The following is a 71,910-nucleotide window of genomic DNA, read 5'->3' as shown; positions in this document are numbered from 1 at the left end:
GATGTTACTCATGTTACTATTAACAAAAGCAGGCCACTGTAGAAGTCAATTAAATTTGATAGACGAAAATAATTACAAAGACTTGTCCAAGTGACCAAGGTTTTTTCCCTTTAAAACAGTAAATTATTAAAAGAGCAGCAAAGTAACGAAAGCATATATATAAATAAAATGTACCATTACATTAAGAGGAGCAGGAAGCAAACGGGAGACCAGTCCTGACGGTGGATTACACTAGGACTGAGGACCTGATTGAGCGTGTCACCGGCTTCAGTGACAGTAACCTCTGGCTGGACTGGGTGGCTCAAAATGCTAAAGAACAACATGTATCTGATTGTGTTGCCTGTGCTTCAGCTAGACCACGTTTGTTCACGGAGCCCGCACCACTGTATCCAGAGGACAAGTGGGGCTATGACTGCATGTTGCGGATGACTAGCGAAGCGGTGAGCACTGGCAACTGGACTATCTTGTCCAGCTCATTTCCTCTAATTCACAAGCAAACACAAGTAGGACCATTCATGCCCAAACAAAACAACTACACATGCTTTAAATTCTCAACGGATACGGTAAAGTACAAGTTGGGAGAGATTGACCCAAGTTGGTGCTCTGTCACAGTCACAGGGAGAACCACAAACAATGTAAGCCAAACGAACACTTTAATTGGAACATGGGCAAGAAGTGGGCTCTATTATTATTGTGGACGTAACACCCTTTTGGTTCGTGCCCATATGGGAAGTGAAGAGACGTGCGCAGTGGTGCGACTCGGCGCTCCACTCATGCTAATCGGGAACAAAGTAAAAGCCATACCACAACGCAACACACGCACATTGGCGGCTAGACGTAAGAGACACATTTTTTTGGCGTGAAAGAAAGGGGGCGTGTGGTGCCATGTTTGGAGCAGTGTGTTGTACCTTTATCCCCAACAACACTGCTCCAGATGGCTCAGTAACCCGAGCTCTGGAGGGGCTGAAAACTCTGTCTAAAACCATGCATGAGCACTCGGGAATTGACAATCCGCTGGACAGCTGGAGGACCTCAGTGTTTGGGAAATGGAAGGGGTTTTTCATGTCTGCAATGTTTTCTACTGCCACTTTTTAGCGATACTGGTCACCTGCGGTTGTTGTCTCATTCCTTGTCCCAGAGGACTGCTGGAAAAGGTAATAACGAGGGCAGTGGACCCTGGAACGGTGGTTCTGGTGGCCATGATGCCATTGATGGACTTAGAAGCGGCCGAATGGGCCGAGGAGTGACACAACATGAAGTGTGGTGACCTTTCTTTTTGAAAGGTCAAGAGAGGGAATGTGGGAATAAAGAAAATACTTTACTGCTACAATATAGCCTTCATCATTAACATTGCATTAAAATGTTTATTAAAGCTACTGGCATTAGACTAAAACTTTTATTAAAGGTGCAGCTATAATCATTGTATACACACATTGCATATTGTGCTCATGAAAGAGTTGATGCTCAGTCTATTCAAGGTCTTAAGCTTCGTTTGGCGCGATGTCCCGATGATCTATTGTGTAAGTGACTTGGAGCAGCAGAAGGTTAAACCGCATACACGCTTACAAACACAAATGATTTAAACATAGGCCAGGCCGAGGGCCTGGAATTCATTTAGCTTCTAACTGCATTTGAGGTGCCTAGTAACAAGTGACAGAAGAAGAGTCAAGAAATTGTAAGTCCCCAGGAATCATCTGGAAGGTGAAACAAATTGCCATGTATGGAAGAATGTGACAGAAAGAGGAACGTCTCTGTCTGTTTTTATGCTGATATGGTGATGGTGTATATCTGACCCTGGGTGTGTTTAATAAAATTAAAAGTGTTGCTCACACACATAAAGAACATTGAGGTCAAGTAAATTAAGATTAAGTAAAGATTAAGTAAAGTTAATATAAAGGATAGAAGGATTTTTAGAATAGGATCCTTTACAGGAGAAGATTTCAGGACCACAGCGACCACATTGGTGGCGAGAATCCTGGAAGCCCCAGACCGAACGGAACCAACCAGAGAAAGGGGAACCAAAAGAAGCACAGAGCACAGAGAACCATAGTTCCAGAAAATGTGTTGTTTAGGAGATTAAAAGCTCGTTAGACACAGGTTAAATGTGAGCATAAAAGTAATGAAGAGTAATGAGAGGGACTTTAGGAATAGTTGTAGGATTTCTATGTTATGTAAATTGCCCAAACACAGTATTCAGGATGGATATGCTCAACCTGTTAAAGCGGGTGAAGAAACCAGGACTAAGTTTTAAAGATGAAACTCTATAGAGGATGTTTTCCAAAGATTGACAAAATAATCTAGGACCTTTTACCAGAAAAGCTAATTGTACGTGTTTGGAGTTTACAGTGAGCACTGAGGGAAGTCAGAAGTGGGTTTAAACTGTGATTCTGGGTAAAAAAGGGGGTGTAGGAAGTAGATTTAGGACATTTCACATTTCACAGGTGCTGTCTTAGAGCTTCATTTATTTGTTGTGGATAGAAGTAATTATGATGGAATAATAAGGAAAAAGTTGAAAACATACAACCCGTTGAGGGGACAGATAGGGTTGGGCAATTGAAAGGTTTCATTTTGTTTAGCATAATCTCGTTTGTTATATTTTAGCCTTTTTATATGCAGGTAAACTTAATGGGATAAATCAGGAATTATGTCGTGTTTCTTAGGAAACACGAAAAGCGGGAGAACTGTCATGTAATTAATATATTCTTAGTGCTTATTTTCTGATCATATAGTTTTATGTACTTTAATAATGAAGGTTTGTAAAGCAAGGCCACTTTTGACTCACAAACTAAGTGCTCAGCCAGACTGAAAAACAGGAAGTTAGTGTAGAAATATACAAGCATATTAATAAATACAGGAAGCCAGAAAGAAAAGAGGAACTTGTACCATATAAGGAGTTGTTGAAACTGTGTGACGTGTAAAGTACCAAAATAACACCTATATGAGACACATTTTTAGATTCTAATGTTAGAGATCCTGCAACTGGCGAGACCTCTTCCCTCTGACCCCTCCCCAAACCCTCAAACCCTCCTACCCACCTCGACATACAAACTCTGTGTGGCTTCACTTGTTCTGTTGATGTTTACCTGATCGAAATAACTTGAACACAAACACAAACAAACAAAGAGGAAGACCGCACCGGAAGGAAAAAACTACAAGTCCCAGCATCCTCTGTGTTTAGGGAGCAGCAGTGAAAGTGAAAGTATTGAGCCTCCGTTCAGAGCAGCAGGAAGAGGAAGGTGGAGCTGAGGCAGGTGAGTGTTTACATGAATATGTTTCTTCTTATGACATAAAATAATTCCACGCTGTTCGTGTCTGTGGGTGAAATGTGAGGCCGGTCGGCTCCTCTGAGTGCTGGTTTCCTGTAAGTAGAGAGGAAGTGAGTTTAGCTGAGCCTCCGTTTAGTGTGAGAGAGCAGGAGGAGAGTGAGAGCTGTGCTGAGGCAGGGTGAGTGTTAACACCGCTCTGACATTACTGTGTCTCTGTGGCGGAAACAACAGGCTCCGTCAGTGGAGGCAAAAATAATCAGACTTTGGTTTTTCAAAGGAAACAACTTTATGTCGGAAGTTCCCGCACGCTCATTGGATAACGATGTGTCAATCTCGAGCTATTAGCCAATGAGCGTGCGGATTCACAGAAAGCCCCGCCTTTATCACAGGACTTTAAAACTACAATGGCGACTGTGAGTGGAGTTCAGGGTGACGTTATGAAACTGTGACGTTGGAGCCACTTCCTGTTCTCAGTCCCAGCGTCCTGATCACCGAGGTTTCTGTTGCTCTGATATCTGATATTGATTATATTGGTAAACAGGCTGTAGCATAAACATGAGTTCTGTTCTGAAAACTGGCTTTATTTTTTCAAAGTAAGGGAATATCTGTGGTCTGATACCGCGGGCTCATGGGCTAAGGACTTGGATTGACAAGTCAAGCGCAGATGATTGTGTTGTTTCTTATAAAGGCTTGTGTGTGTGTTCGCCTTCCTGTGTGTGTCCTAGTGTCAGTGGAACTGAATCAGTGTGTTAGAGAATCAGAATCAGAATCAGAAAGGGTTTTATTGCCAAATGTTGAGCAGGTTTACAACATTAGGAAATTGCTGCGGTGCTTCAGTGCAAACATACTGTTATAAATTACGTTTAAATAGACATGAAAATAAAAATAAGAGTAAGAATTAAAAGTGCTAAGTAGATAGATATATACATGATATATACATGAGTGCAGGTGGTGATCAGTGCCAAACATGGAATGATGCAGTGAACACAGCGTAGGGTCATGTGTTAGTGGTGGGAACAGTCATACGGATATTGTTCATGTGTCCGACAGCAGAGGGGAAGAAACTGTTCTTATGGCGAGAGGTTTTGGTGCGAATGGACCGGAGCCTCCTGCCTGAGGGGAGCAGGTCAAACAGACTGTGTCCAGGGTGAGAAGGGTCAGCTGTGATCCGAGCTGCACGCCCCAGTGTCCTGGAGGTGTACAGGTCCTGCAGAGGTGGGAGTCTGCAGCCAATCACCTTCTCAGCAGAGCGCACAACACGCTGCAGTCTCTGTTTGTCCCTGACAGTGGCTCCAGCGTACCACACAGTGATGGAGGAGGTGAGGATGAATTCGATGATTGCAGTGTAGAATTGCGTAATGGTCCGTGTTGGCAGGTTGAATTTCTTCAGCTGCCTCAGGAAGTACATCCTCTGCTGGGCTTTCTTAATGATGGAGGTGATGGTGGGCTCCCACTTCAGGTCCTGGGTGATGGTGGTACCCAGGAAGCGGAATGAGTCCACAGAGGTGATGGGGGTGTCAGACAGGATGATGGGGGGGAGTGGAGCTGTGTGCTTCCTGAAGTCCACAATAATCTCCACTGTCTTCTGGGCATTCAGCACCAGGTTGTTGTGGCTGCACCAGGACACCAGACGTTCAACCTCCCTCCTGTAGGAAGACTCATCCCCGTCCGAGATGAGTCCAATAACGGTGGTGTCATCTGCAAACTTGATTAGCTTGACAGACTGGTGGGTGGAGGTGCAGCAGTTGGTGTATAGGGAGAAGAGCAGAGGAGAAAGAACACAGCCCTGAGGGGAGCCGGTGCTGATGGTCCGGGAGTCCGAGACATTCTTTCCCAGCCTCACATGCTGCTTCCTGTCCGACAGGAAGTCAGTGATCCACCGGCAGATGGGATCAGGCACATTCATCTGGGAAAGCTTGTCTCGGAGATGGTCTGGAAGGATGGTGTTGAAGGCAGAGCTGAAGTCCACAAACAGGATCCTGGCGTAGGTTTCTGGGGAGTCCAGATGCTGCAGGATGAAGTGTAGGGCCATGTTGATGGCGTCATCTACAGACCTGTTGGCTCTGTATGCAAACTGCAGGGGGTCCAGGAGGGGGGCCGTGAGGGTCTTGAGATAGGAGAGAACCAGGCGCTCAAATGACTTCATGACCACAGATGTCAGAGGTCTGTAGTCATTTAGTCCAGTGATCCTTGGTTTCTTGGGGACAGGGATTATGGTAGAGGACTTGAAGCAGGCAGGCACATGACATGCCTGCAGTGAGGAGTTGAAAATGCCAGAAAACACTGGGGCCAGCTCGTTTGCACAGTGTCTGAGGGTGGCAGGAGACACACCGTCTGGGCCGGGAGCTTTTCGAGCATTCAGACTCTTAAACTGCTTCCTCACACCTGCTTCATGAATATGAAGAGTTGTGGTGGGAGGAGGTGGTGTGAAATCCTCTTTTGTGTGGGGTGAAGAGGGGGGTGTTGTAGGTGAAGTGTTTGAAGGTGGTGATGGCTCTATGGAGGGGGGAGAGGTGGGGGAATGAGTGTCCAAAGTGCCTCTATTGTTGGGGCCGTTGGAGGTGTGAAGGCTGCCTGATGGCTCGTCAAAACGGCAGTAAAAGTCGTTGAGGGTGTTGGCCAAGAGCAAGTCATCAGTGGAGTGGGGGGTTTTAGGCTTGTAGTTGGTGATATTCCTAAAACCTTTCCACACAGAGGCCGAGTCATTCTCTGAGATCTGCTGCTGCATCTTCTCAGAGTGCTGGTGTTTTGCAATGTCCACTTCCTTAGTGAACCTGTACCTGGCCTCTCTGTAGCAGTCCCTGTCTCCGCTTCTGAACGCCTTTCTCTTTTCCAGCCACAGCTTTTTGAGTTTAGGAGTAAACCAGGGTTTGTCGTTGTTATAACTCACCCTGGTGCGTGATGGCACAATGCTGTCCTCACAGAAGTGGATATAGGAGGTGACAGTGTACGTAAACCCGTCCAAGCTGTTAGAAGCAGCCTTCATTGTGTCCCAGTCTGTAGACTCCAAGCACGTGCTAAGCTCCTCCACAGCCTCGTTGCTCCACAGTTTTTTGGTCCTCACGACAGGTTTGGAGAGCTTCAGCCTCTGTCTGTACGCGGGGATTAGGTGGATCATGACGTGGTCAGAAAGTCCGAGTGTAACCGGTGTGCTTCTGCGTTGTGTCTGATAAAAAAGGTAAAAGAAAGAAAGACCTCCAAGTAAATAATTTGCCCACTCCAGCTCCTCTCCCACAGGGGAATTGTAGAAAAAGGGCGTGGCATTTATTTTTACATTAAACATAAAATATGCATTTACACGTAACATATTTGACATAAGATAAAACAAAAACAACATGAAATCTGACATACCTGATAAAAAAGGTAAAAGAAAGAAAGACCTCCAAGTAAATAATTTGCCCACTCCAGCTCCTACGACCAAATACAGACAGTGGGGAAGAGGATTAGCTCAACCCACCACAGCTCCCAAGCTAGCAAGGAATACATATTCATGCTATCATTTATGGCGCCTAAAACACATTTATGACACACACATACTACACACTTATAACATCTTACAAAAACAGGCTCAATAATGACAATAACTGAATTAAAATCGCAATCATAAACATCAGGGTGGTTAAATATGAATTATGTGTGCTTTAAGGTGCTGGAAAGAAATGACACCCACCTCTCCCACAGGGGAATTGTAGAAAAAGGGGAGAGGCAAAAGGGGTACACTGTATTTATAGTATTGCACCAAAGAAGAAGAAAAGAATGAGGAGGGGCTCTAACTGATAATGAACACAACTACAGGCTTGGAGGTCCTAAAAGTCAGGTATAAAAGGAGAAGTTTGGGGGTTTAGAACACATTTTGTGTAATTATAACAATGTTATTTATGACTCTGTTACATTCACCCCCCAAGAATTACACAAAATCCTAAAGGGTACACCAAAAAAAATAAATAAATAAACCCACAATAACAGATACAGTGGCCTCAAACAAATTCACATCGCATATACAATGAATTAGATCAGCAACATAGCTTCCTCCAAGGAGGATAAGAGACCTGAGACCTGCTCGGCGCCTAGCAAGATCCCAGGACTTTCTATAGACAAAATGAGGTGCCATTTACACCACACAAAACAGGCCATAATATCTATGGGCGTCACTATCAGACTGCACAGACTGACAAAATACAATGAACTCTGTGCCTGTATTATTCTTTTCCAAAAACAATAGCAATGAAAAACATACAGAAATAAGCAAATTCACACATCAATAACCGCTGCTTGAACAGGTTCAACACCAAGGAGTGTTTCAAGTTGAGCCATTGATTCAATCAAGCGACGAACTGGTTTAATGATTCTACCAAAACGTGTGGTAAGTCCTTGATCCACGTCCACATTTTTGGGTTCAAGAGAATGAAAAGTGTGGGACGGGAAAGCAGCAGGGGAGCCTGGGGAGGCTCCATCACCAGCCAGCCCACCAAGATCAGAAACACCCATTATGGGAGGGGTCCCATGAACGCCATCTTCGACCGGGTCAGCGGCAGATTGCTGATGGATCCATGATAGTGTGCGGTCATCACACTCGCCAATGCTGGAGACGGAATCCACAGTCCAGGTGGCAGGAGGTACAGCTCCTGTGCCCCCAAAAGATGTCACAGACCCATCCAGGTCAGACTCAGCGGGGCCACTGACAACGCTCACAGCAGGATGTGCAGCATCGTCATTCAGTGTTGTGTCCAAGGGCAAAAAGTTAACTTGAAGGAGCAGGTTGCGATGCACCACACGCTCATGACCTTCTTTGTCTCTGATACGGCAGATGTGAAGAGCAGGATCCAAGTCAACTACCGTGTACACAACAGGTTCCCATTTGTCAGAGAGCTTCCTTTTTCCTCTGACTCCCTTGTTTGCCAACAACACCTGGTCCCCTAGTGAAAGAGGCAGACCCTTCACTTTTCTGTTGTACTGGTCAGACTGGTGTCTCTGCTCCATTGTGCTGTGTTCCTGGGCTCGGAGCATGGCAGAGCGCAGGTCATCCATCAGTGACTTGACATAGGTATCATAGTCACAAATGGTGTCATCATGAAGGACATCCCGAAACATGAGGTCAACTGGCAACCTTGGCACCCTCCCAAACATCAGGTAGAATGGCGCAAAGCCGGTGGTCTCGTGTGCCGTACAGTTATACACAAACGTCATGGACTGTATCATCTGCGGCCATTGCTGCTTACATCTGGGGGGGAGGGACCGTAACATGTTTCCAAGGGTGCGATTAAATCTCTCTGTGGTACCATTACCCATGGGGTGGTATGGTGAAGTGTGGGATTTGGCAATGCCACCCAAAACCAGAAGCTCTGCAAGCAGCTCACTCTCAAAACTAGCTCCCTGGTCAGAGTGAATGCGCTGAGGGAAGCCATACACACAGAAGAATCCATCCCAGAGCTTTTTAGCGACTCTCTTAGCTGTCTGATCCTGGCATTGGAATGCATGTGCTAATTTTGTGAAGTGGTCAGTAATCACAAGGACATCCACAGACTTGTTGTTGCTGTCCTCAGCTGACCAGAAGTCAATGCACACAAGTTCCAGTGGAGCACAGGTCTTAATGCTTTCCAATGGGGCCCTAGCTGCTGGCTCTGGGGTCTTGCTGAGAACACACCTGCGGCAATTTCTCACATGACCGCGCACATCCTTCTCCATATCATACCAGAAAAAACGCTGACGAGCCAAGGAGAGTGTGCGAGGTTGACCTTGATGACCAGCATTGTCGTGTATGCCAGACAGCACCACTTGTTTTAGGGAGTCAGGTACCACAAACTGGAATCTCTTGTGTTTGGTCAGTGGGTCCCTCACGACTCTGTAGAGGACACCATTGAGGAATGTGAGCTTCTCCCATTGTTTCAGGAGCCGCAACGTATGTTGGTTCTCATGACAGCGCTCACGTCTGGAGGGTCTGCGCTTACGCTCAACATAGCGGGCTACTCTGGAGATCACAGGATCCCCTGTTTGATGAGACAGGAGATCAGCACGGGACAGCGCATGAGTAACATCACAGTCAGGTGGACTGATGGAGGTTAGGTGACCAGCGAGGGATGTTGCACGCTGGCGAGAAGCAGACTCCCACTCACAGAGCGAAGACATGAGAGAAGACACGTCATCAGTTGACAGAGACACATCAAGCACAGCAGAGGGTGGAGCACTGCGTATCGATTGAGGTTGACAGGTCAAACAGAAGGCATCTTGGACACTGGCATCTTTCACACCACTGACTTGCTCTAGCAGCTCAAAGTAGGGCTCCGACAGGAGCCGCTGGGCCAACGGCCTCACAAACGGTTCCCTGCTCAGGGTGTCTGCCACAATGTTCAGCTTTCCAGGAACATATTTGATCTCAAAGCAGTATGGTGCAAGCTTAGAGACCCAACGCTGTTCACAGGCATCCAGCTTTGGCTTAGTCAGAATGTATGTGAGAGGATTGTTATCAGTCCAGACAGTGAACCGATGACCCTTGAGCCAGTGGCTGAACTTATCGCACACAGCCCACTTCAGAGCCAAAAATTCGAGCCGGTGTGCTGGGTATTTGGCCTGACTGCGGCTGAGAGACTTACTAGCAAAGGCTATAGGTCTTGCTCTCTCCTCACCAGCTGGCACCTGGGATAAGACAGCACCCAGCCCATCCATGGAAGCGTCAGTTGAAAGGATGAATGGCCTCTCAAAATCAGGATGTGCCAGCACCGCACAGCTGAGGAGTGCACCTTTGAGTCCCTCAAATGCTTTCTCACAAGCAGGAGTCCAATCTTGAGGGGTGAGCTTGCGAAAAGTTCCAGGTTTCCGACTCCCATGGCAGCCTTTAGTCCTCTTCTGACCGGCAGTTAGAGCAAAGAGTGGCTTCGCAATACGAGAGCACCCTGGAATAAAATGCTGGTAAAACATCACCATGCCAAGGAAGGATCTCACTTTCCTCTGAGAAGGGGTGCAACCGTCACCATCCATAAGGTCAGTCTTCTGAAAATTGGCGATAACCCTCACTTTATCCTGATCAACCGAGACACCACCAGCATCCACGACATGACCCAAAAACCTCACAGAGCGTCTGAGAAAGTGACATTTTTTCTGCGCCAGCTTCAGATTGCTGGTCCTCAGGCGAGAGAAAACAATCTCAAGACGTCTTAGGGCCTCCTCTTCTGAAGGCGCAAACACCAGCAGGTCATCAAGATAACACAGGAGGCTGGAAAAGTTCAAATCACCAAAGATGCTGAGCATCATCCGCATGAAAGATGCTGGGCTGTTGCATAGACCCTGGGGAAGTCTGTTGTACTCATACAGGCCAAGAGGTGTAGTGAAGGCAGTGTACCGTCTGTCAGACTCATGGAGGGGAACGTTGTAGAACCCAGATGTGAGGTCCATGGTGCTGAAGAAAGCATTCCCACCAAGGGCAGCAAGACAGTCAGCCTGATGGGGCAGTGGGTGAGCATCCTTAATGGTTTTGGCATTGAGCCAGCGGAAGTCAGTGCATATCCTCAAGTCACCTGACTTCTTCCAAACCATTACCAGTGGCGAGGCGTATTCGCTGGTGGACTTACTGATGATGCCTTTCATCTCCATGTCTGACAGCACCTCTCGCAACTTGTGATAGTGAGCCGGGGGTACTCTGCGATAGGGAAGCCTGAAAGGGCGGTCGTCAGTGAGGTGGATACGATGGACAAAGTCTTTCACCTCACCACAGTCTAGTTTGTCTCTAGAGAACACATCTTGGTAAGTCAACACAAGCTCCACCAATTTCCTCTTCCACCCATCTGACACTTCACAGCCCTCAATATCAATGTCAGCCAACCCAGCATCTTTGAGTAGCTGTGCAGAGTCAGGCACAGAGTCTGATGAGGGGGGAAAACTGGTATGCTGGTCAGTCAGAGTCTCGCAGAGACCTTGAGTGATGGGCAGATCCTCCACAGCAATACAAGGAAAGACATCCGCAATCTTAGCATTGCGACGAAGTGTCACAGGGCTCTCTGTTGGGTTAAGGACTTTCATAGGGACCCAACGATCTCCCCACATGGGTGTTATAATGCGCCCCACCATTATGTTCTTTGGAGTGGAACGGGCTGACGTGGGTTCCACAACGACAGTACTTCCTGGAGACACGAGGGCAGAAGGTGGCAGCTTTCCCCAAACTACATATTCTTTTTGTGGCAGGAGAGTGACACTCTTCCGCAACCTGACTGTACCTACTTTATCTGGCAACACAGGAGCAGACCACCGTGAGATACAGCTCAGCAACTGCAGGAAGTCTTCACAATCAGTGCCAGTGTAATTGGAGTTAATAAGCTCCCAGTGCTTTGTATCAGCCTTCATCTTCTGAATGATGGGCCGGATCACATTGCTCCCCACGATGAGCTCATCTTTTTGCCCAGGAACCACAAATGTTGGTACAAGAAACCTAGTCCCATATACTTCAATGTCCAAATCATAGATGCATTTCGGTTGTGTGAGAAGGCCACCACAACCAACCAGCACCACATTTTCAGGGATATGCTGCGGAATCAGAGCAACACCAGCGGCTCTTAGCTTGCTATCAGCCTCTTCACTTAGTGTGCATGACATACTTCCTGAATCAAGCATGCTTGTCAGGGAACACCGGCCACTGACCGACACTGGAGTGTAAAACAACTCACTAGCCCTGCCAACTCTTTGTGAACCCATAATAACAGTCTTCTCATCAGAGAGGCTACTACAGCAGTTAACATATATGGCTTCTGGGTCTGTTGCATTTCTGAGGGTTTCATCAACACTGCCCATGCTACCCCTCTCGTTACATGGGCTGGCTAGTTTAAAGCAGCATCGGTGGGAGGAGGGACTGAAACGCTTGGTTTCTGGTGCAACTGTGGGCATTCACGCCTCATGTGTCCAGGGTCAAAGCAGCTGTGGCATAGCTTGTACAGCCTACAATGCACATGGGTTGTGTGTTCATGTGAGCCACACACTCTGCACTCTGCACGATGAGCATTGCGGTGCCCATGGGAATGACCTGTGGGTTGTGGGCACCTAGGACCAGTGGCTAGTGATGCAGTGCACATGGACAGAACCTTGTCAAACAGTGCTACCATCTGTTGAACACCTGACTCAGCTGGAGGAGGGCCAGAAACTGGCAAAGATGGGGGCATGACATGTAGAGTCAAAGGAGGACAAGCAGAGGGCTGCTGCACACTTACCATGCCATCAGAAGAGAGAGGCTGACATGTGGCTGCAGAGGGAACAGAGGGCATAGGATACGAGGCTGGCTCATGTGTTACTGGGACTGCTTGAGCACCGCTGGAGTGGGGCTGGCTGTTAACAGCGACAGGGCTCTGATGCGGGATGGACAGACTTGCTGTATTATGAGACAAAACACTAGACTGTCTCATTTTCCTCACATAGTTGTCCAGACGGCTCTGAACCTCAGCTGCAGTCCACTCCTCAGGGGCCTTCAGTTGAAAAGACAACGTAAGACTGTGGTCAGGACAGTGATTAATGAACATCGAAACAACCTCACTACTGGGGTCCTCTACCATCTTGCCGAGCCTGCGGAGACACTCGTCAGCAGCATCAATAGACTTGTTCAACCGGATCCAGTAATCCATGGCGTTCTCACCTGGACGTGGCACAGTACTGTAGAAATCTTTCATGGGCAGGCTGGAATATGTCAAGTCGCTGAAGTTAGACCTCAGTATGTCAAACACAGCAGTAATAGGATCATTCCGATTCAACTCAGGGCGGCAACGAAGTGACACCTTGACCACATCTCTGGCTTTGCCAGTTAGTCTAGACATTAATATGGCAAACATTTCTTCATCTGTGTCACAGCTGATTCTGTGCAGATAACATCTCATCATGTCCTCCCATTCACCGATGGGAAATAGATCTGTGTTGTCACCCTTGAAGTATGGTGGAGCTTTGGTGTCTGACTGAACAACAACCTTCAGCTGGGACTGGTCATTGCAGCTCGAGGGCACATTCTGGGGAGACTGTGGCTGGGTGGGGGCTGGCTGGTGCATAGAGTTAAGAGAGGATGTGATATTTTCCCCAATTTGCTTTGCTAAGTCAGTGATCAAGCTGCTCAACATGTCACTAGTGACAGCCTGGGTGTGTGTTTGGCGTTCGCAAGCAGCTGGTGTGGAGCTAGCTGCTGGCATTAATGGTGAGTGCATCACTGGCTGGTCTACAGTGTGGGCACCAACACCCGGGACTACTGGCCTACCCCTCCCAAAAAACTTTGGAGCAATCTGATGACCCCTCCCCAAACCAAAGGTCATATTACTCCCCACAGAGAACAGATCAGGCAAAGCGCTATCCACAGTTTCCTCACTTAACATGTTGGCCCAAGTGAGATATCACTGTTCAACAGCAAAAAAAAACGAGCCTAACCCCCACACACAATTATGCAAAACTTCACAAAACAATGAAATGTGGGGAGAAGAAAAAAAACATCAAAGAATCAAAACACCATAGAAAATAAAATGTTGTTTTCTCCTCTCAATTAAAACAGGCTGTAAAAGCCAATATCAATAGAGAAAAAAAATTACAATCCGTGCCTGTATAATTTGAGGCAACAATATGAAACAGTGACAGAAATGATCACCTACGTATTTGCCCTTTAAGTTCACACGTGACAGAGATGCCTGCAAGCCAAATTACGGGGCATCGATAACACACGCGATATAAAAACCTGTGAGTCAAAGCGCAGGGCACAGGATTCTGGCACACAGCTGCAGAGAGGAGGCGGGAAAACAGCGGCAGCAGAAGGAGGAGGGGTGGATCGCGGATTGGCGATGTGACGGGTCAGCGGCACCAAGTGTAACCGGTGTGCTTCTGCGTTGTGTCTGATAAAAAAGGTAAAAGAAAGAAAGACCTCCAAGTAAATAATTTGCCCACTCCAGCTCCTCCCCCACAGGGGAATTGTAGAAAAAGGGCGTGGCATTTATTTTTACATTAAACATAAAATATGCATTTACACGTAACATATTTGACATAAGATAAAACAAAAACAACATGAAATCTGACATACCTGATAAAAAAGGTAAAAGAAAGAAAGACCTCCAAGTAAATAATTTGCCCACTCCAGCTCCTACGACCAAATACAGACAGTGGGGAAGAGGATTAGCTCAACCCACCACAGCTCCCAAGCTAGCAAGGAATACATATTCATGCTATCATTTATGGCGCCTAAAACACATTTATGACACACACATACTACACACTTATAACATCTTACAAAAACAGGCTCAATAATGACAATAACTGAATTAAAATCGCAATCATAAACATCAGGGTGGTTAAATATGAATTATGTGTGCTTTAAGGTGCTGGAAAGAAATGACACCCACCTCTCCCACAGGGGAATTGTAGAAAAAGGGGAGAGGCAAAAGGGGTACACTGTATTTATAGTATTGCACCAAAGAAGAAGAAAAGAATGAGGAGGGGCTCTAACTGATAATGAACACAACTACAGGCTTGGAGGTCCTAAAAGTCAGGTATAAAAGGAGAAGTTTGGGGGTTTAGAACACATTTTGTGTAATTATAACAATGTTATTTATGACTCTGTTACACGAGTGAAGCGCGGGGCACCGCACGATAGGCCCCGCTGATCGTGCTGTAACAGTGGTCTAATGTCCTCTCCTCTCTGGTCGGGCATTTAATATACTGCTTGTATTTGGGAAGCTCATGGCTCAGATTTGCTTTGTTAAAGTCCCCAAGAGCAATGATGAGAGAGTCCGGGAATGTCTGCTCCATGTGCAGTGTCTGCTCCGCGAGTGCGCACTGAGCTGCCTGCGCATCCGCATCTGGCGGGATGTAAACAGCGGCCAGGATGAATGAAGCAAACTCCCGCGGAGAATAAAACGGTTTACAGTGAATAAAAAGGTATTCCAGAGAGGAAGAGCAGTGCTGAGCAATCACTGTTACATCTGTGCACCAGCCACTGTTAATGTAGAAGCAGAGACCTCCACCTTTGGTCTTACCAGAGAGAGAGGCCTGCCGGTCCGCGCGCAGCAGATGAAAGCCCTCCAGCTTGAGCGCGCAGTCCGGGATGTCCTCACAGAGCCACGTCTCCGTAAAACATAAGACACAGGAGGAGGCAAAGTCTCCTTTCATGCTTCTCATCAGGGCCAGTTCATCTATCATATTCCTGAGTGAGCGTACATTGGAAAGGAAGATCCCAGGAAGAGCAGTTCGCAGTCCGCGTCTCCTCAGACGCACGAGTGCGCCGGCTCGCTTTCCTCTCTTTCGGCGTCTCACTTTCCTGATCAGAGTCAGCAGTAAATCTGCCGCAGATGCGACAAATATTGGAAGTAAATCCACAGGTGTTGTAGTCCTGTGGTTAAGAAGCTCTTCCCTGGTGTAAGAATATCCAGAGGAGTGCCCAGACACAGAAGTTATGCACAAAAACAAAACAGAAGTAACGCACTGAAGCACCAGGGCATCCATACGCGGCGCCATCTTGGATTTCGCCATCTTGGAAAATGCTCCTCTGCTGTGCCGTCATCGTGTGGACGCTTCTTTTAAAGTTGGAACTCATGTTTTTATGATCTGCTTCATTTCATTGAACCTTTATTTCTAACCATGAAGTCCCTTTGAGGTTACAGCCTCCTGGTTAGGTTTAGGCTGTTATTGTGCTTCAGGCTGAAATATGAGGAGTAAGGAGTGGGGCTGGTTAGCCCTCATGACCCTCACCATAACACATACGTCACAGGACAGTGTTTACCACAGAAACTCCATGAAATGACCAATGAGAACTTTAGAAACCCGTCAGTGTGATGCTTCCAGTACAACAGCACCTCTGAGTGTGTGTGTTTGCCTCTCAGACTAACTCCACCCTGACATCAAGAAGATGGAGGAAGAGGATGGAGCAGGATCTGCAGCATCCAGCTGTGTGTCTGTGAGGAGTGACTGGTCCAAAGAAATACCTCTAGACTTCAGTAATGAACCTGCAGCAACAATGTAAGAGAGCTGCTGACTCATTTATTCAGTGTAAATAATGATTTTTGATGCAATGGGAGAAGAAAAATGACAAAAACAGTTTAAAAAATAAGGATTAAAATGTTACAAACTATGTTTTTGAGTTTCCTGATGTAGTACAAAAATATATGAACATAACTGTATATAGGACAGATATTTTACGGTTCTTTTAGGCAGCACCAAAAAACAAAAAGACTATTTTTAAGCTGTCTGAGGTAGTGAGTCAACATGTCACACTGGGTCAAAGGTCAGGGAGTAAAAGTGTGTTTTAAAGGAGGTTTAAAAGCAGCGAGTGAAGGAGCCTGTCGAGGTAAATCGTTCCATAACTGATCAAATTCAGTTGGTGGACCTCTGTGTGAAATCAAGCATCTGGTTCACAGAGAGGATAACCCTCACATGGGCTGTACAACATTATATAGGGAGACAAAAACAGAGATTATCGTAGCCATTGCTCTCTCGCATGGACGTGGCAGTCTTGCTGTCTGCTGCGAATCCTCCCCGTACCTCCGTGACCTCGTCTGGTATCTGCTCCCTCCTCTGTAAGAGACAGTAAAGGAAAACACGTCTCTGCCTAGTCTTGAAAATCTAATCTTATCATCCATTGTTCTTCTAGGGCCTCTTCTTCTTGTGGCCTCAGCTAACTGCTAATATTTAAATGGCTAACATTAACATGTGTGCCAGCCAGGTTCACATTTATGATGAACTATGATTAATTAACTGATGTTGAAACTGGAGCTTTACTGACCTCTGAAATTCCTCCTAAAGTGTTATTCAGTGTTGTGACAGTCAGCTGCTTCAGCTGCTGCTGGGATGGGCTGTGGCAAAGAGAACAGAGAAAATCCAAATCAGAGTTTTTCTCTGAATTAAAAGCAAGGAAACAACAATATATTCTACATGGTGAAACTGATGGTTTATGGTGTTTGGGTCTGTTTTTCTGTATTCATGCAGATAAAGTGTAAACTCAGATGAATTATACCATCAAATGTTAAAGGAAAATATCAGGATGAGTGTCTGTGAGCTGAGAAGGACGTGAAGCGAGCAGTTTATCCCAGAGCTGAAGCTGCTCTGTGTGCAGAGATGAGCTCAGATTCCTGCTGTGATTGATCAACAGTCACAGAAATGTAGACTTGTAGTTATTACTGCAGTATGGTCACAGCAGATACTGATAAACATGTATTATGAGGATGGATGATCAAGTTTCTCACTCTCTCCTTTAAATCTCAGTTTGTTTCTTCTTCACAGTTTATCTGTTAATTTATTAATGAATAACACTGAAAGAGTTTCTGTTATATTTCCCCTTGAACATCAGCTTATTAGGGCGGCATTAGGAAATAGCCCCCCTCCAAAGAATGAATAAATGAATGATGATAATAATAAAATGATTAAAAAGCAGAGCTCAGAGTGGTAGAATGGTCAAACATGGATCCACGGGTGGTTCAACTGCATTTGGTGACGTGACTAAAGCAAATCTTTCAAATAATCCCACCATCAACGGGATGTTGTCTCCTTTACTACGGTTACTTTACTTGGTCACCGTGTGAATTTCTTTGAAATGAACCAAATTCTTTTATTTGTTGGTTGTTGCATATTTAACCTCTACAGTCAGGAAAGGAGGAGATGAGGCCTCAACAATGTTGGGTTGTAGCTGTGGTTCAGGTTAGAGTGAGTGTCCATGGAATAAATGTAAGTCAGTGAACTGGAAACATGACTGTGTTCAAACTTTGTTTTCCTTTTTATACTGAGTCTAATCAAAGGTGGACAGAAGTATCTCCACTGTGACTTTTCTGTGTCACCATCAGAGCTTCTGCACAGTGTGGAGAAAGATCCAGAAGCAGAGCTGGACTGCAGACAGCCAGTCAGAGCAGCTGTGTACAAAGTAAGACTGAACATCTGTCTGCTGATGGACTCATTTCTGAAAACTGGACTTCTTGTGTTGTTCAGACATTGAAGAGTTTTCTTTCTCTTTAGTCTCATTGTTTTTCTTTCTTTCAGCAGATGTTGGTCTGCAGGAGGTTTTAGATGAACATAAGATCAGTCTGAGGAGGAGATGTGAACGTGTGACTGAAGGAAGTGATGAAACAGGAAGTAGAACCCTCCTCAACAGGATCTACACTGAGCTCTACATCACAGAGGGACAGAGTGAAGAGGTTCATACCCAACATGAGGTGAGGCAGCTGGAGACAGCTTCCAAGATGGACGCCCTCCGTGACGCTCCAATCAGGTGCCAGGACATCTTTAAAGCCTTACCTGACCAACAGAGACCCATCAGAGTGGTTCTGACCAACGGCGTGGCTGGTGTTGGAAAAACCTTCTCAGTGCAGAAGTTCACTCTGGACTGGGCAGAGGGCTTGGAGAACCAACATGTCAGTGTGGTGGTTCTGCTTTCATTCAGGGAGCTGAACCTGATCAGAGATGAGCAGTACAGTCTTCTGGAGCTGCTCCATGTTTTCCATCCAACATTACAGAAGGTCACAGCAGAGAAGCTGGCTGTCTCTCAGCTTTTGTTCATCTTTGACGGCCTGGATGAAAGCAGACTTTCATTGGATTTCACCAACAGGAAGCTGCTGTCTGATGTCACACAGAAGTCATCAGTCAGCCAGCTGCTGACAAACCTCATCCAGGGGAATCTGCTTCCCTCGGCTCTCGTCTGGATAACTTCCCGACCCGCAGCAGCCAATCAGATCCCTCCTACATGTGTTGACAGGCTAACAGAAGTACGAGGCTTCACTGACGCCCAGAAGGAGGAGTACTTCAGGAGGAGATTCAGTGATGAAGAGTCCAGCAGAATCATCTCCCACATGAAGGCATCCAGGAGCCTCCACATCATGTGTAGTATCCCAGTCTTCTGCTGGATCACTGCTACAGTTCTGGAGCACATGTTGACTACAGAGCAGAGAGGAGAGCTGCCCAAGACCCTGACTGACATGTACTCACACTTCCTGCTGGTTCAGACAAAGAGGAAGAAGAACAAGTACCATGAAGGACGTGAGACGAGTCCACAGGAGCTGATGGAGGCTGACAGGGAAGTTCTTCTGAAGCTGGGGAGGCTGGCGTTTGAACATCTGGAGAAAGGAAACATCATGTTCTACCAAGAAGACCTGGAGCAGTGTGGTCTGGATGTGACAGAGGCCTCGGTGTACTCAGGAGTTTGTACAGAGATCTTCAAAAGAGAGTGTGTGATCTTCCAGAAACCAGTCTACTGCTTTGTTCATCTGAGCATTCAGGAGTTTCTGGCTGCAGTCTACATGTTCCACTGTCTCACCAACAGGAAGAAAGAGGTGGTAGAAGATTTTCTAGGGAATGTCAGAGAAGAATACAAAATCAGATCTTTGTTTAAGAACATGTTCAAGTCTTATAGCTTCACATCACTGGATGTCTTTTTAACTAAAGTCATGGAGAAATCCCTCCAGAGTAAAAATGGCCACCTGGACCTGTTTGTTCGCTTCCTTCATGGCCTCTGTCTGGAGTCCAACCAGAGACTCTTAGTAGGTCTGCTGGGTCAGACAGAGATCAGTCCAGGAACCATCCAGAGAGTCATCAACAACCTGAAGAAGATGAACAGTGATGAAATCTCTCCTGACAGAAGCATCAACATCTTCCACTGTCTGATGGAGATGAACCACCTCTCAGTACATCAGGAGATCCAAGAGTTCCTGAAGTCAGAGAACAGATCAGAGAAGGAACTCTCTGAGATCCAGTGCTCAGCTCTGGCCTTCATGCTGCAGATGTCAGAGGAGGTTCTGGATGAGTTGGACCTGCAGAAGTACAAAACATCATGGCAGGGACGACAGAGACTGATTCCAGCTGTGAGGAACTGCAGAAAGGCTCGGTGAGTCCAGATGTGATCACTAACATCATTGATCAGTGTAGGTTAGTAGTTTAATGTTGAAAATAAAATCAGATTGTAACCACAAAGTGTTTGTGTCCGTACGCTGCAACCTTCCACACCATTCCTTTATTGTACAGACTCAGCAGCAGCTCCATGGATCCCAAATCCAAGAGTGGAGAACAGATTTGAAGTGTGTCACATCCATGCAGTCACAGCTGTTTCCACCATGTTTCCACTGATATTAATCCTGTTCAATGACACGTTTCATATCAGTGAATATGTTCTTTAGGACGTCCACTGACATGTTTAAGTGTCCTGCTGGAAATCACTCAAATCATCCATGAAATCCATGAAAAATCCTTTTAGTGTTTCTAACTTCACCCTCTGTCCTCTCTCTCTCTCTCCATCCTCCTCACTGCTTCTTTCACTGATAATCACACAAACATCGTATTCAGCTACAAAATAACACAATAATATCATCTGATGATCATTATTATAAGAGCAGGATCCATATTTGATATCAGAGTAACACACTGCTTGGTTATGTGCAGTCATCATCAGTGACTGTGGGTCAAACAGAAGCTCTCTGATTGGTTGCTGACCTTGGTCACCTGTCCACTCTCACCTGTTTGTGTTTGCTCTCTCTTTGCTGTCTCCATCCTCTCTCTCCTTTCTCTCCCTCTCTGTCTTTGTACGTCACTCAGGTCCAATGGAAACAGTGACATTTACAAACCAATCAAAGACAAACTGATCCATGTCAGGTTATAACAATATTCAAAGTGAATACAGGCTGCTGCTGGACACAGACAGGTAACATCATTTTGACTTGCTGTTACCTGGATCTGGACTCATAAACACTGAAGCCCTGAACAGGAATACAAATCATTTTCTGCCAACTAGCGACACACCAGCAGATAATGGCTCAGAAAGCTAAAATGAGCCAATCATCTCTGTGTTTAGTTCCCCTGAAATCAGATCTGATATCAGCAGCTCTGAGTTCATTCCTCATTATTGTCCAGTGATGAGATTTCTGCTCCGTTTGGTAACAGTCAGCAGGTTTTTCCTGCGTGTGGACGTGAACAGTCGTACCTGACAGCAGGTAGCAAACAGAGATCATCTTTCCAGCTGGAACTCTTTACTGAGCTGAACTCATTCAAAATGTTCTGGACTCAGATTCAAAACAGGAAACAGTCCAAATGTGTGTCTTCACTCTGACTCTGGATCAGATCTCAGTGACAGGCTGTGGACATTATGGAAGCCTAAATGTGACACCATCTTCCTCCTTCATCTGCAGATTAAAGCCAAACAAAGATTCGCATTAAAAGTCTGCAGGTCTGAGAGAGACTCAATCGTTGTGTCATGTCAAACACAGTAAGAGGAGCTGAAGCACAGATGTGAAGAGCAGAGTCATCAGATTATGACCTCACTCTGTTTTGTCTTCATATACATTCAGTCTGTGTTTATAATGCAGATTTTCTGCTTTTATAATAACACATTTTATATTTTCTATCATCACAGACTGACTGAGTGTCGACTCTCAGAGTCTCACTGTGAAGTTGTGGCCTCAGCTCTGAAGTCCAACCCCTCCCATCTGACAGAGCTGGACATGAGTTGGAATGATGGCCTCCAGGATTCAGGTGTGAAGCTTCTGTGTGCTGGACTGGAGAGTCCAAACTGTCGACTGGAGACTCTGAGGTGAGTTCACTGACTGCGGCTGTTGTAGTTTTTCTATATTTCAGGTCTTTGATTGATGTTTGAAACTTTCCTTAGTTCCTAAATGTTCAGGATGTGTCTGAAGACAAATGTGAAGAAGTGTGAGTGCTTTCAGAAATGTTGTCTTTCCAGACGACTGAACAACAGTTTTTCCTTTTGGCTCCAAACAGAAGTGACAGACTTGAGCAGGGTTCATTTAAAGGCTGACAGAAGTGGAGTGGTGACGGGGAGATGTTTGACAGGACAGTGTTTCAGCCTCCACAGGTTCATGTTGTGCTCCATCAGTCAGTGAAGATGAAGTCAGTGCTGATGAGGCTGTAGAGTGTGTGAGGGATGTGAATGAGGATGATGAAGATCTGATGATAGCAGATAAAAACAGGCTGCAGAGACTTTGAGCCATACAGGGCACACAGTGTGTGTACAGAACAGCTGAAATCATTATGGAGGCCTCACTGGAATATGGAAGCATCACAGTACAGCTTCAGTGAAGCTTTAAAGTCTCTGATATGAGATGAGAAATGAAGCAGCCAGAGCTTTTTCATGAGTGGAAATCCACTGTGACTGTGAGCTGCTGCTACAGCCTCCAGATTAGCCAGCAGCTCATCCTGCTCAACATTTTCTCACCAACTTTAATGGAAGTGTGATGTTTCAGCTGGAGTGATGGTCAGGGTGGCCTCCCTCTCCTCTTCTTCTCCTCTTCCTCTTTCATTTGTAAAGCCACTTCTGCTGCTTTCATTCATTTGGAAGTCCTGTAGCTGAGTTTGGGAGAGACTAACAGCCTCGGCAGCAGAGGGGAGAAAGGCTGTAACACCACCACTTTACTCTGTTCTACCTGTCACATCATTTTATCAGGAAACAAATATGCTCATGTTTTTACTATGTTTGTCTTGAAGATGTAAGAAGATCACATGGTGCTTTTTTATTATTGTGTTGGTTTGTTTGCTGTCTCTCTGATGGAGCCCAGCTGTGCGTGGCCCCTGGGCCTGTGGTCAGAGAGTGTGCTGGATAATCCGGCCCAGGATGAGGCCAAACTGACATGGGATGAAATGTCTGTCACATAATTGAGCTTAGTGTAGTTTCATTTCTGCACAGTTTAAAAACAACCAAAACTTTGTTCTGTCTTTTCTATGTTATACTGTAGACTTTCTTTGATACTGTGTCCAAAAGGAGCAGCTTTTACTTTGAAGGGGAGGCGTCTCTGTTTCCTCTTCAGTTTGGATGATGGAAGCAAATGAGTGTGTGATGTTCTTTCAGTGTTGCACTTTGTAGACGCTCTCCGAGCACTGGTCTCACAGCCAGCTGCACATAGAGACCAGTGTTGTTAGTCCAGGTCAGAAAATGACTTGTTGGAATGAAAATGAGCTTGTAGTTTGTCTGCTTTAATAATGTGACTGGAAAAAGGTGTTGGACTTCAAATATGTCCATTTCTTTCACACTTCACCTTTAAAAGTGAAGCCTTGTGGTTCCTGGAAGGAAAAACACGACTTTTTCAAGTCTTTGTCCTGTTTTTATGATAAATGTACGACTTTAATGTGAAACATTCAGAGTTTTTTCTCTTGTTGTGTTTGTTTGAAGCTGCTTCCTGTTGGCTTCAGCTGTTTGGAGTTTCCATTTTCTAAACTTCTACATTCTGAACCTTCTTCAGCTCTGAACAGATGATGAAACATTGAATGTTTTCAAGCTCACACTTTGTCTAATAAACTTACATCTTTCATTCTTTATACAGATTGTGGGGCTGTGGTTTGTCAGAGATCAGCTGTGATTATCTGGCAGCAGCACTGAAGTCCAACCCCTCCCATCTGAGAGAGCTGAACCTGAGTAATGAGTACTCCAGGTCTTCGACCAACAACAAGCTGCAGGATTCAGGAGTGAAACATCTGTGTGGTTTCCTGGAGAGTCCAGGATGTGGACTTGAAACTCTGAGGTCAGTCAGCATGTTTTAGTTGTGCTGAGATGAATATGATGTGAAAGTTGTGCTGACACTAAACTGCAGACATCAGGCTGATATTATACTGATCCACACTGAGGATCTTCATGGTAAAGTCTGTTTTCTTCTTCTCTGGTTTAGTCCATTGACTGCAGCAGAACAATGTTCACATTTCAAACAGTGAGACTCAACGTATGGCCCGCGGCCCACACGCGGCCTGCCCACCTTTCCTGATTCAGAGAGAGGGGACCCTGATTAACTGTGTAGTGTTCTTCCTCACAGTTCTAAGTATCAGACACAACAATGAATAATCCACAGCTGACTGTCTTTAGCAGGTCAAAGGTCACGGCACACAGCAGGCAGTGGGAAATATTATAACTCTGATCATTTATCAGCACATATCCATATGTATAAAAACAAAGCTGACACTGTGAGACTTGATCAGAGGTGTGATCATCACAGCAGAGGCCTTTGTGTCAAAGTCACTGAGGATCAAACAGAAACACATGAAGCAGATTTTCCTGTTCTGGCTTTTTATAGCAGATAACCTTCAAAATATTCTGCAGTCCATCAAAAACTGAAGCAAACCATGAATCAACATGTGAACATGAGCTGATGCTGCTGAAGGGAAGCAAAGTTACAGAGGTTTGATTACAGACACAGCTGAGAGTTTGTAATCTGTCATCATTTTAAAAGGTTTACATTTCTTCAATATTGAACAGCAGAAATGAGGCTTTGTTTTCGGAGGCCGACAGCAGTGAACACAACAGCAGACTGGTGCGTAATAAGCAGTGAATAATGCAGGAAACAGATTTTTGAAGGTAAACTGTTCTTGAAGTACACTGAGAGAGAGAGAGCTGTGCAGGAAGTAAACGTCAAAGTCAGAGAGAATTCATGACGATGTTCATCAAACGTAAAGCGTAGTTTGGATCTTCTTCTGCTGCTGGTTCACTCAGTTTTGGTTGGAGACAGATGAAACCTGCAGCTTCAGGATCTGTGAGCTGTCCACTTTCAGCCCCAACGGCATGTCCGTGTACGTGCCGTCGAGTGAACGATCCACGCTCTGTGTTTCCATCTTTGTGTGTTTAGCTGCTCTCATTTACTGTTTTATCTGTTTGCTTGTTGTTGAAATACTTTTGGGAGCTTTAACCTGAGATTCTGGCAAAATACATTTATATTAAAAATCGATTCAGGATTGAATGAATCAACATCGCTTTATTCAAATTAAAACCATTTAAATAGGAAAATCCATTTTTTCACAGCCGCCTCTAATGCTGGGTAATGTCAGCTGGTCCATGTGCAGCTGGCTGTGAGGCTCAGGGAGCGTCTACAAAGTGCAACACTGAAAGAACATCATCCATAAATATTGAGTAATAACTGGACTCTCATATAGCGAGACTCAAATGCCTTTAAACATCAGCTTATCCTGCTGATCCAAGTCCAACACTGAGTTTGTAAAAACATGTTTGTCAATCATTTTGTTTGGTTTCTGAGGAAAATGATTCAATAACTTGCTGCTAATACACAACATTTCATCATATTTCCTCACAACCCTCTTTTGTCTGACCATTTGATCCCATTTGAATTTGCACTAAAGGATCCACAGAGTTTGGTGACAATAATGACAGTAGATGTTTGTGTGAAAGTGCTGGAAGCAAATGAGTGTGTGATGTTCTTTCAGTGTTGCACTTATCTCGGCTTGTGTATGGGTTTCTGCCGTCTTCCAGGTCGGATAGTCTGATGAATAGAGCCGTTGCCAGTAGTAAGAAGCCAGTCATCACCTGAGAACACCTCATGCTTGAGGTTGGTTTCACCCAAATGTATCAGTAAGCCTAAAGTTTGTCAGTGGCTGGAGAGAATGAGAGTGCAAGCTGAGCTCAATCAGCACTCCTCCCTCGTCACTGGACCTACTGATACCTGGTGAAACAGCCCTTACACTTGTGAATCTCTGCTGGTCTGGGCTTCAAGCTCTACTTTCTCGCAGTGGCTCTGATGAATCCAAGATGGTCTCTCTGCAATTTTACAGGCTGTGGGTGTAGTCAATAACACTCGATAGGGACCCTCCCAGTGAGACAAGCCCCAATTCCTCCTCTGGAGCACCCGTATTAGAACCCAATCGCCTGGTTTCAACCTGCAAGAGACTAGAGAAGCGTCGCAGGGCAGTTCAAAACAATATCCCTATTTTCTAGTAGTTTTGCCATCCATTCTGCCAGAGTTGTTTCTCTGGCAGATTTTTCTAGTGGTTCACTTGCATCGATTCATGCATCTTTTCAATGAGTTCTGATTCAAACTATCTCACTTCTGATTCTTTCCAAAAATAATTTCACTTGTAACAATTTGTGTATGTGTGTTTTCTATTCATTAATGTAATTTTCACTTATTTTCTCTCTTTATTTTACCTTCCTTTTGTTTACCTCTTTGTTTGTGACGTGGACATCCCTAAACCATCCTGAGTTCTGGCTTCAATTTCAACCCAATTTTACCCTCTATTCTCGCAGTCGAACTCGTCTGGGCTTCACCTCTCACTGGTCCCTGTCCCTCTCTTCACAGTGTCCTGTGTGGCCTTCAAATCTCCAACAACACAGTCTGTTCCTTCTGTTTCTTTTCAGTATTTGCCTTTTAGATTAAGTCCCAGCCTGGCCAAACATCACATTCAGTGCCTTTAAACAGTTATGTCACACTGTTCTCACCAGCCTCCAGTTCACCGTGCATTTTCCATCACGTGGTTTCTTCCATCCTGCTGCTGGTGTCGTCAGTGTGGTTTCAGTTGCACTGTCTTTTTGCCTGCTGTTAATTCTTCAAGTCCACGATGTTCTGTTGGTCTTCATCAGGAGATTGACTGTCCTTTGAGCTTCTTCTCAGGATCGGGACAAGTGGGAGGTCAAGCTGTAAAATTTTAAGCCAAAATCTGGCCTATTTTTCTCCCAATTATGTTAATCTATGGTTTTGCCGCTGTACTCAAAATCCAGGTTGAGGAAAGTCCACCTTTATTTATCTGTAACCTGTATCGACACACTAAAGCATACAATTGATATCCTTTTCATTTCTTTTCTTAAAACCTCCATTCGCTTTATCTGCCTAGAGTTTAACTCATCTCTCTCTCTCTGGGTGCTCACTTGTCACAGTGAGTCTCCTTTTATGGGCATGCAAAGTTCCTGTCACACACACACAGCACTCAGAGCCATATTTCCTGTTTCTCTCTTTCGTGTTTCTACAGGCTAATCAAACTCTTATAACATCACTCATGCATTTCTTAACTTAGAAGCACTTTCAAACTTTCAAACATCCTACTTTGCATCACCAAAGAAATACCTCTCACCCCTTTATTTATCATTCAAAACCTTCTACTCACAGCATTCACACACTTACACTGTTACAGGAGTTAAAAAATATACCTCAAAATACGCTTTCCTAAGAGTATTTTAGACGTGCCTTTCATAATCAGAACGAGCAAGTCAAAGAAAAACAACTGAAACCTCTATTAATTCTCACAGCACACACATTCAACAATGTTTGCAGCAATATTTATAAAACCAACTGTGGTTTAAGCAGTTCACCGCTTACTAATTTGCATTTTCTGAGTCTCTGTTTTATGGTGCCGTTAGTTCTCACAAATTCTTTTGCTGAAGTTTCAAAGTTTAGAGTGTAAAAGTGTGTATTAATCTATATTATCCCTGCTGATGACACAGGACTAATCCCAGGTGTCACTAATGCTGTTGTTCTGTTTAGGGATTTGGGAAGTACTATTCAATAGTTAGGATCATCTTACTCAGCAAACAGATAATTTAGAATTCATCCAATCGGCACAGATTTGCTTTTTCTCTGAACAGGTTTGTGCCTACCCTTTTAGACCGGTCTTCTGTTTGCCTCATATCAGATCCAACCTTCGGTCACATTCGTTCTCTGTTGCATGGCGAACCAGGCAGTTTATTATAATATTTTATTTATATTTTATTTTGTGTCCATCAAGGGCTTTGGGTGATCTGCAGCTTCACCCTTTCCCAAGCTGGAGACATTTACCTTTTCACACACTTTTCTTGGCTGAACAATGACACAGCCTTAATGTACCTGATGCATCTCTCTGTTTTATTTAAAAGGTTTTCGTGTGAATTATTTTCTTTCATTCATTCCATACATTCTGTACATGGTCGTCATTCCAACTATGTTTCATTGTTAATATCAGTTTACAGGTTGTTATCCTTGCTATTATTATTTTGAATATGTTAAAAATAAACTCTAATGTAATTTAGCCTTTGTTTATTTTATTGTTGTACTTCTTGTATTTATATCTATTCGGTGGCGTCTGTTTCCAACCTTTTTAAACTACTTTAAGGAACGGGTGGTGGATTAATAAAAGGATGGCGAGGACTGCACAGTGTCTCGTCTTCTGGTTTTACTAAACTAGCAGTTAAGTACTGTTTTTCTGACGGTTTATCTTTTTTCTCTTGTTTTTTCTCGCCTAACTGCTTCTTCTTTCCAGGCCTGGAAATATTCTAATTCTTACGTACGTTTTCCTTTCTTTTTTAAGTTTTTTGTTGATCCTATTTCTTTCAAAAGAGCTTCTTTCAGTTGTGTTAACGCTGAGGGGCTGCATTTTCCTTCCCAAGTGCGACATTTTGTTTTCTTAGGATTTCTCCATCTACAAGCACTGATTTGTCCGGTGCCTGGACATTTCTTTTCTAGCCACTGCTCGTCAGCATTGAGTTTTGTGGGCTGGTCTCACAGCCAGCTGCACATAGAGACCAGTGTTGTTAGTCCAGGTCAGAAGATGACTTGTTGGAATGAAAATGAGCTTGTAGTTTGTCTGCTTTAATAATGTGACTGGAAAAAGGTGTTGGACTTCAAATACGTCCATTTCTTTCACACTTCACCTTTAAAAGTGAAGCCTTGTGGTTCCTGGAAGGAAAAACACGACTTTTTCAAGTCTTTGTCCTGTTTTTATGATAAATGTACGACTTTAATGTGAAACGTTCAGAGTTTTTTCTCTTGTTGTGTTTGTTTGAAGCTGCTTCCTGTTGGCTTCAGCTGTTTGGAGTTTCCATTTTCTAAACTTCTACATTCTGAACCTTCTTCAGCTCTGAACAGATGATGAAACACTGAATGATTTCAAGCTCACACTTTGTCTAATAAACTTACATCTTTCATTCTTTATACAGATTGATGGGCTGTGGTTTGTCAGAGATCAGCTGTGATTATCTGGCAGCAGCACTGAAGTCCAACCCCTCCCATCTGAGAGAGCTGGACCTGTACGGAAACAACCTGAAGGATCCAGATGTGAAGCAGCTGTCTGATCTTCAGCAGAGTCCAGACTACAGACTGGAGACTCTGCTGTAAGTAGAGTGATGGAGTGAGTGGGTGGTGCTGTCAGCAGTATTGTACTAAACACAGTCAGTATGAAACAAAGATCCAGTGTTTCCTGTAAAGCTGCAGCTTCTCAGTGAAGCTGTGAGAGGAGAACGGTGACAGGCTTCAGGATTGGACACAAACGCTTCCTGTTTCTGACCTTTATGGTCACCATAGTAACGGCTGACACGCTCTGATCAAACACTGTCAACAGCCAATCAGCTCTCTGAACAAAGCAGCACGCAGACCAATGACTGCATTCATTTCCAAGTTTAAAGCAGTGAAGAAGACAGTCTGTAGGTGAGGAAGAATTTAGTGAGAGCAGATGTTTGGATGGAATTCCTCCAGTTAACAGCTGGAACCGTCCATCTGGATTGTTGGGCTTGTTGTTGGGGTTCCTACAGAGCTCAGAGTGGACACACCAAGGTTCTTCTAATGAATGAAAGTCCAAACTCAAACTAGGAGGGAAAAACATTTTCATCAACTTCAATAAAAATCCAAAGATTAGAAAAAGTGAAGCAACAATGAGTCCTAGTACAGTCCCAGCACTGAAGTCCCTGCTGCTCTTTATACTGGATGTGCTGCATCACTGACTGACAGCTGATGAAGAGTCTCTGGAAACACTCGTTTATCTCCTCTGCTCTTCCTTCTTCTCTCTGCAGGTGGAGCTGATGATGGTAAACATGACGGTGTGTGTGCTGAGAGAGGAGGAGCTGTGTCCTGATGATCCAGAGAGGTTGAAGCAGCAGCAGCTTGTGTGTAGAGACGCTCTGACTGGGCCATGTTACTGGGAGGTGGAGAGGAGAGCTTCATCCAGCAGTGACTGACAGAGGAATGAGAAGAAGTGCAGATGACTGTCAGTGCTGCAGAGTGAACTGCTCTGAGAACAGCTCCACTGTCAGACACAATGTAGAGTCCAGCATCATCCCTGTGTGTCCCTCTGGATCTGACAGAGGATCATCAGTGTATCTGGACTGCTCTGCTGCTGCTCTGTCCTTCTACAGTCTCTGCACAGTCTCTGTCTGACTCTGGCTTCAGACCCTCCTGGATCAAACTCACCTGGAAAGACTTTCAAACATCACTCAATAGATTTGAATACAGAATATATTTGATATATACTGTAGATGTACTTTAGAGTTGCAGTTTGTCACTTGTAAATACAGTCTGTGAGCAGCTATGAGCTGAAAGATCTTTCTAGAAGCACGAAATGTTTTCACTCTTCTGTTGCTTTTTCATATATTTCCACAACATTAATATTGATCCCACCTGTCTCACCTGTTTCATGCTTTTATACATAATAACAGGACACGTGTGATCTGAGCGCTGCTGTGGTTGCTGTGCTGCACGTCTTCATTTAGATAACAGAGACATCTAGTGGTTCAGAGGGAGAACTGCAGGAGGTGGAGCTGTGTTTTAGCATGGAAAACTTTTTATCTTTTAGGCGCAGATACAAATATGACAAGTATCAGTGTAAGATACAAAAGGTCACATCAGTCAGCAGAGGGAACAGTGATCACACAGCAATGTAAGAATAGAAACATAACAGTGAATCTGGACATGTATACAGATGGAAGCAAACAAACAGGATGTAACACTACATTAAAGCCACAAATGGGAAGAAAACAAACACAAAGGAAAATATATTTGATCTCAGGAATCCAAATCAGATGCATCAGTTATAGTAGCATGTATTCATTATCATAATTTAACCTTTAATATTGATGTCTTAAATTTATTTTGAGTAAATTAGCAATTTTATGGTATTTATATGTTTGTATTAAATAAAGACATCACTAATGAATTATTTATTTCAGTAATTCATTAAAAATGTACATAATCAATTAAAGAAATATATTAATAATGAATTATCCATTAATTTCATTTAAAATGTTTCATTATTTGTTTATATACACTTCAAATTAGTTAATTACATATTTAATCAATTATTGGTTTGTTTTCTATTTTAATTATTTTACTGACACATTTAATGAATTATTTAATGATGTATTTATTTAATTCCCGTTGCTACTCCTGGCCCTGCATCGCTGTTCATAAATACATTTTATTTGTCAGCTTCACCCATCAAAGTCAGGGGGAGGGGTTAATGCTGATCAAGTCAAAACCATTGCTTTGGTCTGGTGGGCGTTCTTTTAGTGGGCTTTTCTGTCACGGCCTGTGTGGCAGACTATGATGAGGGGAAGGACGACCCAAATGCTGGACTCTTTGATGAGGTCAGTGCGTTTATTTACAGTGATGCAAAATAATCCAAACAACAATAAATCCCCAGTGCGTTCCCGACTCTGACATGTCCTCTTGCCAGTGTTAGTGTTCTTTGTCTCCGCTCCTCAGTGTCTGAGCACCCCGTGCTCGCTGCCCTCTCGTCTCCACACTCCTTCTGGGGAATAACAAAGAGGCAGCCGTCAGCAACGCCACAATGAGGCAGACTAACCTTAACTAACTCGCCAAGAGACTAACGTGAAGTTACGCAATGATCCAGCATCAGAGACAGCTCCACCACACTCCTAAGTAGCTCCTCTGACGAGGCTTGATCAGCTGCAGGTGTGAGTAATTCTCCTCCGCAGGTGTGGCCAGGCTCCTGGCTGACACACACACACACCTAGATACACAAACATGGAAACAGGAGACAGCAGCACCAAAAACACACATGTCCATAACTTCTTACAGGCCCTGGGTCACCCAGACCCTGGTCCCATGACAATTCCTCAAAACTAAGTAGGCCTACACACCAGGGTTTGGACATGTGTGGACCCAAACTATACTTAAACTTCACCCTTTTTTGTGTGTCACCAAATACACTTTAATATCTTCTAGACAAGAATGTAGTGGCACATTCTTTAACCTCCTAAGACCCAAACTCCTCCGTGGCATTCATTTTTAATTTCTCTTTGATATTTGGGCTGATTGGGACCTGATGAATGTAAAAACAAAGAATTACCAGATTTTTTTTTTTTTTTTTTTACCAAATTTTAGTTTCCATCCATCCATTCGCTTCCGCTTATCGATTTATTGATTAAAATCGATTCTCGCTTGGATAACGTGATATCGATTCATTAAAATCCTGAATCGATTTTTAATATAAATTTATTTTGGCCAAAACGCCAGAATCTCAGGTTAAACCTCCCAAAATTTCAACAACCACCAAACAGCTAAAACAGTAAATGAGAGCAGGAACACGGATTCTGCACAAAGACGTAAACACAAAGCGCGGAGCCGCCGACTCATCAGAATCAGTGAGATGTGACTTTCTCACCTGACTGCACGGACACGAGCTGAAAGCCGACAGCTCGCTGATTCTGATGTTTCGGCGGCTCCGCGCTTTGTGTTTACGCCCTTTTTGCGCTGATTCTGAAGCTGCAGGTTTGATCTCTCTCCAAACAATATTGAGTAAACCAGCAGCAAAAGAAGCTCCAAACTACGCTTCACATAAACATCGTCATGAATTCCCTCTGATTGTTTTGCTGCCACCAGGATAAAATCACACTTCATGCACAGCTCTCTCTCTCTCTCTCTGTACTTCAAGAATAGTTTCCCATCTAAAAATCTGTTTTCTGCATTATTCGCTTGCTTGTTACGCACAAGTCTACTGTTCTTACAGCCTGTCGGCAGCTTTTTTTTTTTTTACTTACTTCTGAAAGCAAAGCCTCGTTTCTGCCGTTCAATACTGAACAAATTTAAACTTTTTAAAATGATGCAAAATTGCAAAACGCTCAGCTGTGTCTGTAATCAAACCTCTGTAACTTTGCTCTGCTTCACGTCAGCAGCATCAGGTAATGTTCATATGTTCATTAATGGTTTTCTTTTGTTTTTGATGTACTGCAGAATATTTGTATAAAATCCCAGGCCAGGAAAACCTTCATGTTTTTCTGTTTGATCCTCAGCTACTTTGACACAAAGGCATCTGCTGTGACGCTCACACCTTTGATAAAGTCTCGCAAGTGTCAGATTTCTTTTTATAGATATAAAAATATAGAAATGTACTGATGCATGACCTGAATTATAATATTTCTGACTGTCTGAGGCCAAATTTCCCCGATTCAAATTGAATCCAATTGAATCGAATCGATTCTAGACATGAGTGACGATGCCAGCCCTAATATGCATGTTTTAATAAAAGAGATAATGTTGGTGTTTCAGTCATGTAGTAACTGTTAGCTTTAACTGTACAAGGCTTGTTAGACATAATGAAACACGTCGTACAGATTTCTGGATGTTAGACTATAATTTTTATTATGATTATTAATCTTGAGTCTAAAAAGTCAGTCGAGTATATCCAGGATATCTTTCTGTTAACTGGATTCACTGACCCTAACACTGGGACCAGGATAAGCGGTCGCATGGAGCTGGTTTTCAGCTGGTTACCAGCTGACAATCTTATTATTTAATTAATTTAATTAAGTTATTTAATTTTTCTAATTTTTCCTCTACATTTCCCCTGAAATGAAGGGATTGTGTTAAACATGCTTTAGTTCCTCACATTTTTCTGCATCTCTTTGTTCAACCTCCTGAATTAAAGCTGAAAGTCTGCACTTCAAACACATCTGAGTTGTTTCATTTAAAATAGATTTTAGTGTATGTACAGAACCAAAATGAGAAATTAAGTTCTCTCTGTCCAGATATTTATGGACCTAACTGTATAATCTATACAGCACGTAAAAAATGCTGTAAATAAAGAAGTCTGTGAAAATGTGGCGCTTCCAGGTCAATTTAAACTGAAGTGATATAATCTTCTCCCCACAGTTTGAGTTTGTATTGTCTCAGCTGCAGACAGACTATGATATTAATATTATTAGTTATTAATATTATTAGTTATAAAGGACACCTTCCTGCCTATAGTCTTATTCATGATGATTATTAGTCGTTTTCTAATGTCCACAAGTCTGTATGATGTGTTTCATAGTTTCTAACAAGCCTTTTAAACTTAAGTTACTGCATTGCTGAAACACCAACATCTGCTTATTGAACAAAACAAAAACAACCAAAAGACCACACATCTGATTTTATTTTTATTTTAATAGACTTCCAAAGATTATACCAGATAACTGGCCTCAGAATATAATTGAATAAACATGTTTAAAAACGATAACCTAATCCTGTCTTGACAGGCTGAGCTCTTCAGTATCCACCAACAGCATCGTCATGCTGAGTCAGACGTTTCTGCTCCTGGTGGAAATACTCTTCCTCTTTCCACATTGTACCAAATGTTTTTAAATGTTAGTTTCAATTTAAAATGAAAGATTAAAAAAGTGTAACACATGATGCAAATGTAAACAAAAGCCCCTCTGCAGTATTAAGTCTGCATGGCACAGTGACACACTTTAGGTGATCTCCATCCTTGGGAAAAGTGCTGTCAGCTATTTCCCAGTCCCCTGGCATCTGTGCTGTTCACAGAATCACAATTCCATCGCTGAACTTCCTCTCTGCACCGTCGATTAGAGCTTGGCACGCTCCCTTCATCCTTCTGCTTCTGTTCCAACGCCGCTGAAGAATTAGGGCAGAGCACATCGTACACCCTAGTTGTCTTCCTCAGCGTCAACGTTGAATCTCTTTCACTCCTTCTGGTTGTTTGCTGTTCAAAGTCTCCTCTCGACGATCTTCTGGAAGCTCAGTAGCACAGCTCACTGTGGGATGTCTGCTGTGCTGAAGGTGATCTCTGCTCCTCTATGATCCTGCTGAAGCCTCTCTCCAGGCCTCAGCTTCCATCTTGTGGATGATCTCCTTCAGTCACTCCTTCTCAGGGCACGTCACAACATCTGCAAGTTAAAATATTGACACTCCTCTTTTGCCACACGGCTCTCGCCATGTGTCAACTCCACACAATGAGACATGCACAAGAATGTTGCACATTCTCTCTGAAAAATTCTCCAGGGTTTCTCTTGGAGCAGCTCCACTCCAAACCTGTAACCCTGTGTCAAAGAAACATTAGTCAGTGGTTAAATGTTAAGATTGTTCAACTCCCAGCTCCACCCGGAGCCTGTATCCTTGCCTGTAGACAAAACCCTGTAAGTTAAAACAAACTTCACATTTGCAAACAACTGTAGCTCATAAGAGTAATAAAGTATTCAGCATCACAGAGACAAGTATCATTGCAGGTTTATTCTAAATCATTAAACTCCTGCTTTTGTGCCATAATTTGCTCCAAATCATCGATCATCTCAACTTCATCCCACATTGTAATCAGTGACTTTCCTTAAGTTCGTCACTCACTTATTTCATCACTATGAGCTCAATAGTGGTCAGATAATGAGCCCCATTTTAACTATTCTACACTCTAAAAAAAGATCTGCTGGCTTAACGTAAAAAAATTAAGGTAACAATTTGCATGGATCTTTTTAAGTTACTTCAGCTTAGCCACTATAGCGTAAATGCCACAAGAGTTCTCTACTTAGGCAAACTCTATTCCTTACGTACAAACAACATGATTTGCTTTGTCCTCTACAAGCTTAATTAAGTTGAACCAACTTAATTTTAATTGTTTAAAAATTACTCCATTTAGTTATTAAAACTTATTTTTTTACTTTTATTCTACTCAGAAATATCCATGCAAATTGTTACCTTAATTTTTTTGAGTACTAATAACTTACAATAACTTATAACTTACAATTATACAATAAATTACACATTGAAATTCCAGTTTTATGATCAAACTGTTTATTAGAACACCAGTCCACCATTCCAGACTCATTGACATTTCAATAGCAGACAAAATTGTTGCCTCCATAAAATAAATGACATAAAACACCCCTGTAAATCTGTCTCAAAAAGACTAAACATTTTGACAGTCATGCTCTGATTCAAGTTTGTTTGTGTTAAAGTGATAGTTTAGGTTTTTTTAAGTATGAAGTACATTGTGAGTATATTACACACAGTAGACAGCAGTCAGCACATTCCTGCCACCGACACACACAATAGGCTCAGTTTGTTTGTGTGACTTTGGTAAATCTGAACTAACCCGAACTAACACCAAAGTCACCAAATAACACAATTACACTTACTGATCAAGGCAGCAGGAGACCAAATTGCTGTTTTTGTCCATGGACGCTGGTGGGCCAGAGCGATTGAAACAACAAGCAGTAGAACTTCTCTTTCCCCACAGAAAAGGCTGTCTGATAGCAAAATAAAGCAGTAAACATATTCTTGATATAATGTACATTTAAACTGACATCAGTTTTATTAGGATGGAGGCTCATCTTGCGTGCCGGTGGCCCCCGTCTGCTTCTCCGTAGGTGGAGCTTACTGACTGCCATGTGTGTAATACACTCACTATACATATGTACCTCATACAGCCTCACTTCAAAAGACCCGAGCAATCCTTTTAAAGTGCATTATTTTGAACTAGGTGTACTTAATGCTCAACGCTCAACTTTACACCTACTGCCTACTGTACAGTATGTAACACAACACATTGCAAACAACAGTGGAACATTTCCCGTTTAATTTGAGGATAGCCTCACTCTTCACATTTTTTAGTACAACAGTTTACTTTTTAGTGACATTACCTTAGGACTGGCTTTCAGATCATCCAGCTCGAGGAATATCTTTTGAAACACTTCAAAAGTGTTTTTCAGTTCTTTTGGGTAGCTGAGGTTGAGTGCATATATCAGCCCCATTAGCAAGGCACAGGCTCTGGGTATATCCAGGTCTGCTAGGACTTCTGTTCCTTCAAGTATGATCCTTGCGCTGGCTGGATCAGACGTTGTGGCACCTCTGGTTACAATCTTCATCACTTCATTGGTAATATCCCCGCCACCATCCTGGTAGGTCAGAATCAATATAAATGTTTTAAGTAATCATACTTATACATGAGAGTAACACAAAATAGGGCTGCAACTAACAATGTTCTCGATTATCTGATTAGTTGTTTGGTCCAGAAAATGTCAGAAAATGGTGAAAAATGTCAATGTTTCTCAGAGCCCAATATGATGACCTCAAATGTCAAACATATTCAGTTTGCTGTCATAGAGGAGTAAAGAAACCAGAAACCATTCACATTTATGAAGCTGAAACCAGAGAATTTGGACTTCTTTTTCTAAAATAATTACTCAAACCGATCAATCAATTATCAAAATAGTTGCCGATTAATTTAGAAATCAATTAATAATAGATTAGATCGTAGCTCTAATACAAAGTATAGTCATGTCTGATTTACCTGCTCTTTGAAGAGATCCTCCTCCTTTTCCCTGAGATACACCACTAAGCCACGGATAGCGACCTCTCGCCTTCTCTCCACAGAATCGTCCTGTGAATAAGAAAAAGAATGTCGAACTGCTCTTCGAGGAGGATGGGTTTTTGATAATTACATCCAAAAAAAAAAAGGATTGACTTTATATGGCCTGAACTGTACCAATTATAGATTTCCAGTGATAATCAAAGTAATAAATTGATCATTTCAAAGAGCTATTTCTCTGAAATGATCAATTCATGAACTTGAAAAATCCAGGTAACAAATAGAAAAACTGGAAAATCTTGCAAATTACTCTGCCAATCATGATCCACATCACCTATAATTTGTTTTATTATTAAGTATTTATAGTTTTAATTGATATTTGTGCCTCAAGCTCTAAACAATAATTTGACATAGTTGAGTTGTAAACAGCTACCTTTTAAGACTCAGTATCACCTATTGGGGAAAAAAAGTGGATTATCCTATTTGAGATAAACTACATTTCATTCATTCATACCTCTAGCAGCATGTTCTGGATGCGCCGAATGCACATTTTTGCAGCCCCTCCTCTTGAGGACCGCAAGGACATTTTCTGAGAGTACTGGTCCAGCTTTGCCATGAATGTTGTCTCCAGGTTAACAGTGGTGATCCTTCTGAATTCTTGGTTTATATGTATAAAAAAAAGGCACAAACAGTTTAAATGACTTTAACTTGGGTGATTCAGAAGGCTGTAGTACAAACAACTTGTGCTACATCAGCATTATAGTAAATTTTAATTCATTGTTTTTGAATATTCAAGATGAAAAACAAGAAAAATGCTTGTAAACTACTGCAAAGAAATGGGCAAACTACACGCAATCAATATTCACACTTTTTTAACTATAGTCTTTAGTCTAATCATTATCTCACAGGAAATCCTTATGACATTAAAAGTTAAAACTATGTATATTATTTTTAGTGTTGAGTTTCTCCTAAAAGTTGCTTTATGTTTCCAAATCAAAGATATTTTTTCTCAAGTGATACAACTGCGCTTATGTATCTGCAGTTAACACACCAAAAGAGCAAAATCATATTTTATGTGCTAATGCACACTCAATGTAATGTCATTAAAACAACTAGTTTATGAATGTTACTTAAGATCTTTCCTGTGGCGTTTCTACAACATGGCGTTAGCTTCCTCGCCCGCGTTTTTTGACTGAACTTTGACACAGGCTGTTCTTCAACTAGGGCTCAATTAACAAACTTCAATCTCACATAAAAATAACTCTAGGACTTAACTTCGATGCATTTTGATGTTTAAACCGAATGTATACTCAGTAACCTACATTTGTTTAGTCATGAATGTAAAACGGCCCAGCCTTTAGCTGGTCAAACCTTCATCAACGCTGCAACGATTTCAAAGTAGAAAGAAGAAAAACGTGTATTACCCTGTCTTTGCAGAGTTAAAACTACTGCTACAGAAGCTCAGTGTCAATTAACACCATTTGGCTGCCACCGTAAAACAAAACTTAACAAAGACTTACGGTCGAATTACTTCACAAGTTAGCCAGAAGTGTAACGTTACTAGCTTATCACCACCACTCGCCGAGGAAGAGTTTAGTGTTGTGTAAAAAGGATTTCTTGCAGTGCGTGTTGATAGAGTTAAAGTTAGAGTTATTAGCTGCTGTGAATAAAACAAGGCAAAAAATTGTACTCACCACAAAGCTTTAATGTTTGATAACGTTCCGTACAAAATGGCGCTTCTCCGCTTTCTCTCTTTGCCTCCGTTTCTTTCGATCAGTGGTCTGAGAGCACAACATGTCCGGGCAAGTCAGCCTTGTACTCAGCTTTTAAAGGACGCTTACGAGATTTTTAAGTTGTATTAACTGAATACACTTTCATGTTAAGTTAACACAGAAATGTCTGTTCAAAATCGATATATTACTGAGCTAAGACTGTTTTCTTTCTTTTCATTTCAACCAACTCATTAAATTAAGTTATCAACTGATTATAATGTGTACATGCAACAAACTTAATTTTTTATGCAGAAAAAGCTATTGATTTTAAGCTCTACTTACTAACCCCATGAATCATTTTTTAGAGTGTATAACCCTGCACATCTGCTCAGTTGTCACTTGTCTGTCTGTGCTGAATCCTTTACAAGCACATTAGAGAAACATTAGCAGTAGCATCCTAGGTCAGGCCTGGGTCACCAGACTCCAGAGGTGCTGTAAAAGGTCATAAAGTTAACACTCTGCTGTAAAAGAAGTAACACTGGCTTCAACACAGTATGTCTCTCACACTGTATTCACATCTCCACTGTAATATTCACATTCCTCAACAACACAGTGTAATTTCATCACCAACATACAGCCTGTCAACACAGTTTCCTTCACACAAAAACTCAGTAATCCTGTGGTAGAAAAACATTATTAAGTTGTGTCCTGCTGTAAATCACATGATCAAATCACATGATTAACCCTCTGCTGTAGAAAAGTAATGTAAATGTTAGCGCTGCGCAGGTGTGTACACACTTTCTCACAGTGACGTCTGCATTGTGAGTAATACAGGATCATGAATAACACACTGCTGGTAAATTCACAGACACACAGAAAAATTACAGCTAAAAGCTTAAATTTGCAGAGTTCACACAGTCATGTGACCCAAAGTTTCCTCCTCTGGTCTCCTCCTGCTCCTGCAACAAAAGACACACAGAGATACATCCACCCCTTTGTCACATCTGGGTGGGGGTTAACCTTTGCATAGTGGTGTTAAGTCAGTCAACTCTTGTCAGCTTTCAGCAGTCCAGTCAGTTCCCCATTTTTTTCACTCATTTTTTATTCATTTATTCATTCAGTGCTGATAGTGGAATCTATTGTCGCATTTCGTTTCCACCCTCAGCAATATGACGCCATTTCAAAAAAAGAAAAAGAATTTCGACTGGATCACCGCTGAATCCTTTCAGACAGGGACTCGCTTCCTAATTGTCCCAATAAGTGGCTTTCTCCTGAGCCCATTTTAATTTTGGAGAAACTCACTTTGCAACCGTTCCCGACAACATGTTGTGTAGTTCTTCCTGTTCAAATGTTCAGATGTGCTTTAAATGACAGAGATTTAGCAACAAACTTTCAGTGCACTGTGAAAGTAACAGAATAAAAAGGAAAAAAGAAAGAAAGGCCTTGTTAAGTCATGACACGTGTTCTTCATCCCAGGAGGGGAAATCATACCAAACCTAACTGGCAGGTTCAACTTTGCAACAAAAGACAAATCATCAGCCAGATTAATCTCAAACATTCATCCACTCAGCCACACACCTCACACCACACAACACAACCCTGTTGTCTCATCACATAACGAGTTTCTTCTCATGTAACCAAATGTGTGCCATGTTAAAACTTCTTCACACATCAGAAACTCAACAATCAGCTCACTCATTCAAGACCCCTCATCAGCATCCTGTTTTCTCCTCTATGATGCAACCATCTGTCCTCCAAAATGATATTCGTCCACTAGTCTATGTATCACTTTCATCTTACTAGTGACTTGGACAAGATGACAAACAGAATCTCATGCTTCATGAGTCAAACGTTGTCGTGTTGAAAAGATTCATGTACTGATCATCTCCAGAATGTTAGAAGAGCTTCAATGAATCATTAGAAACAACTTACAGCTGCACAGTTGTGTCAAACCAATCTTTGTGTCATTGTGGGATTTTTGTGTTTCTACATGTGACACACGTCTAAAACATGCACACAATTTGAACACAAAACAGGGACATTTGTTACCACAGCCAGATGCTGAGAGCCATTTACTTGTACTCCTGTGTCTATATGTATGTACCATTAGATGTTATTGGAATGAAATGATTGTCAGCTTTGATAGTTTCATGTATGTATGACGGTGAAAAAGCCGTCGGCCTCTGGAAGGAAGCAGAAGACATTTCAGAGGCTGCAGCAGATTTCTTTGATTTGGGGCCTTTTTCAGCTTTATTGGACAGAGCAGTGAAGATAAGTGACAGCAAAGCAGAGGGAGAGAGAAAGGGGGCGTGGCCCGGGTCAGAATCAAACCAGGCCAGCTGCTCTCCACCTCGTGGCACATGGTCACCTGCTCATCGGAGGTTGGAGGAAAATAATTGTATAGTTTGTGCGACTGTTGTTTGTAAATGAAGAATTGTCCCAACTACATGTGCTGCTGACCTTTGACCTTTTCTTTAGGTGCACAGAGGCCAGAGGAGTCTGTGGAAACATCCTGAACTGAGGCAGTGCTACAGATGTCTTCAAATAAACTGGTGTATTATCCATGGATGCGTTCCATTCCTGTTTAGACCTGCTGGCTGTCAATGGGCTTCATTCCATTTCAGACTGCCGGTGGTCGGCTGGAATCTAAACTCAACATGGCTCCTGTGTTAGAAGAGCCTCTGATTTTAAAATATGCACATTGAATAGTTTCTTTCCAGCACTATGGAGCTACCAGCCCAGTATATGTAGCCCACAGTAGATGGAGTTTTCAAGCTGCACTGACAAACATCAGGACTCATGTGATCCCTACATGTGGACCTTTCACAGATGGATCCAAGTGCAGATTCAACTCTGCATTACATTTGACTTCAGCTGTTACACACTTTCATTTTCTAGCTGTGTCACTTCCTGCTTTTTGGATCAGATAGTTTATCCATGTCCACAAATGTTTGGCTGCATATTTTTATCATCTATATTTTCCAGTCTTCATGCAGCCGATATTTCATGTGAACTCCAACCTGTCACCTGCCATCACGTTTTCAGGGTTAGTTCAGTGTTGGACATGTAGGACAAACAGCAGCACATGTTCTCTAAATGTTTGCAGTCATTTTTAAATGACGCTGATACTACATGAGACATTTTCCACATTTATTGTCTTTGAACAGAGAATAATAAAGCCATCAAACATATACAGGCAAATACAAACTTCTGTGGTGCATTTGATGACCTGCAGAGGAGAACAAGTCGGGCTTTTCAGCCCTAACACAACCTCTTTCTTCTCAATACTACAAAACCTTAAAAGGCTGATATGCAAGTTTGCATGAATCACCAACACAGTTGTATTTGTTTCTAGTATAGTTATAAATAAGGTGATCAAATATCTGCTGACTGATTAGATCCAGTATCTATTACAGATGAACTGGATATCACAGCATGTTGTTAATCCGTCATATCAAACTAAACAGTGTTGCTGGTGTAAATATCCTCCAATAAAGTCAGATGGGCTGAGGGCTGCTGTTGCCAGGTAACGCATGATGTCACACTGGATCTTCTGATCTTGAGCATCGTAGCGCTCGGAGTCTGATGTTGGCTCATGTGTTGTCATACACCAACATGACGTTCTACTAGTCAAGGCCTCACCTTCACCCACTGATGCTGATCACACAGACCCACTAATAGAACTGTTTTATCAGGTTTATGCAGCGTCACCATTAATGTCACATTTAATCAGACCACATTTACATTACAAGCCCACTACAACCATTATCAACATGTTAAATTACATTATACATCTTCACTGATTTAAAGCACCACTATTTTAACCTGATTCATTTTTTCCACCTTAACAGTTCATTCCTCAAATGAAGCAAAAAATGTACCAACAAATAATTTAATATTTATTTTCCAACTTTTACACGTGAAATCAAACAAGTGTATTTAACAGTGAAACCAAAGTGGAAGCTGCTCATATAGAGTCCAACCCAGGCTAAAAGTAAGTTGAGTAGACCAGCATCATCAAAGTGTCGGCTCTCTGAGCACGGTGCAAGATCGCCATCTGCAGGACAAAACTAGTTTTTCTGATCCTCCTCGTCAACGTCAAGATGACGTCATCGTACAACAAAACATGCAGATCAGGTGACATGACTGTTTGAGAGGCGGAGTTAAACTGTGGCAGGTAAGCATGTGGAGGAGGAGCAACAACTTTATCTGTACTCAGTGTTTTCTAAGTGCATTCACACTCCGATGGATCCATCAGAGAGCAAGTTGGGGTTAGTATCTTGCCTAAGATACTTGACACACAGGTTGGAGGAGCCTGGGATCGAACCATCAACCTTCCGATCAGTAGGTGACCAGCTCTACCTCCTGCATCTGAACAAAGCAGAAGTACACACCAAACTCAATGGATAGTCAAATGTAGAATCACAGAACAGAACTGCAGGCTGAGTTTGGATGTTTGTCTTTCACACCTCTCTGTGGCTCACACACACAGTGACGTCAGACACAGTCACACTCACTGTTTCATCTGCTTTGTGCACAAATTCATTACTTTCTTCCTTCAATGATCTACATACTACGTGCTGCCCAGTGAATACTTTGCAATGTATTCAGTGGGCAGATATTGATTATATTGGTAAACAGGCTGTAGCATAAACATCAGGTCTGTTCTGAAAACTGGCTTTATTTTTTCAAAGTAAGGGAATATCTGTGGTCTGATACCGCGGGCTCATGGGCTAAGGACTTGGATTGACAAGTCAAGCGCAGATGATTGTGTTGTTTCTTATAAAGGCTTGTGTGTGTGTGCCTTCCTGTGTGTGTCCTTGTGTCAGTGGAACTGAATCAGTGTGTTAGAGAAAGTGCTCCTCTGCTGTGCCGTCATCGTGTGGATGCTTCTTTTAAAGTTGGAACTCATGTTTTTATGATCTGCTTCATTTCATTGAACCTTTATTTCTAATCATGAAGTCCCTTTGAGGTTACAGCCTCCTGGTTAGGTTTAGGCTGTTATTGTGCTTCAGGCTGAAATATGAGGAGTAAGGAGTGGGGCTGGTTAGCCCTCATGACCCTCACCATAACACATACGTCACAGGACAGTGTTTACCACAGAAACTCCATGAAATGATCAATGAGAACTTTAGAAACCCGTCAGTGTGATGCTTCCAGTACAACAGCACCTCTGAGTGTGTGTGTTTGCCTCTCAGACTAACTCCACCCTGACATCAAGAAGATGGAGGAAGAGGATGGAGCAGGATCTGCAGCATCCAGCTGTGTGTATGTGAGGAGTGACCGGTCCAAAGAAACACCTCCACACTTCAGTAATGAACCTGCAGCAACAATGTAAGAGAGCTGCTGACTCATTTATTCAGTGTAAATAATGATTTTTAATGCAAAAAAACAGTTTTAAAAATAAGGATTAAAATATTACAAACTATATTTTTGAGTTTCCTGATGTAGCACAAAAATATATGAACATAACTGTATATAGGACAGATATTTACGGTTCTTTTAGGCAGTACCAAAAAACAAAAAGACTATTTTTAAGCTGTCTGAGGTAGTGAGTCAACATGTCACACTGGGTCAAAGGTCAGGGAGTAAAAGTGTGTTTTAAAGGAGGTTTAAAAGCAGCGAGTGAAGGAGCCTGTCGAGGTAAATCGTTCCATAACTGATCAAATTCAGTTGGTGGACCTCTGTGTGAAATCAAGCATCTGGTTCACAGAGAGGATAACCCTCACATGGGCTGTACAACATTATATAGGGAGACAAAAACAGAGATTATCGTAGCCATCGCTCTCTCGCATGGACGTGGCAGTCTTGCTGTCTGCTGCGAATCCTCCCTGTACTACCGTGACCTCGTCTGTTATCTGCTCCCTCCTCTGTAAGAGACAGTAAAGGAAAACACGTCTCTGCCTAGTCTTGAAAATCTAATCTTATCATCCATTGTTCTTCTAGGGCCTCTTCTTCTTGTGGCCTCAGCTAACTGCTAATATTTAAATGGCTAACATTAACATGTGTGCCAGCCAGGTTAACATTTATGATGAACTATGATTAATTAACTGATGTTGAAACTGGAGCTTTACTGACCTCTGAAATTCCTCCTAAAGTGTTATTCAGTGTTGTGACAGTCAGCTGCTTCAGCTGCTGCTGGGATGGGCTGTGGCAAAGAGAACAGAGAAAATCCAAATCAGAGTTTTTCTCTGAATTAAAAGCAAGGAAACAACAATATATTCTACATGATGAAACTGATGGTTTATGGTGTTTGGGTCTGTTTTTCTGTATTCATGCAGATAAAGTGTAAACTCAGATGAATTATACCATCAAATGTTAAAGGAAAATATGAGGATGAGTGTCTGTGAGCTGAGAAGGACGTGAAGCGAGCAGTTTATCCCAGAGCTGAAGCTGCTCTGTGTGCAGAGATGAGCTCAGATTCCTGCTGTGATTGATCAACAGTCACAGAAATGTAGACTTGTAGTTATTACTGCAGTATGGTCACAGCAGATACTGATAAACATGTATTATGAGGATGGATGATCAAGTTTCTCACTCTCTCCTTTAAATCTCAGTTTTTTCTTCTTCACAGTTTATCTGTTAATTTATTAATGAATAACACTGAAAGAGTTTCTGTTATATTTCCCCTTGAACATCAGCTTATTAGGGCGGCATTAGGAAATAGCCCCCCTTCAAAGAATGAATAAATGAATGATGATAATAATAAAATGATTAAAAAGCAGAGCTCAGAGTGGTAGAATGGTCAAACATGGATCCACGGGTGGTTCAACTGCATTTGGTGACGTGACTAAAGCAAATCTTTCAAATAATCCCACCATCAACGGGCTGTTGTCTCCTTTACTATGGTTACTTTACTTGGTCACCGTGTGAATTTCTTTGAAATGAACCAAATTCTTTTATTTGTTGGTTGTTGCATATTTAACCTCTACAGTCAGGAAAGGAGGAGATGAGGCCTCAACAATGTTGGGTTGTAGCTGTGGTTCAGGTTAGAGTGAGTGTCCATGGAATAAATGTAAGTCAGTGAACTGGAAACATGACTGTGTTCAAACTTTGTTTTCCTTTTTATAATGAGTCTAATCAAAGGTGGACAGAAGTATCTCCACTTTGACTTTTCTGTGTCACCATCAGAGCTTCTGCACAGTGTGGAGAAAGATCCAGAAGCAGAGCTGGACTGCAGACAGCCAGTCAGAGCAGCTGTGTACAAAGTAAGACTGAACATCTGTCTGCTGATGGACTCATTTCTGAAAACTGGACTTCTTGTGTTGTTCAGACATTGAAGAGTTTTCTTTCTCTTTAGTCTCATTGTTTTTCTTTCTTTCAGCAGATGTTGGTCTGCAGGAGGTTTTAGATGAACATAAGATCAGTCTGAGGAGGAGATGTGAACGTGTGACTGAAGGAAGTGATGAAACAGGAAGTAGAACCCTCCTCAACAGCATCTACACTGAGCTCTACATCACAGAGGGACAGAGTGAAGAGGTTCATACCCAACATGAGGTGAGGCAGCTGGAGACAGCTTCCAAGATGGACGCCCTCCATGACGCTCCAATCAGGTGCCAGGACATCTTTAAAGCCTTACCTGACCAACAGACACCCATCAGAGTGGTTCTGACCAACGGCGTGGCTGGTGTTGGAAAAACCTTCTCAGTGCAGAAGTTCACTCTGGACTGGGCAGAGGGCTTGGAGAACCAACATGTCAGTGTGGTGGTTCTGCTTTCATTCAGGGAGCTGAACCTGATCAGAGATGAGCAGTACAGTCTTCTGGAGCTGCTCCATGTTTTCAATCCAACATTTCAGAAGGTCACAGCAGAGAAGCTGGCTGTCTCTCAGCTTTTGTTCATCTTTGACGGCCTGGATGAAAGCAGACTTTCATTGGATTTCACCAACAGGAAGCTGCTGTCTGATGTCACACAGAAGTCATCAGTCAGCCAGCTGCTGACAAACCTCATCCAGGGGAATCTGCTTCCCTCGGCTCTCGTCTGGATAACTTCCCGACCTGCAGCAGCCAATCAGATCCCTCCTACATGTGTTGACAGGCTAACAGAAGTACGAGGCTTCACTGACGCCCAGAAGGAGGAGTACTTCAGGAGGAGATTCAGTGATGAAGAGCTGTCCAGCAGAATCATCTCCCACATGAAGACATCCAGGAGCCTCCACATCATGTGTAGTATCCCAGTCTTCTGCTGGATCACTGCTACAGTTCTGGAGCACATGTTGACTACAGAGCAGAGAGGAGAGCTGCCCAAGACCCTGACTGACATGTACTCACACTTCCTGCTGGTTCACACAAAGAAGAAGAAGAACAAGTACCATGAGGGACGTGAGACGAGTCCACAGGAGCTGACGGAGCCTGACAGGGAAGTTCTTCTGAAGCTTGGGAGGCTGGCGTTTGAACATCTGGAGAAAGGAAACATCATGTTCTACCAAGAAGCAGTGTGGTCTGGATGTGACAGAGGCCTCGGTGTACTCATGAGTTTGTACAGAGATCTTCAAAAGAGAGTGTGTGATCTTCCAGAAACCAGTCTACTGCTTTGTTCATCTGAGCATTCAGGAGTTTCTGGCTGCAGTCTACATGTTCCACTATCACATCAACAGGAAGACAAAGGTGCTGAAGAACTTTTTGGGAAAAAAATACAACGAGTCCTCTCTGGATGATTTCCTGAAACGAGCCATGTCTAAATCCCTCCAGAGTAAAAATGGCCACCTGGACCTGTTTGTTCGCTTCCTTCATGGCCTCTGTCTGGAGTCCAACCAGTTACTCTTAGTAGGTCTGCTGGGTCTGACAGAGATCAGTCCAGGAACCATCCAGAGAGTCATCAACAACCTGAAGAAGATGAACAGTGATAAAATCTCTCCTGACAGAAGCATCAACATCTTCCACTGTCTAATGGAGATGAACCACCTCTCATTATTTCAGGAGATCCAAGAGTTCCTGAAGTCAGAGAACAGATCAAAGAAGGAACTCTCTGACATCCAGTGCTCAGCTCTGGCCTTCATGCTGCAGATGTCAGAGGAGGTTCTGGATGAGTTGGACCTGCTGAAGTACAACACATCAGTGCGGGGACGACAGAGACTGATTCCAGCTGTGAGGAACTGCAGAAAGGCTCGGTGAGTCCAGATGTGATCATTAACATCATTGATCAGTGTAGGTTAATATTTTAATTTTGAAAATAAAATCAGATTGTAACCACAAAGTGTTTGTGTCCATACGCTGTAACCTTCCACACCATTCCTTTATTGTACAGACTCAGCAGCAGCTCCATGGATCCCAAATCCAAGAGTGGAGAACAGATTTGAAGTGTGTCACATCCATGCAGTCACAGCTGTTTCCAGCATGTTTCCACTGATATTAATCCTGTTCAATGACACGTTTCATATCAGTGAATATGTTCTTTAGGACGTCCACTGACATGTTTAAGTGTCCTGCTGGAAATCACTCAAATCATCCATGAAATCCATGAAAAATCCCTTTAGTGTTTCTAACGGTGTGTTCACACTGAACGCGATAGAGGCGGCCAGAGCGGTTTACATGTAAAGTCAATGGAAAGGCGCGATGACCCGCGATTGCGGCTCCCACGAAAATTCGGAAGCAGATTTGCGTCGCGAAAACGCCTGAAACGCGCGTCAGCGTAGCACGTTTCAGGCGTGCTACGCTGACGCGCGTACACGCGTTTTGCATACACGCGTTTTGCGTCCACCGCTCGAGTTGGAAAAATCTGAACTCCAGCGTCAAATCGCGCCGCGACAACCAATCAGGAGCCTGGTGACGTGGCTGTTACCTAGTTCAAAGGGGCAGATCCAGCCAAAGCCGTTTATTCTTCAATAGAAGGAAGGCTAATCAATGCCGTAGCAAACAACCCGGAGCCGTACGACACCAGCTGCTTTCTGGACCGAGACAGGAATATAAAGGACCGAGCTTGGAGGAAGATATGTAAAGAGATCGGGCAACCTGGTAAGTTCATTCATTTCTCTTTTGAAAGTTTTCGCTGACCCGGGGAAGCCGCACAAAAGCTAGCAAGCCACCGCTATTTTCCCTCTGACGTACAAATACTGTTCTGCTTTAATGCATGTTGTCATTTAGGAATATATTTTATTGTTTATTAATAAACAGCACACAGTGGTCCCGCTTTTCATCCGTCACTGCCTCGCTTTTTTGCTGATTTTCTTTTTCTTTTTTTTGCACCGTAAAGCATTGCATTCTGCAGCCTGATTGACAAATCTCCTGCGCTTGCCAAATTTATCATGTTTGGTTTTGATAATCATCACGTCCAATAGAAAAAACAGCACAAAAATACCCATAACTATGAGTCTCATTCGGAAATAGACACCTGCACCGCGAGGGGAAAAGGCGCACGAAAGTGGCAGGCAGATGAAGACAAAACGCGGCATAATAATACTTTTACGTTTTGCAATCTACCAAGGTTTGCACTTTGAGAATCAGTTGTGAGAACTGTGACCAATGTTCATGTGTGTGGGGAAAACAGTGTATAAAGTGTGTGACCTGGGGCTAGTTATTCTGAGAACCCCTGCTGCAATAAATGAGGGACCACTGTCTACTCTATGATTATTATATTCAACCTGTTAACATTTAATACTGTATTGATAGAACCAACTGATTCTACAGCAGAGCATCCCCTGTTGCTTCTCCTGGCTCCCCAGTCCCTGAGCTCCTGCTGCTGCACCCACAGATATGTACAGCAAGCACTGATATCTTTTTAGTCGGTGGGATTGCCTTGTGATCACCTTTACTAAATATCTACAACCAATCTGATTATATCCTGTTTTTGTTTTTTTTTTGTTTTTTTCAATGTTGAAATTAAAATCTAGTAGCAGTCTTCTCATTTCTTTGTGTTTTGTGCTGTTTTACAGGCCCACAGGGGAGGACGGCTCCGAGGCAGATGAGGGACGGGTCCCAGGACAGTCCATCGGCGCTGGAGCTGGCCATCCTGGAGTCCCTGAAGAGTCCACACCAGTCTCCAATGGAGCATTTCCTCCTCAGCCTTGTTCCTGCTCTGGAGAGCAGCTGGTCTTTTTTATTCCTGTCTCTGTAAATTCTTATATTTTATATATTTATGTTTAATGTTTTTCTGTTTGAGAATTTTAATATTATTTCAAATAAATGTTTATAATGACTAATGTCTCAGTTCTACTACACAGCAAATGTTGGCACACAACTTGACACATGTAGAATTTATTTCATATTATACTAATGACAAAATATACTAATACAGTGGGATGCAAAACTTTGGGCAACCTTGTTAATAGACATTTTCCTGTATAAATCGTTGGTTGTTACAATAAAAAATGTCAGTTAAATATATCATACAGGAGACACACACAGTGATATTTGAGAAGTGAAAAGAAGTTTACTGGATTTACAAAAAGTGTGCAATAATTGTTTAAACAAAATCAAGCAGGTGCATAAATTGGGCACCACAAAAAAGAAATGAAATAAATATTTAGTGTATATCAATGTGTGTGTCTCCTATATGATATATAGGGTGCCTTTGTCTGGACGTGCTTCCCATCCAGAGCTGCACAGAGGAAAGTTCCAGCGCTCCTGGAATCCCTCTGTGATGGACCGCCAGTCTCCAGGTGAAGGCACAGCCATGAAGTCGTCCACTAGACAGTCCCAGATGGCCGTCGCTACCTGGGGGATGATCTGACTCACCGTGGACACATCGACTCTGTAACTGAATGCTTGGTCCTGAAGGAGTCCCCGGTGACAAGGAACCTGGACAAAATTGTTCAAAATCAGTATTATGTGTACTGCAGTTACAAAATACATTATTCAAATTCCAAAATACTTTTGTGATGTCAGATTTAAATCACAAAACTTAAATCTTACGTAAAACATTTTGTAATTATAAGGATAATTACAAAATGTATATTAGATAATATCTAAAACAGTTGTGTTTTGTTTTAACTTTAACATATCATAATTTGATTGGTAGCAACTTTCACAACTACAGTGTGCCAATCACTCATAGTTCCTAAACATATCAATCAGGTAGGAATGAAATAAGACATTAATAGAAATAAAGAGTTGTATGTTGACCTTTATCCCTTTCCTTGCTTAAATCATTAATATTTTTGAAAAATTAATCTGTGATAAGACAGCTTATCAAGATAGAACCATGTAACTAGAGATGAACCAAACTGTTCAGTTTTATCTAACTGTTTTAATAAAGGCTGGTGACCCCTGCTATAGAGTCTGACAGCTGCAGGGATTATATACAAATATTCAACTATCCCAGAATTAAACCAGGTCTAAATAAAAAGGAGTATCACTACAAAGGTTAACTCAGTGGTCCTAATGCTACAGTTTGATATCAGCAAACACCGAGCGCATACATTGATGTGACAACACAGCCATGCTATCATTGCTAACACTGATAACAGCATAAATCGAATTAAATCGGGACTTGATGAGAGCTTCTGAGTATCACTAGAAATATTATAAACAGTCGTCTCTGTACCACAGTTTGCTTTCAGTAAACACCGACAGCATTCACTGTTAGCATAGCACATCCATGTTAGCAGTGTATAAATGGATGGTTTAGCATATATTAGCACAGGTATCAATAAAGGACTACCGTATTAAATACTTTTACTAACCTCAGGCAGATGGAAAGGCGCTCTGCAGGTGGGATTGAGCGCCTGTAATTGGTATCTAGGCGGGCGATTCTGGTACCGATGCGGGACAGCAGGTCCTCAAACTGCCGTCATCCAGGCGCAGCTCCTGGAGCAAGTGGTGAAACTCACCAAACTGCTCACGCCTCTGGAGGACCTGATGGATCCAGGTACGGCGAGGACGTCTTTTACGCCGCTACTCTGCTCTCCAAAGTACATGGAGAAGGGAGACTCTCTCTTCAAGCGCTAGCTCGACAGCTGCCATCTTGCAAAGATACCGGTCTGGCACAACTTCCTCCCACATCCCTCCCACATTTCCGGTTCACACGCGTCAAAATATGATATTTTGGGGCGCGATGGATTTTTCTTGGACACGCGTAGAGGTGCGAATGTGCACGCGTGAAATTAGGGGCGTTTGGGGTGTTTTGTTCACGTCCATCGCGTTCGGTGTGAACACACCGTAACTTCACCCTCTGTCCTTTCTATATCTCCATCCTCCTCACTGCTTCTTTCACTGATAATCACACAAACATCGTATTCAGCTACAAAATAACACAATGATATCATCTGATGATCATTATTATAAGAGCAGGATCCATATTTGATATCAGAGTAACACACTGCTTGGTTTGTGCAGTCATCATCAGTGACTGTGGCTCAAACAGAAGCTCTCTGATTGGTTGCTGACCTTGGTCACCTGCCCACTCTCACCTGTTTGTGTTTGCTCTCTCTTTGCTGTCTCCATTCTCTCTCTCCTTTCTCTCCCTCTCTGTCTTTGTACGTCACTCAGGTCCAATGGAAACAGTGACATTTATAAACCAATCAAAGACAAACTGATCCATGTCAGGTTATAACAATATTCAAAGTGAATACAGGCTGCTGCTGGACACAGACAGGTAACATCATTTTGACTTGCTGTCACCTGGATCTGGACTCATAAACACTGAAGCCCTGAACAGGAATACAAATCATTTTCTGCCAACTAGCGACACACCAGCAGATAATGGCTCAGAAAGCTCAAATGAGCCAATCATTTCTGTGTTTAGTTCCCCTGAAATCAGATCTGATATCAGCAGCTCTGAGTTCATTCATCATTATTGTCCAGTGTTGAGATTTCTGCTCCGTTTGGTAACAGTCAGCAGGTTTTTCCTGCGTGTGGACGTGAACAGTCGTACCTGACAGCAGGTAGCAAACAGAGATCATCTTTCCAGCTGGAACTCTTCACTGAGCTGAACTCATTCAAAATGTTCTGGAGTCAAAACAGGAAACAGTCTTGTGTGTCTTCACTCTGACTCTGGATCAGATCTCAGTGACAGACTGTGGACATTATGGAAGCCTAAATGTGACACCATCTTCCTCCTTCATCTGCAGATTAAAGCCAAACAAAGATTCTCATTAAAAGTCTGCAGGTCTGAGAGACACTCAATCGTTGTGTCATGTCAAACACAGTAAGAGGAGCTGAAGCACAGATGTGAAGAGCAGATTCATCAGATTATGACCTCACTCTGTTTTGTCTTCATATACATTCAGTCTGTGTTTATAATGCAGATTTTCTGCTTTTATAATAACACATTTTATATTTTCTATCATCACAGACTGACTCACTGTCGACTCTCAGAGTCACACTGTGAAGTTGTGGCCTCAGCTCTGAAGTCCAAGCCCTCCCATCTGACAGAGCTGGACATGAGTAGAAACTACAACCTGCAGGATTCAGGTGTGAAGCTTCTGTGTGCTGGACTGGAGAGTCCAAACTGTCGACTGGAGACTCTGAGGTGAGTTCACTGACTGCGGCTGTTGTTGTTTTTCTATATTTCAGGTCTTTGATTGATGTTTGAAACTTTCTTTAGTTCCTAAATGTTCAGGATGTGTGTGAAGACAAATGTGAAGAAGTTTGAGTGCTTTCAGAAATGTTGTCTTTCCAAACGACTGAACAGCAGTTTTTCCTTTTGGCTCCAAACAGAAGTGACAGACTTGAGCAGGGTTCATTTAAAGGCTTACAGAAGTGGAGTGGTGACGGGGAGATGTTTGACAGGACAGTGTTTCAGCCTCCACAGGTTCATGTTGTGCTCCATCAGTCAGTGAAGATGAAGTCAGTGCTGATGAGGCTGTAGAGTGTGTGAGGGATGTGAATGAGGATGATGAAGATCTGATGATAGCAGATAAAAACAGGTTGCAGAGACTTTGAGCCATACAGGGCACACAGTGTGTGTACAGAACAGCTGAAATCATTATGGAGGCCTCACTGGGATATGGAAGCATCACAGTACAGCTTCAGTGAAGCATTAAAGTCTCTGATATGAGATGAGAAATGAAGCAGCCAGCGCTTTTTCATGAGTGGAAATCCACTGTGACTGTGAACTGCTGCTACAGCCTCCAAATTAGCCAGCAGCTCATCCTGCTGAACATTTTCTCACCAACTTTAATGGAAGTGTGATGTTTTTTAGCTGGAGTGATGGTCAGGGTGGCCTCCCTCTCCTCAACTTCTCCTCTTCCTCTTTCATTTGTAAAGCCACTTCTGCTGCTTTCATTCATTTGGAAGTCCTGTAGCTGAGTTTGGGAGAGACTAACAGTCTCGGCAGCAGAGGGGAGAAAGGCTGTAACACCACCACTTTACTCTGTTCTACCTGTAACATCATTTTATCAGGAAACTAATATGCTCATGTTTTTACTATGTTTGTCTTGAAGATGTAAGAAGATCACATGGTGCTTTTTATTATTGTGTTGGTTTGTTTCCTGTCTCTTGGATGGAGCCCAGCTGTGCGTGGCCCCTGGGCCTGTGGTCAGAGTGTGTGCTGGATAATCCGGCCCAGGATGAGGTCAAACTGACATGGGATGAAATGTCTGTCACATAATTGAGCTTAGTGTAGTTTCATTTCTGCACAATTTAAAAACAACCAAAACTTTGTTCTGTCTTTTCTATGTTATACTGTAGACTTTCTTTGATACTGTGTCCAAAAGGAGCAGCTTTTACTTTGAAGGGGAGCCGTCTCTGTTTCCTCTTCAGGTTGGATGATGGAAGCAAATGAGTGTGTGATGTTCTTTCAGTGTTGCACTTTGTAGACGCTCCCTGAGCACTGGTCTCACAGCCAGCTGCACATAGAGACCAGTGTTGTTAGTCCAGGTCAGAAGATGACTTGTTGGAATGAAAATGAGCTTGTAGTTTGTCTGCTTTAATAATGTGACTGGAAAAAGGTGTTGGACTTCAAATATGTCCATTTCTTTCACACTTCACCTTTAAAAGTGAAGCCTTGTGGTTCCTGGAAGGAAAAACACGACTTTTTCAAGTCTTTGTCCTGTTTTTATGATAAATGTACGACTTTAATGTGAAACATTCAGAGTTTTTTCTCTTGTTGTGTTTGTTTGAAGCTGCTTCCTGTTGGCTTCAGCTGTTTGGAGTTTCCATTTTCTAAACTTCTACATTCTGAACCTTCTTCAGCTCTGAACAGATGATGAAACATTGAATGTTTTCAAGCTCACACTTTGTCTAATAAACTTACATCTTTCATTCTTTATACAGATTGTGGGGCTGTGGTTTGTCAGAGATCAGCTGTGATTATCTGGCAGCAGCACTGAAGTCCAACCCCTCCCATCTGAGAGAGCTGGACCTGAGCTCCAACAACAACAATCTGCAGGATTCAGGAGAGAAGCATCTGTGTGGTTTCCTGGAGAGTCCAGGATGTGGACTTGAAACTCTGGGGTCAGTCAGCATGTTTTAGTTGTGCTGAGATGAATATGATGTGAAAGTTGTGCTGACACTAAACTGCAAACATCAGGCTGATATTATACTGATCCACACTGAGGATCTTCATGGTAAAGTCTGTTTTCTTCTTCTCTGGTTTAGTCCATTGACTGCAGCAGAACAATGTTCACATTTCAAACAGTGAGACTCAACGTATGGCCCGCGGCCCACACGCGGCCTGCCCACCTTTCCTGATTCAGAGAGAGGGGACCCTGATTAACTGTGTAGTGTTCTTCCTCACAGTTCTAAGTATCAGACACAACAATGAATAATCCACAGCTGACTGTCTTTAGCAGGTCAAAGGTCACGGCACACAGCAGACAGTGGGAAATATTATAATTCTGATCATTTATCAGCATATATCCATATGTATAAAAACAAAGCTGACACTGTGAGACTTGATCAGAGGTGTGATCATCACAGCAGAGGCCTTTGTGTCAAAGTCACTGAGGATCAAACAGAAACACATGAAGCAGATTTTCCTGTTCTGGCTTTTTATAGCAGATAACCTTCAAAATATTCTGCAGTCCATCAAAAACTGAAGCAAACCATGAATCAACATGTGAACATGAGCTGATGCTGCTGAAGGGAAGCAAAGTTACAGAGGTTTGATTACAGACACAGCTGAGAGTTTGTAATCTGTCATCATTTTAAAAGGTTTAAATTTCTTCAGTATTGAACAGCAGAAATGAGGCTTTGTTTTCGGAGGCCGACAGCAGTGAACACAACAGCAGACTGGTGCGTAATAAGCAGTGAATAATGCAGGAAACAGATTTTTGAAGGTAAACTGTTCTTGAAGTACACTGAGAGAGAGAGAGCTGTGCAGGAAGTAAACGTCAAAGTCAGAGAGAATTCATGACGATGTTCATCAAACGTAAAGCGTAGTTTGGATCTTCTTCTGCTGCTGGTTCAGTCAGTTTTGGTTGGAGACAGATGAAACATGCAGCTTCAGGATCTGTGAGCTGTCCACTTTCAGCCCCGACGGCGTGTCCGTGTACGTGCCGTCGAGTGAACGATCCACGCTCTGTGTTTCCATCTTTGTGTGTTTAGCTGCTCTCATTTACTGTTTTATCTGTTTGCGTGTTGTTGAAATACTTTTGGGAGCTTTAACATGAGATTCTGGCAAAATACATTTATATTAAAAATCGATTCAGGATTGAATGAATCAATATCGCTTTATTCAAATTAAAACCATTTAAATAGGAAAATCCATTTTTTTTTCACCCGCCTCTAATGCTGGGTAATGTCATGTGCAGCTGGCTGTGAGGCTCAGGGAGCGTCTACAAAGTGCAACACTGAAAGAACATCATCCATCATCCAGAGTTTTTTCTCTTGTTGTGTTTGTTTGAAGCTGCTTCCTGTTGGCTTCAGCTGTTTGGAGTTTCCATTTTCTAAACTTCTACATTCTGAACCTTCTTCAGCTCTGAACAGATGATGAAACACTGAATTATTTCAAGCTCACACTTTGTCTAATAAACTTACATCTTTCATTCTTTATACAGATTGTGGGGCTGTGGTTTGTCAGAGATCAGCTATGATTATCTGGCAGCAGCACTGAAGTCCAACCCCTCCCATCTGAGAGAGCTGGACCTGAGATACAACAACCTGCAGGATCCAGATGTGAAGCAGCTGTCTGATCTTCAGCAGAGTCCAGACTTCAGACTGGAGACTCTGAGGTCAGTAGAGTGATGGAGTGAGTGGGTGGTGCTGTCAGCAGTATTGTACTAAACACAGTCAGTATGTAACAAAGATCCAGTGTTTCCTGTAAAGCTGCAGCTTCTCAGTGAAGCTGTGAGAGGAGAATGGTGACAGGCTTCAGGATTGGACACAGACACTTTCTGTTTCTGACCTTTATGGTCACCATAGTAACAGCTGACACGCTCTGATCAAACACTGTCAATAGCCAATCAGCTCTCTGAACAAAGCAGCACGCAGACCAATGACTGCATTCATTTCCAAGTTTAAAGCAGTGAAGTACACAGTCTGTAGGTGAGGAAGAATTTAGTGAGAGCAGATGTTTGGATGGAATTCCTCCAGCTAACAGCTGGAACCGTCCATCTGGATTGTTGGGCTTGTTGTTGGGGTTCCTACAGAGCTCAGAGTGGACACACCAAGGTTCTTCTAATGAATGAAAGTCCAAACTCAAACTAGGAGGGAAAAACATTTTCATCAACTTCAATAAAAATCCAAAGATTAGAAAAAGTGAAGCAACAATGAGTCCTAGTACAGTCCCAGCACTGAAGTCCCTGCTGCTCTTTATACTGGATGTGCTGCATCACTGACTGACAGCTGATGAAGAGTCTCTGGAAACACTCGTTTATCTCCTCTGCTCTTCCTTCTTCTCTCTGCAGGTGGAGGTGATGATGGTAAACAGGACGGTGTGTGTGCTGAGAGAGGAGGAGCTGTGTCCTGATGATCTAGAGAGGTTGAAGCAGCAGCAGCTTGTGTGTAGAGACGTTCTGACTGGGCCATGTTACTGGGAGGTGGAGAGGAGAGCTTCATCCAGCAGTGACTGACAGAGGAATGAGAAGAAGTGCAGATGACTGCCAGTGCTGCAGAGTGAACTGCTCTGAGAACAGCTCCACTGTCAGACACAATGTAGAGTCCAGCATCATCCCTGTGTGTCCCTCTGGATCTGACAGAGGATCATCAGTGTATCTGGACTGCTCTGCTGCTGCTCTGTCCTTCTACAGTCTCTGCACAGTCTCTGTCTGACTCTGGCTTCAGACCCTCCTGGATCAAACTCACCTGGAAAGACTTTCAAACATCACTCAATAGATTTGAATACAGAATATATTTGATATATACTGTAGATGTACTGTAGAGTTGCAGTTTGTCACTTGTAAATACAGTCTGTGAGCAGCTATGAGCTGAAAGATCTTTCTAGAAACACGAAATGTTTTCACTCTTCTGTTGCTTTTTCATATATTTCCACAACATTAATATTGATCCCACCTGTCTCACCTGTTTCATGCTTTTATACATAATAACAGGACACGTGTGATCTGAGCGCTGCTGTGGTTGCTGTGCTGCACGTCTTCATTTAGATAAGAGAGACATCTAGTGGTTCAGATGGAGAACTGCAGGAGGTGGAGCTGTGTTTTAGCATGGAAAACTTTTTATCTTTTAGACGCAGATACAAATATGACAAGTATCAGTGTAAGATACAAAAGGTCACATCAGTCAGCAGAGGGAACATTGATCACACAGCAATGTAAGAATAGAAACATAACAGTGAATCTGGACATGTATACAGATGGAAGCAAACAAACAGGATGTAACACTACATTAAAGCCACAAATGGGAAGAAAACAAAGCCAAAGGAAAATATATTTGATCTCAGGAATCCAAATCAGATGCTTTAGAGCAGGGGTCGGCAACCCTGGGCACGCGTGTCACAGCTGCCACGTGAAAGGTTAACTGATGGCACGACCATAGCTGGACTGGCCATCGGGCATACTGATGGTGATGTTTCGTTTTTATGGGCTGATGATGTTTTTTTATTTTCTTGTAACGGTATAAACAATGGAAGGTGGCGGATTGGCCGGATGCTGGTCAATGTGTAAAAATAAGTCAGTTGTTTGGTGGTGGCTATGGCGGAGCTTCCACAGAGGCAGCAGGTGGATGAGGGAAAGGGGAGGCAGGAGGAGCAGAGACCCGAGGCGGCCGCTGGTCCGAGTGTCAGGTGAACTGAACTTCAGGTAAGAAGTTATGACCTGCAGTCTATCTGGGTCAGATATAAACCAAGTTTAGGTGGAGTTTATTTTCATTATGCTGACTTTTTACAGTCAGTTACAATAACTCGTACTGCTACTAGCTAGCATGACGGAGTTTCTATACAGCTGGGTGGTGCTATGATGTTACTGATAGTGAACTTTACAGTGGCTTTCAAAAGTATTCGGCCCCTTGAACTTTCCCACATTTTGTCACATTACAGCCACAAACATGAATCAATGTTATTGGAATTCCACGTGAAAGACCAACACAAAGCGGTGAACACGTGAGAAGTGGAACGAAAATCATACATGATTCCAAACATTTTTTACAAATAAATAACTGCAAAGTTGGGTGTGCGTAATTATTCTGTCATGGAAAAACACACTGCCATCAACTTCTGTTTTTTTTTTTCAAAATCACTGTAATATAATCACTGTACCTTTATATACATGTGACTTGTATTAATGCTGCTGCCCTCTTGTGGCTAAAGTGTAATTATGTTATTGTTATTAAGGAAAACATTTGAGTGTAACATGAAAAATGAGTCAGCACTTTGGCTTTAGCTGGTTTTGACTTGATGCTGATCAAGTCAAAACCATTGCTTTGGTCTGGTGGGCGTTCTTTTAGTGGGCTTTTCTGTCACGGCCTGCGCAGCAGACTATGATGAGGGGAAGGAGGACCCCAATGCTGGACTCTTTGATGAGGTCAGTGCGTTTATTTACAGTGATGCAAAATAATCCAAACAACAATCAATCCCCAGTGCGTTCCCGACTCTGACATGTCCTCTTGCCAGTGTTAGTGTTCTTTGTCTCCGCTCCTCAGTGTCTGAGCACCCCGTGCTCGCTGCCCTCTTGTCTCCACACTCCTCCTGGGGAATAACAAAGAGGCAGCCGTCAGCTAGTGATGGGACGTTCTGTATCGAGGCTTCGGAGCGTGTGTCGAGTAATGGAGGGGGCGTTTCCGCGAAGCGCGTATCGAGGCTTGCTTCATTTATGGGAGGAGCTGAAAATGATGACGTCCGAAGCCTCGCTGCCCGGCTGTACCACGTGACTGGTTCATGAAGTGGTTCGAACTTTGCCGCGAGATATGACAGCGATATAAACCCCTCAGACTTCATTCAAAATGTGGGTGTTTGATGGAGAGTTGCGGTTAGTGAGAGTTTGGAGACAGTTTGGAGGTTTATGAGAGTGAGGAGAGAAAGTCAGGAGAGAATGGAGCCAGCTAAGAAGAGGAGGATGTCCTCCCCTGTGTGGGAACATTTTGATTTTATTCCTCCCAACAAGGTATGTAAATTTCTACAGAAGATGTATTGTCATGATACTGATGGTGCAATACAATTTATGTTGAGCTGTCTTGACTTTTGTACAAGGTGAAGTGTTTGCTATGTGCCAGGGAGCTGGGATATAACAACAACACCTCATCCATGCTCAGGCACTACAGAGCTTTGCATGAGAATAAGAGGAACACCGATTGTGGAGCAATACCAGGTGAGCCATCAAATGCAATGATAATATAGGATGCAGTAATGTTACTAAATGATATAACAATATTATACAACTGTTATAAGTTACGTGTGTGCTATTTATATTTGTGCTTTGTCTTTATTGTCTTTCCTCAGGAGAACAATCTCAAATAGATGAAGACCTGGTCAGCATGGTGATTGAGGACTCCCAGCCATTTAGCATTGTGGAGGACAAAGGATTCAAAAGATTTGTTAAATCATTAAATCCCAGCTATGTTCTCCCCACTAAAAAGGACGTAAAAGCAGTGAAAATTTAGTTTTTACAGAATAAAATGTGAACAGGCAGGACTGAGGCTCAAAGCCTCAGTGTGTAGCTGTCCATACCTCAACGTTACAAAAGCACAACCACTGTCCACACCCCAACCACACCTCACCTCACAGTAAATGATCATTTCCATTTCAAGCATTTCCAAATAATCATTTCCCATACTGCCACTATAAATATACACAGTATACTGCCATCACTACAATATACATGTTTTACACACTCCTTTTGTTGTTGACATTTACAGGCTGTGTGCAAAATGCCACACTCTTCAAATTCATGCCAGCTATTATTTTTACGTCCAGTAGGTGTCCTGCTAGAGCAAATGAAGCTTCATGAAGCTTCGCGTTGGGGTGAACCAATTGGATGAAAAGCTTCAGTGCTTCATGGGGCTTCATCTGCCCATCACTACCGTCAGCAACACCACAATGCAGCAGACTAACCTTAACTAACTCGCCAAGAGACTAACGTGAAGTTACGCAATGATCCAGCATCAGAGACAGCTCCACCACACTCCTAAGTAGCTCCTCTGACGAGGCTTGATCAGCTGCAGGTGTGAGTAATTCTCCTCCGCAGGTGTGGCCAGGCTCCTGGCTGACACACACACACACACACCTAGATACACAAACATGGAAACAGGAGACAGCAGCACCAAAAACACACATGTCCATAACTTCTTACAGGCCCTGGGTCACCCAGACCCCGGTCCCATGACAATTCCTCAAAACTAAGTAGGCCTACACACCAGGGTTTGGACATGTGTGGACCCAAACTATACTTAAACTTTACCCTTTTTTGTGTGTCACCAAATACACTTTAATATCTTCTAGACAAGAATGTAGTGGCACAATCTTTAACCTCCTAAGACCCAAACTCCTCCGTGGCATTCATTTTTAGTTTCTCTTTGATATTTGGGCTGATTGGGACCTGATGAATGTAAAAACAAAGAATTACCAGATTTTTTTTTTTTTTTACCAAATTTTTGTTTCTGAGAAAAATGAGAGCCACATATGAGGATATTTGTCTAAAATTTCTATAGCACAGTGGCAGTATAACGTCCTCGTGAGTGGATATCAGGCCCTTGTAGAGCAAAATGTAGTATTTTGGTCTAAACAACCCAAAATGTGATGTCCACATATGTGGACGCCAGGTCCTAGGAGGTTAAATATCTGCTCACTTTGTCAAAATGAACCTAATCATCTCTGATGAGTTCAGTGATGTCTGCCAGCTCACCTTGCAAGTGGTCGAGCTTATACCGCCGACAACGCGGCACACAACTTGTAAACCCCCTGCTGACTATCACCTCTGGAGTTATTTATTTATGTTAGTTTCAACTGTTCCTGCAGAAAGTAAGCACGTGTTACTGATAAAAAGTCCAATAGAAGCAAAGTCTAAACTTTGAAAACAAAAAACAGAAACCTGTCTGATTAAGATCTGATGTTTGGGGGAGTTTCAATAAGCAGTGTGACCTGTGTATATGCATCAGGGGTGGGTTTTGATTATCGATTTATCGATTAAAATCGATTCTCGCTTGGATAACGTGATATCGATTCATTAAAACCCTGAATCGATTTTTAATATAAATTTATTTTGGCCGAAACGCCAGGATCTCAGGTTAAACCTCCCAAAATTTCAACAACCACCAAACAGCTAAAACAGTAAATGAGAGCAGGAACACGGATTCTGCACAAAGACGTAAACACAAAGCGCGGAGCCGCCGACGCATCAGAATCAGTGAGATGTGACTTTCTCACCTGACTGCACGGACACGAGCTGAAAGCCGACAGCTCGCTGATTCTGATGTTTCGGCGGCTCCGCGCTTTGTGTTTACGCCCTTTTTTGAAGCTGCAGGTTTGATCTCTCTTCAAACAATATTGAGTAAACCAGCAGCAAAAGAAGCTCCAAACTACGCTTCACATAAACGTTGTCATGAATTCCCTCTGATTGTTTTGCTGCCACCAGGATAAAATCACACTTCATGCACAGCTCTCTCTCTCTCTCTCTCTCTGTACTTCAAGAACAGTTTCCCATCTAAAAATCTGTTTTCTGCATTATTTGCTTGCTTGTTATGCACAAGTCTACCGTTCTTGCAGCCTGTCGGCCGCTGTTTTTTTTTTTCTTTTACTTACTTCTGAAAACAAAGCCTCATTTCTGCCGTTCAATAATGAACAAATTTAAACTTTTTAAAATGATGCAAAAATGCAAAATGCTCAGCTGTGTCTATAATCAAACCTCTGTAACTTTGCTCTGCTTCATGTAAGCAGCATCAGGTCATGTTCATATGTTCATTAATGATTTTCTTTTGTTTTTGATGTACTGCAGAATATTTGTATAAAATCCCAGGCCAGGAAAACCTTCATGTTTTTCTGTTTAATCCTCAGCTACTTTGACACAAAGGCATCTGCTGTGACGCTCACACCTTTGATAAAGTCTCGCAAGTAGGGATGGGTATCGTTTAGGTTTTATCCGATACCGGTGCCAAATCGGTACTTTTGAAACGGTGCCGGTGCTCAAACGGTGCTCAAACCGGTGCTTAAAGAATGGAGAACACAAAATTGGTCCAAAAACCTCTCATGTTCAGCTGGTTTTTTGTAAAAAGATAACAATGTTAGCCTTTTCTACAGCTATGGGGCATATATGGTATCACTCTTTGCTGGAAGCAGTGCTTAAACAATGGAAAAAACACAAACTTTGTCCTAAACCTCTCGTGTTTAGCTGTTTCCCTCTTTTTCTTTGGTCATTTTAGCCTTTTTGGCCAGGGTGAAGGGAGTATCTGCCATCAAACAAGAAGACAGCCGCATGTAGCCATGATGATGTTTGCTAGTTCACCTTACATGCAATAATGTAATAACGTGGTTAGCCTACTCAAAGTAAATTACACACGAACAACATTAAGCTACTCACGCAGAGAAGAACAGCTGCTGCTGCCATCATCATCCTCATCATTTCTGCTACACTGGCAGGGCTAGGGGCCAGGACTCTCCTCTTCGGGTTTTTGGGGATGTTGCTAAATCCGGGTCCGATAACAGGCACCACACCCGCAGTAGATGTGCTCGGTGTGAGGTCTCGCAGCAAGCTATCAAATACGGCGCATTTCTCGGCTTTTAAAAAAAACGCTATGCGTCGCCAGGTGTTTCATCAGATTTGAGGTGTTTCCTCCTTTGACAGTATCACAGTATCAGCTTAAAGCACTTGTTGCAGGCTGCTGAGTTTGCATCTTTTGCTGTGAAGTACAGCCAGACTTTTGAACGCTTCGCCTTGGGCATTTTTAATCTGTAGCTCTGCTCTAAAAGAACGTACGTACCTGGGCCCGCCTACTATCCTCGGAAACGTAAAATGATTGGCTAGAAGTGTATCACAGCTCAGGAAAAAAAAGCACCGAAATAAAGCACCGATATGTGCGCTGCTTTTCGGTCTGGTTACTACCGTTTATGTCAGAACCGGTGCCATCATGGCACCGGACACCAGTACCCATTGTCACGGAGCGCTGTGCGGCAGGCAGGAGTAGGACCCAAAATGCAGGACTCACAGGCACGAGGGAATGAACTCAAAACTCAGCTTTATTTGCTGGCAGAACAAACATATAAACTAAACTAAACTGGGAAACCACAAACAAAGAACTCACAGAGAGACACACAGGGAGATCCACACAGCAAGAGGGACGACGTCACACTGAACAGAGGGAGACGCAGACAGAAATACACAGAGGGTTAACGAGGGAAGTGGGAACACACGGGGAACACAGGTGACACTGATAATCATAACGAGACAGGGCGGGGTGAACTGAACACTGACGGGAGAGGTGAAACAGGGAGCACAGAGGTTCAGACAGGAGGAGAGAGAGCACGAGTAGAACACCAACATAACAGGCAGGGGAGACACGGAATAAACACGAAAGGGGACGAGGGCTCATAAATACATAGAGGGGCACACAGGGAGACATGAAGGGCAAGGGATCAAAACTAGAAGCCATAGAATAAATCACACAAGTACAATAATACGAAAATCACAAAGAACTAAAAACGCTGGGTCAGGAGACCCAGGACCGTGACACCCATCCCTACTCGCAAGTGTCAGATTTCTTTTTATAGATATAAAAATATAGAAATGTACTGATGCATGACCTGAATTATAATATTTCTGACTGTCTGAGGCAAAATTTCCCCGATTCAAATTGAATCAAATTGAATCAAATCGTGGATCGAATCGATTCTAGACATGAGTGACGATGCCAGCCCTAATATGCATGTTTTAATAAAAGAGATAATGTTGGTGTTTCAGTCATGTAGTAACTGTTAGCTTTAACTGTACAAGGCTTGTTAGACATAATGAAACACATCGTACAGATTTCTGGATGTTAGACTATAATTTTTATTATGATTATTAATCTTGAGTCTAAAAAGTCAGTCAAGTATATCCAGGATATCTTTCTGTTAACTGGATTCACTGACCCTAACACTGGGACCAGGATAAGCGGTCGCATGAAGCTGGTTTTCAGCTGGTTACCAGCTGACAATCTTATTATTTAATTAATTTAATTAAGTTATTTAATTTTTCTAATTTTTCCTCTACATTTTCCCTGAAATGAAGGGATTGTGTTACACATGCTTTAGTTCCTCACATTCTTCTCCATGTCTTTGTTCAACCCCCTGAATTAAAGCTGAAAGTCTGCACTTCAAACACATCTGAGTTGTTTCATTTAAAATTGATTTTAGTGTATGTACAGAACCAAAGTTAGAAATTAAGTTCTCTCTGTCCAGATATTTATGGACCTAACTGTATAATGTCATGGTCCTGAGTCTGAGGACTCAGTGTTTTGTGTTTCCTTATGCTTTTGTTCATTCCGAGTGTGTATTCTGTTGTGATTTTGCCATTTGTTAGGTTTCTGTTCTTTGCCTGCCTGCTCCCACTTCTCTGTGTTCCCTCTGTCTGTCCATGGTGTTATTGTGTCTGCTCATGAGTCTGCCTGTCAAGTTCAGTGTCCTGTCTGGTTCTGTGTCTGTTTCCTGTTTTATTCTGAAAGTTCATATCACATGTCAGTGTGTTCAGTTTTACCTCTCCCCTGTCTCGTTATGCCCATTAGTTCCAGCTGTGTCCCCTCCTGTGTGCCATTTCCTGATTACCTGGTGTGTGTATTTATAGTTGGTGTCTCCCTGTGCTTCTCGTGGTGTCGTCTGTATTTCTCTGTGAACCTCCCGTGTAGTCTGCACTGTTCCATGTTTCTTCGTGTCTCTCTGCTCCTCGCTTCATGTCCTCCATTTTTGCATTAGTTTTCCCAGTTTAGGTTTATGTTCGGTTCTGCCCACACCTTGGTTTTGTGCACTGTAAATAAAACCCACTTGCACCTCCGCCATTGTCTGCTATTGGATCCTCCTTTCTCACCCTCCACACGACTGCCGCCCCAGCCGTGACATATAATCTATACAGCACGTAAAAAATGCTGTAAATAAAGAAGTCTGTGAAAATGTGGCGCTTCCAGGTCAATTTAAACTGAAGTGATATAATCTTCTCCCCACAGTCTGAGTTTGTATTGTCTCAGCTGCAGACAGACTATGATATTAATATTATTAGTTATTAATATTATTAGTTATAAAGGACACCTTCCTGCCTTTAGTCTTATTCATGATGATTATTAGTCGTCTTCTAATGTCCACAAGTCTGTATGATGTGTTTCATAGTTTCTAACAAGCATTTTAAACTTAAGTTACTGCATTGCTGAAACACCAACATCTGCTTATTGAACAAAACAAAAACAACCAAAAGACCACACATCTGATTTTATTTTTATTTTAATAGACTTCCAAAGATTATACCAGATAACTGGCCTCAGAATATAATTGAATAAACATGTTTAAAAACGATAACCTAATCCTGTCTTGACAGGCTGAGCTCTTCAGTATCCACCAACAGCATCGTCATGCTGAGTCAGACGTTTCTGCTCCTGGTGGAAATACTCTTCCTCTTTCCACATTGTACCAAATGTTTTTAAATGTTAGTTTCAATTTAAAATTAAAGATTAAAGAAGTGTAACACATATAAACAGCAGATAATTAAGACAAGCGAATGGTTCAGTTCCACATGTGCTCCGCTGAGACATTAAACTTCAGTAAAATGATGCAGTTATGAAACAACTTTAATCTAAAACAAACTGATTTGCTCAGGAGCAAAAACAGTGAAGTAAGTGACTGTAAGTGAGTGAGCTGTGCTGGTGACTGGATATCAGATTTCCAGTCATTAGAGCAGATAAGTGGCAGAACTATATTACTGAGGTACAAGTTTACTTATTTAATTCATGTCTGTCAATAAATCTATTTAATTTAAATGCAAATAGCCCAAATCCTGATTAAAGCATCAGGTTCACTTATAAAGTATTCTGTAGTTATCTTAGTGTCCATCGCCCTTCCCAACATGGGAATAAAGCAGCTGTGAGAGAATTAAACATTAATGAATCAACGGTACGGAAGTGGAGGAAGCAAGAAGAATGAGCTGAGTAAAGTTTGACTTATGCGACATTTTTGTTTCGCTTAATGCGCCTTATAATCCAGTGAGCCTGATGGTCTGTAAAATATGGTGCGTTTGCAATACCAATGCGCACAATATTGGAACTAAATTATTTTATATTGACAAACAGTGGCCCACATTAAACTGTGACTGTCACCAGGTAATGTGGGCGTGTTTCCTGAATAAGCAGCAGGTGTTAAACAGCTGACAGGTGAATGGTAAATGGCCTGCATTTGTATAGCGCTTTTCTAGTCCATAGGACACCAAAGCGCTTTACACTACATTCAGTCATTCACCCATTCACACACTGGCGATAGCAAGCTACATTGTAGCCACAGCTGCCCTGGGGCGCACTGACAGAGGCGAGGCTGCCGGACAGTGGCGCCACCAGGCCCTCTGACCACCACCAGTAGGCAAACATGGGGTTAGTATCTTGCCCAAGGATATTTGGCATGCAGCCAGGATGCAGCCTGGGATCGAACCACCGACCTTCTGATTAGTGGCTGACCTGCTCTGCCACCTGAGCTACAGCCACCCCATGAACAGGATGGATGCAGGTAAACTCGAGGGCCCTTCGAGCTGATCGGTGGTGTCGTGAGGAGAATTTCAGCTCATTATTCATGTTACAGAAACACAGAGGTACGAGACCAGGGGCCCATTCTCCGTACGTCGCTTACTACATCCAAGATCAAATGGCACATCTAAGACCAAATCATCGCGCTAACCGTGAGCTCGCTAATCTGGTTCTCTGAACACACCTACTGTTGATGATTAGTACAGCTGGATGAAGTAATGTGAGATCACTGGGTGTCGTAAAAGGGGCTACGCATCGATAGTAGAAACATTGATCGGCAACCCTCTGATTGGTCGGCAAAAATGTCGAAGGAGCGCGCTCAGTATTTTTCCGCAGCAGAGCAAGAACTCTTGATTGAGGGATTTCAGGAGTTCCAGAGTATAATTAAAACGCAAGGGAACACTGCAAAGGCTGCAAAAGCAAGGAGAGAGGGCTGGCAGAAAGTTGCTGACAAATTAAACACGTAAGTAATTCAACATATTACATGACACCATACCATATCATATTATATCATATCAAATCATATCACATGATATCCTCTTACACATTAGAGCCACAACAGGACCCACCAGAACATGGGAACAAGTAAAAGTGAAATATAAGAACATTCTACAGAATGGTAATATCTATCACTTATATTGCCGTTAGTCTCTTGAAAAGACACCCTGAAACAATCCCTGTGTTTGTGTATAACAGCAACCAAGAAAAGGGCAGAGCAACAAAAGACAGGTGGTGGTCCTGCACCCCCTCGTCACACCCCGGCAGAGGAGCTGGCCCTAAGGTTGAATGCCACCAGACCCATTGTTGAGGGCATCCCTGGGGGCAGCTCTTCCGTAGACCAGAAGCCGGGGTGCAGTAGCAGCAGCACCTTCATAACTGGTGAATGGGCTCATGATTCTATTTGTACAATGTAAAATATTTGGTTGTTGCCTTAATGAAAATGCTTTTCGTACTTTGACATTCATTGGCATTGTGGGTTTTTTTGTGTGTGTTACATGACATCACTTTTACCTGTTCCCATGGAAGGGATGACTGGAGCATGCATAGTAAGTTGGGAGATATATATATCTGTCCCCAACCAATTGTACAGACCAATAGGCTGTACCACATCCCTTTGTAACACCATTGTGTTTCCATTGCACAGGACAGTGACGCAACCCTGTCAGATGACTGTGGAGGAAGACCCTGTGAGTACATGCATGAATTGGCCTGAATTTCCATCTACTTGTGTACTGCCATGTGTGTCTGACTGCAGTATGATTTGCAGGCCAAGAGGCCGGCAGAGAGGCCTGATACAGAGGTGGGCAGTGTTGTCATTAATTTTACTGCCTATATGACATGTATTTCCCGTTAAATGTTGTCACTACAATTGAAACAGGGTGACATTCGTCTGCTCTATAAGAGAAGTCTCCAGCAAAAAATGGAGTATACTGAGCTGAAGAAACAAAAGCTCTTAGGTGAAATCGAACTTCAAGCTCTAATGAGGCAAAAACTTCAACTAGAAATCGAGTTGCTTCAAAAGGAACTTCAGAGTAAGTAAGAATACACTTCCATACGGAGCACTATTGATGACCTTGCGTGACACAGTATATATGATTTGTTTTTCCAGGCAACTGATGACTGGCTTGTGTGTGATGAGACAGACAAAGATGCTCAAATAAACTTCAATGGAAAATATGTTATGTCATGTTTTTAATATTCGAAATTGTGTTGCACAATCCTGTCCCGTGCAGCTCTGCCACTAGGTTGGTCCAAGTGCACTGGCTGGAGGTCATCATCAGGCTGCACCTCCACCACGGGAGTCCTCTCTTTTCTGATGGTGGCAATGTTGTGCAGTACGGCACATGCAACAATAATGTCACATGCCCTGTCAGGTGCAACCCTCAGGCTTTTCAGACACTGAAATCGTTCCTTCATTTGCCCAAAGGTCATTTCAATGCATGCCCTTGTCCTGGCTAGAGCTGCATTGTAGCGGGTTTGTGGCCCAGGGTTGGGGTCAGGGAACGGTGTCACGAAGTACTGCCTGCATGCATAACCCCTGTCTCCGAGGAGAATCCCATCGTAGGCCCCTGTGTAATGGAGAAATGCTGTTATGTTAGGCCCGAAATGAGTATGAAATATCAAAATAGGCCTCTTTTTCTTACCACGCTCAAATAATGTGCATAACCCTGACTCTCTGAAAATCCTTGAGTCATGCACTGATCCGGGCCATTTAGCTTCCACATTTGTGATATGGCACATAGAGTCACATACCATCTGAGAGATTACATTATATGTGAACACACTCCTCCCATTATATATTGCCATCTGGAATATTAGTATTACTCACCTGCACATTTATACTGTGGACCCCCTTTCGATTGACAAAATCCCCTTCATTGGGGCCTGGGGGGGCCTTGATTGCAATGTGTGTGCAGTTTATGGTACCAATCACATTCGGGAAGCCTGCGGACAATCAAGCTACAGTTACAGACATAGGTCATGATTGCATCACATTCACTATCGAATTTAATGTACCTGCAAGGGCAAAAAAGCCCTGTTTGACAACCTGTGGTCTTAAGTGGCTTGGAAAAACCACAAACACACCCAGGAAATGCTTGAGTGCCAGGTACACTTTGCGAATGGCCCGGCAGACACCACTTTTGCCAATGTTCTCTGCATCTCCAACAGCGTACAGAAACGTGCCACTCGCAAAGTAACGCAAGGCAATGCACACAGTTTGTGCAGTTGTTAATGCCCGACTACGGTGAGTGGTACTCTTAACATGGGGATCCAGCAAGTTGGTTAAGTAGATAATACCCTCATGGGAAAATCGGTATCTCTCTATGAGCACACTGTCGCGCTGGGCTAAAGGATCCTGTCTATCACGCACTATACGTTGGATTCTGAAAACTCTCCTTATCACTCTTGCACCTTGCGCAATGGGTGGCTCGCGTACAAATGGACAGTACATGGCTGCAACAGACTTCCCAAATCCACCTTCGCTTTTATAGCCGTGGTCTCTCATCTTGATTACACGACGTAATTTGCTATTACTACTCTGAAATATGAATTGCATCTGGCGTAATCACCTACATGACCGTGACCCTACATCCACTTTTAACTGTAAAGTGGCTGTAGGGCGACCGTGGCTCAGGGGGTTGGGAATCGCATCTGTAACCGGAAGGTCGCCGGTTCGATCCCTGGGCTCTCTGTCCTGGTCGTTGTGTCCCTGGGCAAGACACTTAACCCTACTTGCCTACTGGTGTTGGCCAGAGGGGCCGATGGCGCGATATGGCAGCCTCGCTTCTGTCAGTCTGCCCCAGGGCAGCTGTGGCTACAACTGTAGCTGGCTACAACTGTAGCTGCCTCCACCAGTGTGTGAATGTGAGAGTGAATGAATAGTGGTATTGTAAAGCGCTTTGGGTGCCTTGAAAAGCGCTATATAAATCCAATCCATTATTATTATTATGACATAGAGTGATTAATAGTACATTTCCCTTTTTTTAGGGAATGACCTGTAGGGGAGACCGGGGATAGTTGTAACGTGGGTCAGTTGTAACACTTCCAATTTCTCCAATCAGAGTTTCAAATGATGTGACTCATCCTGTGCATGCCCAACTCAGTTCTGCTATCACATGTGAAAAATCAGCACATTTTGTCAAACACAGACAATTTAACATGAAAAAAAGTAATTTATATGCCAAAAAGTAAGTTTTTCTACTTTATTTCAATGTTTAATAGCATTATCTGCTTTGCAGTTAAACTCATCAAACTTAAATTATGTTATTTGTATGTCTATGGTGATATATTCTGTGTAGGTCTTTAGTGCTAGTGTTTTAGCCGTTGGCTGTAATGTTAGCTAGTTCATGGCTATAAGAGTCTGGGTCAGTTGTAACAGCAACAGTCTGGGTTAGTTGTAACAATAATGCAGATGTTACAACTTACCACACTATTACTTTAACTTATATTAAACAAGTTGGGGCAACGACATCAGCAGAGAGAGGTTCACTGGTCGCATTTGTATATGCGG

General features: G+C 43.0%; 3 protein-coding genes and 1 pseudogene across 3 annotated transcripts; 3 read left to right on the top strand and 1 right to left on the bottom strand.

Annotated features, from left to right (window-relative positions):
• The first annotated feature begins 16,045 nt into the window (after positions 1–16,045).
• LOC147336555 (NACHT, LRR and PYD domains-containing protein 12-like) lies at positions 16,046–57,008 on the top strand. Its single transcript, XM_086265333.1, has 8 exons — positions 16,046–16,221; positions 18,039–18,114; positions 18,231–20,067; positions 21,586–21,762; positions 23,507–23,704; positions 53,176–53,352; positions 55,098–55,277; positions 56,822–57,008. The coding sequence occupies exons 1-8, from the start codon at positions 16,111–16,113 to the stop codon at positions 57,006–57,008; spliced, it is 2,943 nt and encodes a 980-aa protein (XP_086121459.1). The 5' UTR covers positions 16,046–16,110.
• LOC147336557 (uncharacterized) lies at positions 35,715–39,310 on the bottom strand. The gene is made up of 4 exons (XM_086285486.1): positions 38,930–39,310; positions 37,750–37,892; positions 37,218–37,307; positions 35,715–36,822 (listed from the first exon to the last, which is right to left on the bottom strand). The coding sequence occupies exons 2-4, from the start codon at positions 37,849–37,851 to the stop codon at positions 36,535–36,537; spliced, it is 480 nt and encodes a 159-aa protein (XP_086141612.1). The 5' UTR covers positions 37,852–37,892; positions 38,930–39,310; the 3' UTR covers positions 35,715–36,534.
• Positions 44,172–48,059, top strand: LOC147336556 (protein NLRC3-like; annotated as a pseudogene).
• An 11,192-nt stretch (positions 57,009–68,200) lies between the features above and the next one.
• LOC147336554 (uncharacterized) lies at positions 68,201–69,438 on the top strand. Its single transcript, XM_086265319.1, has 7 exons — positions 68,201–68,361; positions 68,450–68,517; positions 68,595–68,775; positions 68,884–68,944; positions 69,043–69,105; positions 69,154–69,198; positions 69,277–69,438. Exons 1-7 carry the CDS (start codon positions 68,201–68,203, stop codon positions 69,436–69,438), a joined length of 741 nt encoding a protein of 246 aa, XP_086121445.1.
• Positions 69,439–71,910: the final 2,472 nt, after the last annotated feature.

The sequence above is a fragment of the Aulonocara sp. 'chitande type north' Nkhata Bay genome, linkage group LG3 (assembly GCF_057382095.1).
Source record: "Aulonocara sp. 'chitande type north' Nkhata Bay isolate Kocher_YH1m ecotype deep benthic linkage group LG3, A_spYH_male_GT1.1, whole genome shotgun sequence".
Classification (NCBI taxonomy): Eukaryota; Metazoa; Chordata; class Actinopteri; order Cichliformes; family Cichlidae; genus Aulonocara; species Aulonocara sp. 'chitande type north' Nkhata Bay.
This window is presented reverse-complemented; position numbering and strand designations above follow the sequence as displayed.

Coding starts and splice junctions, on each gene's coding strand:
- LOC147336555 (XM_086265333.1), top strand. CDS start 16,111: ATGGAGGAAGAGGATGGAGCAGGATCTGCAGCATCCAGCTGTGTGTCT. Junction 16,222..18,038: donor ATGAACCTGCAGCAACAATG/TAAGAGAGCTGC, acceptor GTCACCATCAGA/GCTTCTGCACAGTGTGGAGA. Junction 21,763..23,506: donor TGTCGACTGGAGACTCTGAG/GTGAGTTCACTG, acceptor TTCTTTATACAG/ATTGTGGGGCTGTGGTTTGT.
- LOC147336557 (XM_086285486.1), bottom strand. CDS start 37,851: ATGGCAAAGCTGGACCAGTACTCTCAGAAAATGTCCTTGCGGTCCTCA. Junction 37,308..37,749: donor TCCAGAACATGCTGCTAGAG/GTATGAATGAAT, acceptor TCTTATTCACAG/GACGATTCTGTGGAGAGAAG. Junction 36,823..37,217: donor AGGATCTCTTCAAAGAGCAG/GTAAATCAGACA, acceptor CTGACCTACCAG/GATGGTGGCGGGGATATTAC.
- LOC147336554 (XM_086265319.1), top strand. CDS start 68,201: ATGTCGAAGGAGCGCGCTCAGTATTTTTCCGCAGCAGAGCAAGAACTC. Junction 68,945..69,042: donor GGATGACTGGAGCATGCATA/GTAAGTTGGGAG, acceptor TCCATTGCACAG/GACAGTGACGCAACCCTGTC. Junction 69,106..69,153: donor GTGAGTACATGCATGAATTG/GCCTGAATTTCC, acceptor GTCTGACTGCAG/TATGATTTGCAGGCCAAGAG.